The 64,318-nt window shown below is 47.0% G+C and overlaps 1 long non-coding RNA gene across 1 annotated transcript; it reads left to right on the top strand.

Moving 5' to 3' along the window:
- Window positions 1-20,236: 20,236 nt before the first annotated feature.
- Window positions 20,237-44,896, top strand: LOC115082699. Its single transcript, XR_003854231.1, has 4 exons — window positions 20,237-21,121; window positions 23,686-23,817; window positions 44,636-44,675; window positions 44,769-44,896. It is a non-coding gene; the product is annotated as an uncharacterized LOC115082699 (long non-coding RNA).
- Window positions 44,897-64,318: the final 19,422 nt, after the last annotated feature.

Genomic DNA, 64,318 nt, shown 5'->3' with positions numbered 1-64,318 from the left:
AACAAAAGTACTCGCGCGCGCAAATTTTATAAAATCTACCCCAAGAGAATAGCCACTGCCAATTAGCAACGGTAAACATGGAATAGACTTAGGGGTAGATTTTATAAATTTACGCATGCGCGTACTTTTGTTCGTGCACCAGGCGCGAACAAAAGTACGCTGGATTTTATAAGATACGCGTGTAGCCGCGCGTATCTTATAAAATCTGGGGTCGGCGCGCACAAGGGGGTGCACATCTGTGCGACCTGCGCACGCCGAGCCCGACGCGCACTGCCTGTTCCCTCCGCCTCCCCTCACCTTCCCCTCCCTAACCGACCCCCCCGGCCCTATCTAAACCCCCCTACCTTTGTTGGCAGATTTGCGCCTGCCGAAAGCAGGCGTAAATCTGTGCGCGCCAGCGGGCTGCTGGCGCGCCATCACCCGACCCAGGGAGGGTCCGGAGGCCTCGACCACACCCCGGGCCGGCGACACGCCCCCGACACGCCTCCCGCCCCGCCCCGAAATTTGTGCCGCCCACCTGACACGCCCCCTTTGCAAAGCCCCGGGACTTACGCGTGTCCCGGGGCTTGCGCGCACCGCCGAACCTATGCAAAATAGTATCGGCACGCGCAGGGGGGGTTTGGGGTAGGTTTTTCGGGGGTACGCGCGTATCTTACGCACGTACCCCTTTGAAAATCTACCTCTTAGTTTTTGGGTACTTGCCAGGTTCTTATGGCCTGGATTGGCCACTGTTGGAAACAGGATGCTGGGCTTGATGGACCCTTGGTCTGACCCTGTATGGCATTTTCTTATGTTCTTATAAGTATCTGCGTGCAGGGGAGTAAAACCAGTAGTGGATTAACATGTCTTGAAAATCTGGAGCCGGTTGCAACCCTGAGCGTTTGACACTTTAGATCATAAACTGCTACTGCTCCTGTTCTAGTCCCTAGGAATAAATGGCACCATATTAAAGTGTTTCACATCATATCTATCTGAATGTTCTTTTTAGGTCAGAATTGGAAGTGCCTGCTCCAGTTGATATACTTTGGCCTCTCTGCAACACTCTATGTAAACTTCTATCTAGCCTAGGCATACTGGAATTCATGCCAATAGCATTCAGTTTTTCTTTCCTTATCAACATTCCCGGTCTTTCACTCTTAATTCACTAAACATATACCTTAATGCCATACAATCTTGGCTTTCTCACAATAAACTCTGTCTTGCCAGCCGGGAAAAAGGGTCTATCAGATGCCTATCAGATGCAGCACTTCCAGCGCTGCATCTGATAGGCAGCGCTGGAAGCGTCAACTACGCTCAGTTTATGCTTCCCGCGCTCTTCCACTGGGAGCAGGTGAGTGAGACCCTCGCCCATGACTGGAATGATTTTTTTGTCACTGGGGGGGGGACGGTGGGATAAGATGGGGATCCGGGGGTGGGGTGGTGGCTAACACATAGTTTGAGTCTGGGGGAGGGGGATACCAAAGTCCGGGGGGGGGGGGGGTGTGTGTGTGGGCAATAGAAATGATTAAAGTGAAGAGGGGGAAAGGGTGTGTCGGGGGGGGGGGGGGGGGGGAGGACAGTCAGCCCGGTAATTAGTGTTTGAGGAGCCCTGGGCTAGATATTGAATTTACAAACCGATTGTTGCGGTCCCTTTGATTTTTTTTCCTGATGCAGCGCTACTTACCTGGATATCTTTCAAGATAAGGAGCAACGTATCCTTGGCAGATAAGGAAGCAGGCTGAGAGCAATGTAGTTGTATAAAAATATAGATCCAGCTAATGTAAATTAATTACAATTTCTTTATGTTAGTTCACCAATTTTCTTTTTTGGTAGTATCCTCCCAATTTGAGGACTATAATATTGACATATAGAAACTGAATGTTGGTGTAAAATTAGTTCTTGATATAATTGTGGTATATGCAATTGTATTTCTTGATTTTTTGCATTTTTTATAATTTGTAAAAACTCTAATAAACTTTAAATAAAAAAAAAAAAAAGATAAGGAACAACGTATCCAGCCACATCCTAGCTGGATATACCTGATATTCAGCTAGGTTAGCCGAATATCTCAGCCCCTCCCCGGAACACTCCTAAAATGTCTCTTTTTTTAATCTGGCTAAATTAGAGCCAGATATGTGGCTAATATGCCACATTTGCTATTTAGATGGAGAACTTTTGAGTAATCCATCTAAATAGGTTTTGGAGATGGACCTCTATATTTTTACCTATGAATATAATATCAGATGCTGAAATTACACTTAAATCACATAATCTAAGTGCAGTCTGCCTCCACATTATGATGGTCATATAAATTAAAAAAAAAAATATTGGTTTCACTTATACTTTAGAGTGAAATTTTGCAATTATTGGTTATGAATTTTCACTCTTGATTTCTTTTAATTCAGTACTGATATGTTTATTACATAATCATGGTAAACATGAAATTTTAAACTACAAAAGTCTTAGTTTTATATTCTAAAAAGAAAAAATGGATGTGGTGAGCTATATACATAGTTCATTTTGTATGTTGAAAACAGTAAAGTTTAAATATTATATAAAAAAAAATATGCTTTGTGTATATTCATATTTTCCCAAAATTTCCATTCTTTTCCAGAAAACAAAATTTCCAGAAATTTTAAATCTTTACAAGGAACACATTGGCTCTGCCTGATGCATTAATATTTTGTAAAATGTGCTTTCAGTGAATAAACCTTTTTAACATAATTTGAACTGAAGTAATTAAACCAAAAAGAGATAAGAGGTAAAAAGTGATTTATTAAAACCCCTTACATCAGGGCATAGCTTGAGCTGATACATTATTTGCAAATGATACACTTCTGCATTTTATTTTGCAATTCTAAACCACAGGACCCCTGCTCCCTGACTCCCTCAGCCAATTGACACCCATACTCAATTGGAAAAAGGTAAAACACAGTAGAGAAACAGTCACAAAAAGACATACAGCAGGAAACAATAGAATAAGAAAATACATAAATAAATAATTGAACACCCAGCAGCAGTCCCTGTAGTTCAAGAGTAATTATTCATGTCTTGGAGCTCCTCAGAAAACTGCCAACAAACTCTGCCCAACTACAAGTATCGCAGATACCCAATGGTACCAGCAGAGTTTCCCCCCCAAAAAAAGTGTTTACTCAGAAGGAATGGCAACAAGAACGAAAGATGCTTGGAGGAAGACTGAACATGATACACAATTGTCTTCTTTTGATGCACAGGCTACCAAAAATGAGATAATCCCCATTCAGCAAGCAAATATGTTCTTGCCAGGACTACAGCCACAGTAAGTGGTTCCTATCTGACAAAGACTTTTGCCATAGGCAAAGATCTGGATAGGCTTGGCATCTTATTAGGGCTTTTAAAGAAGAGAAATATCTCTGGAAGATCTCAGAAGACTAATTTGTTCCTTTAAAGGATATTAGACATTTAAAATGGCTGTACTATTTAAGAAAGTTTATTCTGTTACTTTTTGATACATGGAAATTTATTATTTTAACTTATTTCTGATCTAGCTTATCTGCTAGTTCATTAGTAGTTAATTTGGAACGTATATTGAGCTTGTTTTATTTCACATTAATGCCCTATCTCTTCTGAAGAATTTGTGACAAGACAGCGGTCAGCCCCCACACACAGATGCTTTCTGATCCCTGGCCCGCTCTCCACATGCTCTGTCACCCGATCCCCACCGCACAGTCTCTGTCCCCTGATCCCCACCAGCACGTGTTGCGATCGTTGGTCCGCGGGCTGTTCCACGGACGCTGCTCGTACCTCCAGCCCCGGCCTGGCTGCCAACGCTGCGATGTCTCATTGTTTCTCACAGATCGGTTTGCTGTCCTCAAACACAGTGGGGAGCCGCTGGGTCCTCTTGTGGCAGAAACTGCCGCTCCTGCACTTCTCTGTGCCTCTTAGGCATGTGCGCAAAACAGGGTAATTCAAAGGACCAGTGACGGGGAAGTCCCACCGCGCCCTGGATGACGTCTGATGTGCTGGCCTATAAAAGGCCCCTTTAGCACTTCCTCGATGTTTCGGCAATAGGTCCTTTACTGTCAAGTAGAGCGAGTTGCCACAGCGTTCCTGACTGCGTCTCTTCAGTTCCTGGTCTCCTGTGTTCCTTGTTCTAGTAGTCCTCATCTCCGTTTGTGGTCAGTCTTCAGTTCTTCCGTGTCTTCTGTAGCCTCACCTCTCTGCCTGCTTAGCCATCCCTCCTTCCCTTGGACGGCTCTCCGGTTCTGGCTTTGGCCTACCTTGGACTCTGCTTGAACTCTGCCTGCCACTGACCACTGCCTGCTCTCCAACTGCATGTGAACTTCGCCTTCCCCAGACCCTGACCTGTAACCCAACCCTCTCTATAGATCTCCAGTTCATCAGCAGAGGCCCTGGCACCAAGGGTTCAATCTAAGAGGAACGAAGGTTGGTATAGGAGAAGCTCCATTGGCCCTCTGCCTCTTCCAGTTCCACCTACCAACTGTGGAGACCTGTAGAACTCCACCCTGCAGGTTGCACCAACTTGACCTTGGTCCAAGGGTCCACGCCCGCAACAATACACACACACACATGTGTTGTCACTCCTACACACAAACATGCTCTCGGTTCCCTGTTCCCTGCACATGCTCTCTACCCCTCCACACATGCTCTGTCCCTAGCCCCCATCCCCCACATGCTCTCTGTCCCTTGGCCCCTGCCACACACACACATGCTGTCTGGCACCCCCCACAAACATTCACTCTGTCTCCCGGCCCTTGCCAACACACATACACATACTCTCTGGCACCCTCTCACACACATGCTCCCTGTCTCTGGTCCCCGCTCACACAATACACATTCTCTCTCTGGCACCCCACACACACATGCTCTCTGTCTCTGGCCCCTGCTCACACACATACACATACTCTCTGGCACCCTCCCACACACATGCTTTCTGTCTCTGGTCCCAGCTCACAACATACACATTCTCTCTGGCACCCCCCCACATAAACTCTGTCTCTTGACCCTTGCCCACACACATACACATGCTCTCTGGCACTCCCACGATACACGCACGCTCTCTGTCCAATAACCCCCGCCTATGCATACACGTTTTCTACCCCCCAACTTGCTCTATATCTCCTGCCTCCCCACACATGCCCTGTCCCTTGCCCCCCCCACCTTATATGTTTTCTGTCCCCGGTTTTCCCATCAAAACTGCTCTCATACATATGCAACCTCTCCCCTCCACCCAAATGCACATACATGCTCTCATGCACATACATGTTCTCTCTCTGCTCCAGATCCTCTTTTCAGCCAGGCGGGTCCTGCTGTTGCTGCTCTGGGTCCTCTCTTTTGTGCTGACCCTGCCACTGTTACTACAATTCTTCTCTTCAGGTGGGATGGTCTGCCACTGCTCCTGATCCTCTCTTCTGGCCTTTCTTCTGGTCCTGCAGAATGGGCTTCCTCCTTCCTGCCTGTGTGGGGCCAATTTTCTCTTCCAGCTTGCGGGTGGGAAAGAGGCCCAATCACTGCAGTCTGGCCACCAAAGTCTGGGCTATTGCTTCCACATTTGAAGAGGGTCAGTAGAAGCACTAGGGCTGCAGCCCTTAAACCTGTGGTTCTCTAGGCAACTGCCTGGTTCAACTAATCCTTCCACGACCCTGGAGAAAGCTGAGATTTGATGGCATGAGATCGGTAATAGGAAAATAAAAAAAAAAAAAAAACAAGCATGAAAGGTAGGAGGGACCAGTGTCAACTAGTCACATTTATACTAATAAATGCTAGAAAAAAAAACTTTATCAGCTAATCAGATGCAGCGTGCACTGACAGCAAAAGACGACTGAATCTGGCCACTGACATAGGCGCTTTAAAAAGCAGTAAAACATTTGAATTGTTTTCTAAATCTTCTAAATACCAATAGTGCTCTTCCTCTTGACAACAGGATAAGCCTCTTCTTTGGCTTGAATTATCTAACTTTTGGCACAGTCAGTTATTCACTGATACAGTCTGCACAGGCATTGTTGCAAAAGTACCACACAAGCACAGAAGTAAAAAGGAGCTTTATCGGCTTCCAAGTTTTTATGCCTACAGACCCGACAGGCCTATTATGAAGACCAAAAATAAAGTCTTCAGCATAGTACAAGAGCCTTCCCGGGCTTTGTGATTGTAATGAGGTGAGGACAGGCTGTAACTTGTGCTTTAGCCTCTAGAGAGTCTAGGGCTATAATTATCTAATGAAAAGGAACATCCATTCTGCTTCACATAACTAGTGCACTGTGCAGCTAATAAGAGAGTAGTTTAATCAGGTCAACACTAACTCAACCAATTAATGCTTGTAAACACTGTTCTTATTTTTCTCTCTTGGATTTTTGAGTCTTTGCTGACATTTCACACACAATGAAGACTCCCAGCATTCTGGAGTCCAAGATGACCGCCCAATAGACAAGACGCACACAACCTCGCTCCGGGCTACCTCTTTGAAATTTGCCTTTCTTTGAAAAATTACCTAAAATTACCATCCATGCAGCACACTAAACGAAAGGCTAAATTAAAGGCAAATATTACCTCAACTCCTGTGGATATTCGGCAGCCAAGTATCGAGAGTTTGTTTGCGGAACCTGGAAGGATTCAGCCGGTACGAGGCAACGCGGAAACCCCCGGAGAGGAGCAGGCTCCGGGGATCCAGTTGGAAGAGACATCCCTCAGCCCCGGCGCACCGGAGGCTTCGGACCCGCCGTCTGGGATTTTTAGTACATCAGGTGAAGCCACAGTCGGGTGGCTAGAAGAAAAAATGGCGCCAGTAAGAACTTTGACCCTGAGAAAGAATGCCATGGAGGCAGTGCTTTCGGAGAGCCGAGAAGATCAAGGCTCCAAGGGTCAGACGTCATTGGAGAATCAAGACGCCGGGAATAACGGAGAACTTGGGGCAACAGGAAAATGTGAGCCGGAGAAAAACCCAAAGAAATTAATGTAGATACAATTTGAGGCATGTTTATAGCAATGGACCCTCTATTAAAAATATGTCTGGATTACTTAGAGAAAACCTTCAACATACTAAGAACTTTGAGATTAAAGTTAAAGTAATGGAAAAACGAATCATGGAGAATGAACAGAGGGTTGAAGGTATTAAAGAAGTACAAAACAATTTGGTAAAATCTGATATCATAAACAATGCCCGAATTGAAAAAATGGAGAATGAGAAAAGGCGCCTTAATCTTCGTATACTGAATTTCCCGAGGCTTAAAGGTCTATCAGCAAGGGATTTATTTAGAAGTTATATTAAGGACATTTTAAAATTTCCTTAAGAGACATTACCAGTTTTATCTAGGATATACTACCTGCCTAGCAATAAAGAAAAGAAAAAAGATCAATTACCACATCTGCAAAAAGAGAAAGATGTGTCTATGGATGTATCTGCTCTCCTTGAAATGACTCTGGAAACAGTGATAACAACTAGAGAAACTCTGTTTGTATCTTTTGTTTTTATCTCTGATAGAGATACTTTATTGAGAAGCTATTTAAGAAACCAAGATTTGCAATTCCATGGTTTTAGGCTATGGATATATCCAGATGTAACAAAGGCTACTCAGGAGAGAAGGAGTTTCCTACAAATGCGGCCAGAAGCCTTAAGCAGAGGAGCAAAATTTATATTAAGATGTCCCTCAAAATGTGTTTCGATTTTTCAGGATCCTAGGTATGTGTTTCAAGATCCTACACAGCTGCGAGTGTATCTTGACTCACATTCCTGAATATTGTCTCAAGCCCGTGCATTGAATTGATTAACCATTCAGGAATCATTTATTGGACGAGAATATAGGTTAATAATGGTGTTTTTTCTTCTCTAAACAAACTGCTCATTTATGCATTGGACTCCCTATTTCTTATAATATGCACCCGGCCCGCGACGACCCGAGGACCGCCCCTCTGGCGCATGTCACTTCCGGCTCCAGGAGGATCTTTAAAGTAAGCTGCTGGGGCCGAGACTTCCCCTTCTCGCAGCCGCCGCCGACCCGACCTTGTCCCCGTGGCCTCCGTGGACTGGCTCGACGCTTTCGGCGGGGTGACCCATCGGGGTCCAAGCCCTGCCACGCCACGGCCTACCTCCTGCACCCGGCCCGAGACGACCCAAGGACCGCCTCTCCGGCGCATGTCAGTTCCGGTCCAGGAGGACCCTTTATATTGATCAGTCTTGCTGGCGTCTCGCGCCAAAGGAGCACGTCTAAGGGGCCTGCCCCCTTAGTGCGCCCCTTTGTGCACCTGTTCATCTCCCTCTGCCTTCCCCCTTCTCTGACACGGACACATTGGTACTGTCAATTTCTGATGTTATGCTAATAACCTTAATCATCCTCCCGAGTCTCTGTAAGTCCACTTTTGTCCCATCCTCCCTTCTCTACCATCACCTTTATTGAAACTTCTATCATTTAGCTGCATTATTTCTCCTCGCCCTATAATTTCAACTACTGTGGTCTCTTTTCTGACTTCGCAACCTTTGCTACTATACTATACTGTATTACTATACTGCACTGTATCATATACATTGTGTTATTATACTGTACTGTATGTCTTTACTGCACTATAATGCTGTATTAATATTTGCACTGTAAGGCTGATCTTTGGATCACCACCTACTGTATTCCCTCATCCCTCCCCCTCCGGTCGTCCAGTTTCCTTTCCCTCCCCCCTCCCCCCCGGGTGCCACTTCCCACTCAGTGACATTATCTGTCCACAACCCAATAATTACCTTACCTCTCGTCTCTCAGTTTGTGTGCACTCCCATATTCCACTTGTATATTGTATGCACTCCTTACTCTCGTTCTTGAGACTCGCTTCAGATATAGTTACCGTGCTCACTTCACTTTGCCTCCAGCTACCCCTTTCCACCCAGCCAATACAATGGCATACCCTTCAGGCCATCCCATCCCGTGCATCCACTACCCTACACGTAGACTACCTCACCCCATCCTTCACAATCCGGCCACCCAACGCAAATCCCTTCTCCCCATCCTGATTTCCCCGCTCACTCAACTCCTCGAACTCACAACTCTATCCATTGTCCTGTTTAACGCCCAATCACTCACCAAAAAAAACCGAAATACTCAATGATTACTAGTTGACTGCAAGCCGGAAATCTGTGCCATCACAGAGACATGGCTCAAAGACTCAGATATTGTGCTCCTCAATCAGCTACCCACTCACACTTATGACATCTTCACTATCCTGAGAGCCAAGAAACATGGCGGAGGCCTCCTTTTGGCTGTTAAAAAGCACATAAACCTCAAACCCGTGAACATTGACCCCCCCCCACAGATTTGAGATAGGGCTGTACAAGTCCAAGAATCTCCAAATCTGCATCGTATATGCCCCCCCTGGCCTCATAGAATTAAACCCCTCGCCACTGATTGAACTCATCTCCAGTAACATTAACACGGAAGCCCAAGCAATCATTCTAGGAGATTTCAACCTCCATGTCGACGCCTCCCCTCGCTCCTCGTCCAGTGAAACCTTCCTCAACTCACTCGATGCCATTGGTTTTAGGCAAATCATCTCCGCTCCCACCCACAAAGCAGGGCACACCCTTGATCTTATTTTCATTAACTCCAGCATCCACGCATCTAGCATGCCCTCATGCACACTGGTCCCTTGGTCCGACCACTCCATCATCAAATCCTCCCTATCCATAAAGTCCTCCAATTTGGGCTACCCCTCCACCAGCACATCGATCATCTTTAGGAAACCCTGCCCCAGTGAGGATCTCATCTCAGCCTTTGCTGGATCCTTATCTTTACTTGACTGCTCATCCCCAGATACTGCCCTTGAATCTTGGAGCAAAGTCACCCTAGACATCGCTGATAAACTCTGCCCTATCATCAGGCGCGAGCTGAACCCCTCCACGAAAAATCAAAAAACTTGGTACTCCGCGGACTTAAGACAAATGAAAAATGACCTTAGGCAAAAAGAGAGAGCCTGGCGCAAAGACTCAACCCAGCTAAAGGTTTCCATCTTCAAATCCTCGCTACATCACTACAGACTCTCCACACTGAAAGCCAAACGTGACTTTTATGCAGCAAGGATACATGACTATAAATACAATCCAGGAGCCCTCTTCTCCTATGTATCCAAACTCACTAAGTCTTCACCCCTGCTATTATAGACGATGAGGCCAGTAGCAAATGTGAGGAACTGGCTCTCTACTTTCATAATAAAATTGCAAACATCCTCCTTAGATTTTCCCCTAACCCCCACCCACTCTCCGCAAGCTTAGGCACATGCTCCACCACTGCCACCTTTAACTCCCTCGACACTGTCTCGTCCACTGAAATTGCGTCCATCCTTAGAAAGATCAAAACCCCGCAACCCACCCCTCAGACACTATTCCCACCAAAGCCCTCCTCATGATACCTGACACCATTGCCAAACCTATTGCCGACATCATTAATTGCTCCCTTTCCTCAGGCATCGTCCCTGACCCCCTCAAGCATGCAGTTGTCAAACCGCTGCTCAAAAAACCCTCACTGGACTCCAAGGACCCCTCCAACTTTCGCCCCATCTCTAATCTCCACTCATCTCAAAAATCATGGAAAAGGTCGTCAAACTCTCAATTAACAGACTACCTTGAAACGAACAATATTCTTCACTCCTCACAATTCGGCTTCCGTAAATATCTCAACACTGAGACCCTCCCTTCTCTCCCTTACTGACTACCTCATTCGAGGCATGGACCAAGGACACTGCTACATCCTGGCCATGCTAGACATCTTGGCAGCCTTCGACACCATAAACCCATAAGCACCTCCTATCCCGTTTATCTGACATTGGCCTATCCGGCTCTGCACTCATGTGGTTCACCTCCTATCTCGCTAACAGGCAATTCTCAGTTAAGATAGGCAATGCAGAATCTACCCACCATGCTCTCTCACAGGGAGTCCCTCAAGGTTCCTCCCTCTCCTTTACACTATTCAACATCTATCTGCCAGCTCTTAACAGACCTCGGCCTCAAATTCTATCTCTATGCTGACGACGTGCAAATCATCATTCTCATTCAGGACTCATTAACTAAGGCCCTGAAATTCTGGGGGAATTGCCTCACAGCCATCAACACCTTACTTACAAACCTCCACCTAGCCCTAAACATGTCCAAAACGGAGCTACTCCTCATTTCCCAACATCTCCCTATCAAACCTGCCCTTGCAAACGACCCTGCATACAACACCCTTCCATCGCTGCTCTACGCCAGAAACCTCGGGGTTCAGATTGACCAACAACTGAACCTTAAGAAACGCATCAACATAATCCTCAAGGAGGGTTTTTACAAACTCAATGTTATGAAAAAACTAAAACACTTACTGCACCCTGGTGATTTCCGCACCGTCATCCAAGCCACACTCTCTGCCAAACTGGACTACTGTAATTCCCTCTTCCTCGGCCTTCCCTACTCCTCCATAAAACCCCTCCAAATGCTGCAAAATGCAGTAGCCAGAACCATCTCCGGCGCACGCAAATATGACCATATTACTCCCATCCTCAAAGGCCTTCACTGGCTCCCAGTATCATCACGTATACTCTTCAAAACCCTCACCATTACTCACAAAGCCATCTTCACACACAATTCAGATTGGCTTGACGAACCTCTCCGTCGCTCATGTCCTAATCGACCTACCAGAACCTCCAACAAAGGGACCCTCCTTGTTCCCTCCCTCAAGAAGGCACACCTATCATCTACGAGAGATCGGGCCTTCTCCATTGCTGGGCCTACGCACTGGAACTCTCTCCCGACCAACCTCAGGCTTGAATCATGCCCTTTGAAATTCAGATCCCAACTAAAGACTTGGTTATTCAAACAAGCCTACCTTCCGGACCATTAAGAACTCCCCCCTAATCGCGCCCCATGCCCTCAGACATTATCCAATCCTTGTAATTAGTTTGTTCATAGTTATGTTATAATTTATAATTGATATGCATTTGTTTCCTAGTTGCCTTTGCACCTGTTTTTTGCTCTTTTCACGCTTATCCTATCGGTTCTTCATACCCGCTCACCTCTCCCCTGTTCATTGTATTTTCCATTCTATTGTTCCACTGTAAACCGATATGATGTTTTGACTAATACCGGTATAAAAAAAATTCTTAAATAAATAAATAATATTTCAGATTAGGAAGTTATTATTTTATTTTAAATAATAGTGATGTAATGAAGGGTTTCCTAATTCTCTTATTTGATATTCTTGAACTTATGTTCTGTAAATTGTGTAAAACTTAATAAAAATATAAATTAAAAAAAAAGACTCCCAGCATCCTTACTAGAGAAATTCTTTATGAATATGCATCATATATATAAATATTGTTCCATGAAATTTCTTTTTTTAAATTCACTGTTTTATTCATTATTTTGAAACAGCCCTATCTAAACCCCCCTTACCTTTGTTTGCGAAGTTGCGCCTGCCTCCGGGCAGGCGTAGGTTACGTGCGCCGGCGCCGGCTGGCCTGCGATCCCGGGCACAGTGGCAAATGGCCGCTGTGCCTGGAGGCTCCTGTCCCACCCCACCCCGCCCACGCCCCACCCCCTTTTTCAAGCCCTGGGACATACGCGCGTCCCGGGGCTTGCACACATTGCCGAGCCTATGCAAAATAGGCTCGGCGCACGCAGGAGGCTTTTACAAGGGTTAAGCGCGTATATTACACTCGTAACCCTTTTAAAATCCGCCCCTTAGAAAATAGCCACTGCTATTACTAGCAACAGTAACATGGAATAGACTTAGTTTTTGGGTACTTGCCAGGTTCTTATGGCCTGGATTGACCACTGTTGGAAACAGGATGCTGGGCTTGATGAACCCTTGGTCTGACCCAGCATGACATGTTCTTATGAGTGAGAGAGAAGGAGCCTCTATGAGTGAATGAGAGTGAGACAACATATTTATGAGTGTGGTAGAGTGTGCATGTGAGGGAGATCCTGTGTGTATGTGTGTGTGTATGAGAGAGAGAGAGGAGAAAGTTTGTATGCAACAGCCCCCTCTCCCCACCCCATCAGCTAATCCACGACAATCTCAGGGCATCTGGAAATCAAACGTTTTCTGTTACAAGCGTGGAGGCGCAGTCGTTTCTCAAGGGAGATTGTGAGCCCTTGGTTCATGGCGCGGCTCAGGGTGGACCCCCAAGACACACCGCAAGAGGTAAGCAAGTACAAGCACGGGCAGAGCGGGAGCAAGGCTGGACCGAAGACAAGACAAGGATCGTCAGGAACAGGAACATTGCAGGCTCAGCCCCTCACTGAACCTACACGCACCAGACCCAGCAACGCAAAGCTGCTCTCGAGAGTAGCCCTCTGGCCACTCGATAGAACTTCCGGACACGCCGCTTGGGAACGACGAGTGCGTGAGGCCAGACAGAGGCTGAGGGCCGGAACAAGAAGACTCAGACGAAGACTCAGGATATTCAGAGGACTCAAACATAGACTCAGGATACTCAGAGACACAGACAAGGATTCAGGTTACTTGGAGGACTCAGACTAGGTTTCAGGATACATGGAGGTCTCAGGCAAGGATTCAGGAGAAATTACTGAGTGAGTGCTGCAACGCAGTGCGCCCTACACAGCCGTCCATGGCTGGTCGCGGACCACGCCGAAGGCGAAGCAGACTCCAGACGAAGCAGCGGAACTTGAAGCCAAGACATGATGAAGATTCAGGAGAGGCCTGCACCGGGGTGTGCCCTACACAGCCGCCGGTGGCTGGTCGCGGACCACGCTGAAGTGGAGCAGGTTCTGGCAGAGTCTTAGGCATGGACGGAAGCAGGCACAAGGAACTCTGAAAACCTGGACAGGATTCAAGACTCAGGATTCAAGACTCAGGATTCAGAAGCTTGGCATTAAAACAGGGAGCCTTCCGGAGGTTTGTGCTGCAGACGAGAGGTGCCTTGTGCTACGAGGCACCTTACACAGCTCCCCATGGGCTGGTCATGGACCATGATGGTGGCATGCCAGGAAAGGTGAACAGACGAGGAACATGGGAACTGGACGAAGAGCTGAAGATAAGATGGACGGAGTCAGGACAGGAACATCGGACATCAGGACATCTGGAACATCAGGACATAATATGATCAAATTTAAACTAATAACTGGAAGGGTGACAATAAGTAAATCCGCAGCTCTAACACTAAAGGTTCAAAAGGGAAACTTTGATAAAAAGAGGAAAATAGAAAAAAAACTGAAAAGTGCAGCTGCAAAGGTTAAAAGTGTTCAACAGGCATGGACATTGTTTAAAACTGTCATGGTTAAAAGGTAAGGTGAAAGAGGCTATTTTAGCCAAAAAAACATCTTTCAAAAATTAGGAGGAGGATCCATCTAAAGAAAATAGGATAAAACATAAGCATTGTCAAGTTAAGTGTAAAACATTGATAAGACAGGCGAAGAGAGAATTTGAAATGAAGTTGACCATAGAGGCAAAAACTCATAATAAAAACTTTTTAAAATATATCCGAAGCAAGAAACCTGTGAGGGAGTCATTGGACCATTAGATGACCGAGGGGCTAAAGGGACTCTTAGTGAAGATAAAGCCATTGCAGAAAGACTAAATGAATTCTTTGCTTCCTTGTTTACTAATGAGGATGTTGGGGAGATACCAGTTCCGAGATGGTTTTCAGGGGTGATGAGTCAGACGAACTGAACGAAATCACTGTGAACCTGGAAGATGTAGTAGGCCAGATTGACAAACTAAAGAGTAGCAAATCACCTGGACCGGATGGTATGCATCCTAGGGTACTGAAGGAACTAAAAATGAAATTTCTGATCTATTAGTTAAAATTTGTATTAGTTAAAATTTGTAACCTATCATTAAAATCATTCATTGTACCTGAAGACTGGAGGGTGGCCAATGTAACCCCAATATTTAAAAAAGGCTATATATTCTTATGATTCACCATTTCCTCCAAGTGGTCATTCCTTTCACTATTGTCACCCTGTGGGAGCCAACCACTACAGACCACTAACTCCGCTCACGGAAGTATTATATAGACAGCTACTCCTCTTACTTGAGACTTGCCAGCAGCTTATATATACAGATTGCTACTGTGTAGCGGAGGCATGATAGATTGCTATCTCAGTAGTGAAGTACGATATACCTATTATTAGCTCCTCTCCTCAGAAGAGTATCATTATACAAGATTGCCAACTCCTCTTCCTTGGAGAGTTGATCCATAACAGATTGCTACTCCTTAGCAGATTGGTATCAGATTGCTACCTCCTTTCCTTACAGGAGCATCTAACAGCAGTTCGCTAACAGATCTACAGATAGCTAACTCCTCCCCTCTGGAGGAGCAGATCATGTCATATCGCTACTCCTTCCCTTTTCAGGAGAACAGCAGAACAGCTTGCTAACTCCGCCCTCCTGGCGGGGGTGAGCGACAGCAGATTGCTAACTCCGCCCCTCTGGAGGAGGAAAGCGTAACAGATTGCTAACGCCTTCCCTCTGGATGAGGAGAGCGTAACAGACCCTCTGTAGGTATGAAACTGCTTGGAACCCTGGAAACGACCCTTCATACCAAAGGGGTGCTGCAATTGCTTCTTATCCTCCGGCAACCAAGGAACCAGAGATTTGTTCCACTTTCTTGCCGGTTTCTCCAAATCACTCCCAAACAAGAGTGAGCCTTTAAAGGGCATCCTTGTAAGATTAATTTTGGAGGCTGTATCAGCTGACCAAGTTTGCAAGCAGAGTTGACACCTAGCTGCTATCACCAAGGTATGGACCAAATCGCACCCTGCGTCTGCTAAAAAGGCGGCAGCGGGCTCCATAATCGGTCTGGAATTCCCTCCAGAATCATCAACCTCCTGAGAGAGAAGTAGACAAGATCACACCACTAGGGTGCAACAGGAAGCGATATGTATAGTCATTGTCACTGCTGCAAAGGCTTGCTTAAGGATAGCCTCAATCTTCCTATCATGCACATCCTTCAAGACCGCTCTTCCCTCCACGGGAATAGTTGTCCACTTAGAGACGTCACATACCAATGCATCCACTTTGGAAAAATGCTCTCTTACAGCTGGACCCAGTGGGTCAGGCCTTCCAATGTCTCTACCCCTTTAAAATTTGCTTCTGGGGCATCCCATTCAAGATCAATCAATTCCTGAATGGCACCCATCACAGGGAAAAAACAAGAGGCTTTAGCAAGGACACCAAAATGGGATTCTTCTTCTGCTCCGACATGGCATCCGTATCAGGAACTCCAAGCTGTTCCAAAGTCTGGGAAATCGGGGCCGGCGGTTCATCTCTATGACCCGCAACATGGTTTGATACAGTTCCAGACCCGGAGGGATTTCTCCATACTCCAGGGAATCAGGATCTGCCTCATCATCGATGCCATCCGGGTTCTTTTCGGGAATACCTGCAGGAGCCGAGGCCCTTCAGCATAGGACTGGAAGTGGGAGGAGCCACCAGCTGAGGGTCCAACCTGACAGTATTGGGTGAAGCAGAGGACTGCACCTGAAGAAAAGCTTGTAAGCCTTGAAAAAATCCATCCAAGAAAAAGAAGCCGATTCCAAACTAAGCCCAGAAGGAACTGGAGCAGGGCCCACAGAACTGCCCTCTCCTGTGGAGGAGCCAGTCAAGGTAGAACCAAGGACTGGCGTTCCTTCAGCTAAGGCCGTAACCAACCATCATCAGAATGGGAGGAGCCAGGCTTAGCAAAATCCGAGGAAGACAAATCTCGCTGAGCATCCGAACAGCGCTGACAGATGTTAGAAGACAGGCTGAGAAGCCCTAATATGACAGCAACACAAAGAGAAAGGTGTTTAGGCTTCTTCTTTACTGGTACCATTGCGCCGGTAAATGGGCTTCTGAACGGCTCGTGCTCAAAAATGTATGTGCACAAAAAGTGAGCACCGGAGAAGTAAGCGCGGCAAGGCACATGCACAACTTGGTCACCAAGCTAAAACGTTTGAAATTTGTGTGCGCCCAAAACTGAGTGCACAACGCATGTGCAGAGCCGACGCACTGTGCAAACTGGCCTGTAGAGGGCAGCAAAGCACACACACAGGAGCGCACATACACGCCACTGCGGCCTACTACGTGGCGTGCAAGCAAAAAGACTAATTGCAGGGCCTAGTCCACCGGGCTGCTCGACCCGCCAGGCTGCCCAGTTCCCCAACCCCAATGGGAGCGGGAATGAACGTCAGGATGGTGCGCCAAGCACGGAGACTGGAGGAAGTCCTAAAATCCCTCTGTTTCTGAAGGTTAAACTTTTTTTTTTAAATGTAAACCTTACCTGAGCTCAGTGCTTACCAGCTGCGTACAGAGACGGTCTCCGGCTGCGGGTGAGAGAGGACATCTGCTGTCACTGCCGTGCTCATCCTCCTGCACTTCAACTGAATAAGCAGCTAAATGCATGCCGGGAAACCCAGCTACCGGACCAAGGCACATTTCTGAGGGACCATGGAAATCACCTCAGGAATTCTTAACTGAGGGAGGACCTTTTGGTATCACTGCAGAAAAGTGTTTTGTTTTTTTTCCTGAATTCAAATTTCTCTTTCCAAAAAACCCGAAGCAATCCCCAAAGGGAGATGCACGTCCACCATCTGCTGGAGACAATACTGGCAGGCTGGGGTCACTGCCGAAGTATATATACTTTGACGTCAGCTTGCTCCGTCTCCATTTGCTGGCAGGGGAGCCTAACCCACTGGTCCTGAGACCATCTGTCTACACGCTAGGAAATAGTGTTTTAGGGCCTGGTGTAATATTTACAGTTTGTCTTTTCATATGGGAGTTTTACTATACTGTAATTGTAATTCAGTTTGCTCATGGCTTTCTGAGTGCCATACCCACACTCAGCCTTCTTTACAATAGTCTTAATGTCATGTGGGTTCCAAAATGTCTTTTTTGCTTTTAGCAGGGTTTTCTGGTTGACATACAATCGGGCCGTTGCAGTATCAGCATGCGTTAAAACAGGTGCTCGTGATTGAGCGCTTGCTCTTTTAACACGCGCTAATCCATCTCTCCAGGTGCCTGATTTAATATTTAAATCAGCTGCTGTGGTAAAAAGGAGGCACTAGGGAAAATTTTGCATCCCTAGCACCTCCAGGGCATCGGGCACCCAGGAGAGGTGGCTGTCAGTGGGTTAGGAAGCAGATGCTCAATTTTACAAGCGTCCGTTTCCTAACCTGTGCACACCCAAGGGTTAGGAAAATGATGCTCGTTAATTGAGCATCCCTTTTCCTAACCTGACCGCCGGCACACTTTTTTTTTTTTTTAGCGTTCTCCTTATTCAATTCCTCTGACTTAATATCACCACGATGTATTGTAAACTGGCATGATGTACCCATGAATGTCGATATATAAAAGCTAATAATATTACGTCGGAGGAACTATAGAAAAGCAGTATTTTCTGCTTTTCTGTAAACATTTTGGGCTTTTCAAGAGTTAACACCTGCTGCGGGGCAGGTGTTAATTTTAGAGAGTAAAAATGTGCGGGTCAGGCGCACATTTTCTTTTTGTATTGGAGAGAAATAGCTAATGAGGCTATGAAGGAATGAAGTTACATGAAGTTACAGCTATTAGCTATGCGCTCGATTGGATGCGCGTTTTGGACACTCTAACCCTGTTTTGCATCAGGGATTATGGGCGCACGTCCGAAACTCACGGCCAATCGCATGTTGAGCATATGCTGGCCGCAGTGCACGGTATTGCATTGGCCTAAAAATGTCTACATATGCTATTTTTACCTGAGAAAACTGTACTTTGAATGTCCCTTTTAATGTGAAATCTATCATAAATGCATACTTTTTAATTGTGTGGAAGGGGGTGGGCAGGCCAGGGGAGGAGGTTGAGATCAGTGTGGGGGGATACAAGGCTGAAGGTTCACCTAGGGTGCCTAATATCCTTTCGAAGGCCCTGTAGGGTCCTCTCAGCAGGCAGGCTGAATCCCATCTCCCTTTCCCCAGCCATCAGTCCTCTTCATCTTCTCTCCTCCACTTTCTGGCTAGGCAGCATTCTGTCTTCCTCAGGACCCTTCTTCAGCAGAAGAAAGGATCTAAGGAGGGGGTGCAGAGGCAGTGGCAGAGGATGCACTTTTTTTTTGAGGCACCACAAGGCAATTCAATCAGGTGGAGGAAAAGCCTCAGGTACATACATCTTGGGAACCCCCCCACCCCCGCTCATACCATGTTAGGCAGATATTTAGAAATTACTTAAGACTAGATTTAATTCAAGTCTTTTTCCTTGGTATCTATGTGTGAGGTCAATTTTAAAACAAGCGAGGCTCCGCTGGAATTTATTTTGTGTGCACTTGTGTGCATATGCTGTAAAATGCACCAGCTGCATGTAAATATGCTCCTAATTTTAAGCGGTTACTCGAGAGCAGCTAGTGCGCGTCTGTCTTCAATAGGACTTTGTTGGCTTTTATGCACGTAGGTCAGTGTATTGTAAAACATGCTTGTGAGAGGCACATTCCAAGTTTTGCAATTAGTCTACCAGATTGTTTAGTTAATAGCAAGGCTAGTTCTTCATCCTACATATGACCCCCCTCCCAGTTGACCCAGACCTTTTATCCTTTTCTATAAGCCCTGAAACTTGAGATGTACAGATTTGCTACTCATTAGGAGCAGCAGTAAGGTTCCGCAGATATCTAGCATATGTGCGCTGTGGTTTTTAGTTTTCAAATTTGGAGTTATGTGCTTAAGTTTGGCCCCACCCAGGAATGCCCATGCTCTGCCCCTTTTCACCCCCCCCTTGATCTTTTCGCATGCATGGGTATATTCATGCGAATTTTGCGGCTTTTTTTAAATCCACATTGCTTGTGTGTGGCCCACATATATGCATATGTGAACATTTTTGTGCGAGCAAAGCTTTTAAAATCAGCTTCACATGTTTTATAATTTAGGATTATAGCTGAGACAATGAGTCTTTCCGAAAAATCATCAGTGGGATTTGAACTTTAACTTTCCCACATTACAGCCTGCTATGCTAATCACTAGGATACTACACTCGGGTGCAGCGATAGCGCAAGAGCTTTTTATTTTTTATGAGTTATGGCTTATTCTTCTTGTACATCACTTTCTTCATAGTTCCTATAACTTTCTAAACAAGCAGTACATTGGCCAATCACAGGCAACGCACCCCGACAAGTGTTGATGTTCTCCGCCCTACTATTTACAGATTTTGCTTGCTTTGAAAAACTCAGCGCCTCTGGGATGCCAGAGAACCCCTCGCGAGCCCGGCGGAGTCACGTGACGTCACGCCCAGCAACCGCGGCCTCTCCCTCTGTCCTGGGTGCGCGCTCTCACCTGCTTTCCTTAAGAAACTCCCCAACTTCCCCTTCCTCAGCCCTCGCCAACTCCCAGCTCTGGGGTGCCGCCGCCGCGCGCCCGGCCTTTCCTCTCACTCCTGATTGGCCGTGCCGGAGTCGGGAGAACGCTCACGTGATCTGCTTTCCAGGCTCCAGGCCGCCATTTTGGTGGAAAGTTTGGAATTTGGTGCGCTGAAGAGGCGGAGGAGGATGAGAGCGGCAGGAAGAGGAAAGCGAGTGCTGTTGGGGGCAAAGGAAAGCCGAAAGTGAACTTTTCGACGTCTCCACAGCCCGTCGCAGCCCCCTCCACTCCTTCTAGCTTTGGAAATTTAAAAAGAAAAACAAAGGGCTGTGAAAAAAGCGGAGGGAAAGTGGAGCTCTGACCCTCACCGGGCTGCTGGAACTGCGGGAAGCAACTTTAGGGTAGCGGCTGGAGCTACTTTGGCAGCCGGAGAAGGCTGCGGTGGCAAATAAAGGCTGACCCCGTTTGGCTCTTTCTCCCCGGCCTGTTTGGAGGTGGTGGGGAGGAGACTGCCACCTCCTCCTCTGTTGCTGCCCTGAGTCCCGGACCGCGGAGGACTCGGGACCGCCTGTGGCTTCGCGTGTCGCTGCTTTCGGGCTTCTTGCAAGCGGAGAAGGAGAGGCGGGGAGCTCATTCTTTCTCTCATACTGGGAAGCACCGGAGAAAGTGCTCCCCTCAGCAGTAACATTACCTTACGGGTGGCGCTAGGTTTTGGCTCAAAGCCCGCTGAGTTTGGCTTGTAAAGTTCAGATCTAAAACAGAGACTCCCAAACTCCACCAAGCGCCTGGAATCGACGTGTGGGCGCGTGGATTTGTTTGATTTCTTAAGATTTTTGGGCAACTGCCTTGGCACTAGGAAAATGCCTGTCAGAAAACAAGGTGAAGACTTTATTTTTTTTCTTCCATTTTCTGTTAATAGATTGTGGTGTTGAACAGACGTTTTTATGCTAATGTCGTGCCCGAACTTTAGCAGTATTCTTGATCATCCTTCAGAACGCCGATCACTTTTTTTTTTTAAAGCATCTTCCCACTCAGCGGAATGTTTAGTGTACTCGTGGTTTCGTTTTCTCAGTGTTTAATAATAGAACTCAGCTCTTTCCCTGAAACAGCAATCCAGGCAGATTCCTCTGCACTTCAGAAGTGTTCGGCTATTGAACTAATTGTTGGCATATTTGTGTTTTGTTGACGAAATGAACTCTATTATGATCGAGATGTGTGTTTTTATAAATGTCTGGATGTATGATTATTTCTTAGACATTTTTTGGTTTTAGTTTAGTGAATAGAAATTGCAACTGAGAACGCTTACGTGGTAGTTATAAGGTTTGATTATATTTTACTCTTGGGGGAATTCTGTGCACAAAAACTTAAAATTCTGCAAACTTTATATTGGTCAAAATACAATTTACATGACAGTCTTTTAAGTAATTATATTTTAAATACAGAAAAAAGTTATTACTTAAAGATGCAGAATTTTAAATATTTTGAGCAGAATTTCCCTAGAAATTCACTTTAAGAGTGCCCCTTCCACTCCCTCTCCCTACTCACCTGGCCACTTTGCTCTCTCAGGCCCCAACTCCTCCACCTGCCAGTATCTCTTCATTCCACCTCTAGGCTCAACCCCTTCCACTCTATCGCCAGTCCCAGAGTTTGACCCCGTTCTCAGTACTGCCCCTCACACAGGCACCCTCTGCCCCTCCCTCTCTCTAGTACACATAAGGCTCCCTCACTCTCACGCACACATCCTCTTACAGGGCTCTCTCTCTTGCATACACACCCACACAAGCTCCCTTTCTCTCTCACACATGCATCCTCACACTGGCTATCTATGTCTGTCTCTCTCTCTCTCTCTCACACAAGCTCCCAATCTCTCACACACATACACACTCCTTCACAATCTCCTCCTATAGGCTCCCTCTCTCTGAAACCCACACTCAAGCATTCCCCCCTCCACTCTCACACCCCTTTCCTGCTCACCCCTCTCTCACACACACACACACACACGCACATTCACTTTTACCGGGGCCTTTATCTTCACTGTGAGTGGAGCACACTCTGTTTGCGGCACACGGAGGCCTTCCAATTTTGCAATGAACCGTGCGCCCGGGCCTTCCATCTTCACCGCGAGTGGAGTGCATCCCACGGCACAAGCAGGCCTTCATCTTTGCGCACTCTGTTTGCGGCATGCCGGATTTTCCTATATTTTCTATGCAGAATTTGGCAATTCTGCACAGGGGGAGAGTTCTGCATGGGACACATTTAAAACTAATCGGAGAAAGTTCTTTTTTACTCAATGCACAATTAAATTCTGGAATTTGTTGCCAGAGGATGTGGTTAGTGCAGTTTAAAAAAGGACTGGATAAGTTCTTGGAGGAGAATTCCATTACCTGCTATTAAGTTCACTTAGAGAATAGCCACTGCCATTAGCAATGGTAACATGAAATAGACTTAGTTTTTGGGTACTTGCCAGGTTCTTAATGCCTGGATTGGTCACTGTTGGAAACAAGATGCTGGGCTTGATGGACCCTTGGTCTGACTCAGTATGGCATTTTCTTATGTTCTTAAGTTCTGCGCTCCACAGTAGTGCAGAATTCCCCGAAGACTAATATTTTAAGGTAGCCTCCTGTTATAACTGCATGTGTAGAGGAACCCAGTTATTACTCCTGGGGGAATTCTGCACACAATTTAAAATTCTGTACACAAAAACATAAAAATCTGCAAAATTCTGCATACTTTATATTGGGTCAAAATAGCACAGCATACAAGAGTCTTTTAAGTTAAATAGTTTGAGAAGAATTTCTCTAGAAGTTCACTGTAAGTGTCTCTTCCACCCTCTCTCCTTACTCCCCTGGCTAGTCTCCTTTCACTTTGCCCTCTCAGGTACCAATTCCTCCACATGCCACTATCTCTCCCCTCTCCCTCTAGGCTCAATCCCTTCCACTCTAGCTCCACTCCCAGTTTGATCCCGCTGTCAATACTACCCCCTCACGCAGGCTCCCCTTTTTCTAGTGCACGTCCACGTGCCCTCTCGCAAACAAGCTCCCTTACATACAATCCCTTTTTCACACACTCCAGCTCCCAGTCTCTCACACACATACACCCTCACACATGCTCTCTCATCCCCCAGGCTGGCAGTCGTACATACACCAGCACACAGACACACAAAGAAGGAGCCAGCCCAGGCATTCCGCTAGTGGCATGCCTGAGCCTACAAATTCTGTTCAAATTCTGCACAACTGCGCAGGAGGGGAATTCTGCACTCTGTAGTAGTGCAGAATTCCCACAGGACTAGGTTATATGCTTAGGGTCCCTATTTACTATGCTGTTTTTCAGTAGACCCCAAATGGATGAGGACTTCTAGTATATAGGCCTCTTAGTATTTGACATTTTTTCTGTTTCTTAACTTTGTGTCATTGCAATATTTTTTTTATTTTTATCATTTGTAGATACTCAGAGGGCACTGGGCCTCCTGGAGGAATATCGCTGCAAACTGAACCAGACAGAGGACAGACAGCTGAGAAACTCCATAGAGCGGGTTATAAACATCTTTCAGAGTAATCTCTTTCAGGCTTTAATAGGTACGTATTTGAAAATTTTTCCGCCTTTAGTCCAGCAGTAAAGGTTTATTGCTTTCAGTTATTTTTAAAAGGTAAGCTAATACTTTGTTTAAAGCAAGAGTAAAATAAGCAGAGTCCTGCCAGCTTGGGATTCCCTTGCTTTGCTGTTGATTTGTAAAATATTTTAATTCTGAGACCGTGGGTTTCTACCAGTCGCCTTTTAAAGGTGGTAATTCATCAGAAAAATAGTGACATGTAAAATGTAGTTTTTCTTTGAAGATTTTTACTTCTAATTTAGTTAAGGCAACTACTTTAATTTGAGAGTTTTTTCCTTTTCTCTGCCTGTGGAAGGAAATGTTTGATAAATCTGGACCATGGTTTTTGCAACACTAGATAGTGTAAAAATAAATTAGTGCTCCACCTTATTCATTTGTATGTGCTTAAGTTTGGAATTTACTGTTCTAATTTGTTTTTATTGTTTAAAATTATGGGTGAAAATTTCTATAGACTAATGGACTAGTTTTTAAACGCCAACCAATATGAGCATTAATAATAAACACAAAGTGTATCCTGCTCCTTGAAAAATGTTTACAGTTTAAAGGGAATGGTAATACTGAAAAGCTACTAGTATTCTTCAAAGTGCACTTAACTATTTATTTATTTTTATTTTACTTAGAAGGTTTTTATATACTGATGTTAAACATTGTTGCATTTAAGGACATTTTATTTCTTATTTTGTTTTTAAGATATGGTGTGCATATACACATTTCAAATAGGAGAGATGGCATATCATAAGTGTGTTAAACATTTTTGTATATGCCAAGATTCAGGCCTACAAAAACTTGGTTTAGTTTTAGAGTCGGTGTATCCCTTTAGTGTTTTATTTTATGTAGCAAGTAGTGTACTATTGTATGTGGATTTAAGCAAATGTGCTGCAGTAATTTGGGTCCTGCAGCACTCAGGGTTTTATTATAAGCAAATTATTTTGTCTCCTCCAAACATATATACTGATTTATTGGCAGAGAGAAATTGGTTAACTTTATGGTCTTTAACCAGTTAATTACTCTACTTTGAAGCTAGTTACTTGAGAAACTTTTCACTTTTTTGTGTTTGGCCCTGGCAGTTAAATCCTGCTCTGTTTGGGCTTCCAGCTGAATTGGAATCTGTTTCCTTTGTTGGTACTATGATCCTTCATTTGCAGCTACCTGAGTCTACTCTTGGTCTGTTATATCCCCTTCCGACTCACTTAGCCTAGCCATTGCAGCTCCCTTCTAAAGTTGGCAATCTGAATCTTGCATGTGGCTGCTAAGTGTTTTGCCATTAGTTGACATTGGCTGTGAATGCTGTTTTAACTGGCAATGCATACACTACCTGATCTTGATTCACTGGGCTGGTCTGTTTTTTCCCACTTTTAGGACTTTTACTGATAATTGTAACTATTCTTTATCTACCTTTTTTTCTACTTTTAAGTTTGCTAATTGAATGTAATCATGGTAGAGCAAGCACTTTGAATGGTGTAAATCAATACATGCAGCAACTTTTGTGTCAAATAAAACAAGCTGCCTCATTTCTCTCACAGCAAGGCATAGTTTGGTATTCTGGGAGCATTAAATGAAATGTAATTCAATATGAAGGATAAATTTATTTTTCCTTCTTGTTCTGAAAGATTAGTCCAGATATGGGTTATCCTTGCTCGCCAGTAGGTGGTGGCAGAGAATACAAGCCTTTTCTGACCTCATGTCCCCCCCCACCCCCCCACCTCTATATAGCTGGATGCAGCAGGCAAACCTGACAGTAATTCTCTGCCTCTAGTAAGGAAAGGACTGTGCAGTAGAAAGCATTTTTTTTGTATTTTTTGCTGAGCTTCCAGGATGATAGCCCAGATGGTGAATCTTCCTGGGACAGTTCAAACCAAGCCAAAAAAGGTTGACAGCCAGGATTAGCCACTTTTCCTTCCCTGGAGAAAGGAAAATCCAGTTCCCATTTGGGCCTGGTCTGAGAAGGCCCTGCACCTGGCAGTGGGAGCATAAAGTTGTGAGGAGGAGAAAAATGAGTACACTTAAGATACCCAGGGAAGGCCTCTGTTTCTCCCGTGCTTCCCCAGTTTCTAAAGGCTGATGGAGAGTGGGAGGAGGTGTTTGCAGCTGGCTGCAATATAGCAAAGTATTGTCTCAGGTGCCTTTTGCAGGAATTGTAAGAGCCTTGAGGAGCCACTGTGGAAGGAGGTAAGAGTCCCTACGATGTCTGAAGGGGAGGAGCTGTCACCCCAGCAGGGGCCCCAGCCAGGGTAGCATCAACAAGCCTGGGAAGCAGTGGTGACGGAGAAAATACTGCACCCCTTGGCAGTTAAGCAGTGGCCAACCCTGGGTCTCCACAGAGTGCTATCCTGGAGGTATATCAGGATTCCTTGGTGGAACAGGGGGTTTTCCCCACAAAGTTTGCCCTGGTTATGCACAAGACTACTTGTACAGTAAAGAGAGTATGAAATAAGGTTCCAGCAGAGGAACAGTTTCTAGGTTTAAAAAGACCCTGGATGGATTCAGAGTGAACTGTGGGAGGGAGGTTGAGAGGAGTCAGGGTAAGCCTTAGAAGAAACGGAGATGACATCACTTGGGTAGTACAGGAGTTGATTATGGTAGAATGGGAGACTTTGGGCTCTTCTATTGGGAGAGCCATGCTGGTACACTACCTATAAGTGGCAGCCTGTTTCAGTTACCAAATGCTCTAATGGCTGTAGTCACACAAAAGACCACAGACACAGTGGAAGAAGGCATAGCCCTTAAGGGACCTGCAGGATTGAAAGATCGAAGCAGCTGTGAAAAGATCCTTTAGCGATTTGCCAGTTTGTCCCTACAGGACAAACTGGCAAATTGCTGGGGGGCAGGAGGAGGCACATAGCTGTTTAGCATGATGGCCTTGCTCTATGCGGAGCTTATCCCATTTGTCTGGACTGATCTGGCAAGACCATAAGGAAGGTGACTTTAAGCATACCTCTTAATTTCCTTTCCTGATAGACCAGTCTAGAACTTGTCCATAATACTTTTTTTTTTGTTTGGTTTTTGTTAAGAAATATGTAATAAACCCCTTGGAATCTGCATACAGGAGAGGAGAGAAGAAAACCTCCGGAGATGGAAGAACAGTAGTCTATTCATGGCACTCAGATATACGTGTATGTGTATATATTTTGTTTAGATATTCAGGGTGGAGGGGGGACAGAAAATATTTGTAGAATAGACATGCTTCGGCAAGAAACTGACAGCCTTGTCTGTTACACCCAGTTATGTAGGGGAACATGACTTCAGAAAAGGCTTGTTCTGAGCAAGGTTAATCCATTTATCTGGACTGGGCTAGCAGTACTCTAGGAAAGAAATTGTTATGCTTTTAATTTCACCTTAGTAGTTACATTTTCAATTGTGTATATAGGGGTAGGTGTATGTTTTTTGTATTTTAAACTGGCAGTTTCTCACAGGACAAGCAGGATGGTAGTCTTCACATATGGGTGACATCACAGGATGGAGCCCAATCACGGAACACTTTTGTCAAAGTTTCTAGAACTTTGACTGGCACCTACTGGGCATGCCAGCATGGCACCAACTCTGCATCCAGCAGGGGTCCCCCTTCAGTCTCTTTTTTTTTTTTCCCCGCGTAGCAGTAGCCACGCGGGTTAAAGAGCTCTCTAGAGATTCCTGACAGGAATTTTCCTCACGGAACTTCTTTAAAAATTTTCAAAACATTCTACCCCATAGGGGCCCCCCTATCGATATCCGTACTCCGCGGTCGAAAGGTAAGGCTTTTTACCCTCGTTTGCAGTTGATTCCTGTCGAGTTTTCCCTTCGGGGTCTACCGGCCATTGATCGCATCACGGCTACATTTTTGTTGAAGCCATGGCGTCGGGTTTTCGTCAGTGCCACGATTGTCCTCGGACAATGTCCATCACAGACCCGCATAGAGTTTGTTTATTGTGTTTGGGGCCCGGCCATGATACCCTAACTTGCACCAAATGTGCCTAAATGACGCCGAAGGGCCGTAAAGCCCACTTAGAGAAGATGGGGGTTTTGAATGAAAAAGAAACTTCGACTGCTTCGACTTTGTCTGAGCTGGTGCCATCGACCTCCTTGCCAGCAGCGGGACACCGGTGCTGCCCGACTGGCATTGACTACACCGAGGGTGTCGACTTCTTCCTCATCGCCTCAGGAGAAGGACCGAGGAGATCATCGTGAAAAGCGTCAGCACTGGCTCAGTCCGCTGATCCCGGCAAGCCCTCGGCGTTAACAGAGCCACCGATAAAGAAATCCCGTCCAGAGAAGGCCCCATCCTCCTCTGTGACTGGGTCACCGAGGTGTTCCCCGCCTTCATCGGTGCAGGGAGTCGCGGCACCACTTTTACTGGTGGACCCTCCGGCTACGCCTCTATTGCCTCCTACTCTGGAGCCGGGGTTACATGCCCCAGGCTTCCGAGAGGAATTGGATTAGATGATCCAAGAGGCCATCGGTAAAGCACTGCAGGGCTTCCAGCCTCCATCAATACTGATGCCTGCGCCGGTCACAGATCAGAGTCCCACGGCGCTCGTACCGCTACTGGATAGACTGGTTGCGTTGATCGGTGCCCTTCCACCACTGGAACCAAGGACACCGGTATGTCCTCTTCCTTAGACGCCGATACCTTTGTCATCGGAAGACGAAGAAACACAGATACCCATACCACCGTCTGGAATTCTGCCACAGACTCTTCCATCAATGTCGCTGGTTCCATTGGTGCCTCCATTGATGCTGTCGATGCCTAGGCCTGGCCCTTCGGGAATAATGCCATTTCTCCTCTCTGAAGATCCTCAGGGAGCTGATGATCAACCTTATGATCCTTGGACTGATGATTCTTCCCAGGATACAGATGATCTGCCTTCAGAGCCCTCTCCTCCTGAAGAGAGAAGGCGTTCTCCTCCAGAGGACCTGTCCTTTATTAACTTCATTAAAGAAATATCTGAGACAATTCCATTTCAGCTTCAGACAAGAGGATTCAAGGCACAAGATGCTGGAAGTACTCCAGTTTCTTAATGCGTCTAAGGAAATCATGTCTATTCCTATTCATGAAATCCTAATTTATCTCCTAAAGAGGAATTGGGAGCACCCAGGTTCGGTTCCGCCTATCAAACGTAAAGACAGATGCCACCTATCTTGTACAGTCAGCTTCTGGGTTTCAAAGTTCACAACTGGATCATCACTCTGTGGTTGTGGAATCAGCCCAGAAAAAGGCACAGCATTCCAAACCTCATTCCTCCATACCTCCAGGGAAGGAGCAGAAATCCCTAGATGCTTTTGGCAGACGAGTCTTTCTTGGCTCAATGCTTATATCTCGCATTGCTTCCTACCAGTTATACATGACCCAGGATAACAGAAACCTTTTTAAGAAGATCCAGGATTTCTCTGAAACTTTATTTTTAATTTTTATATACCGATGTTCCTGTATAGAATACATATCGCACCGGTTTACCAGGAACTGAACAGTCGCCTCAGGGGCGGAATACATTAACACAGGTGGACAGGAAAACCTTTAGGGAGACATTCATACACTCAATTAACTGTGACTGGGAACCAAACTCGGAGACACATGTACAGAGGTAATTATATCGTCTATTGCTTCGTCAGGATTTAGCTCTCTGGGAAAGCTTGGGTGAATAACCAAGTCTTTACATTCTTTTTGAATGTCAGAAGGCACGGTTCTTGGCGGAGGTCCGGTGGGAGCAGGTTCCAAAGAGGGGGACCTGCAGTGGACAGAGCTCATTTCCTCAGTGAGGTTTTTGCCAGCTGGGTGAGAAGCATGTTCTGGTATGCACTTCTGATTGGTCTCTTGGAGATATGTTGCTGTAGTTGGAAGGATAGGTTGAGGGGGGAGATGTTGTGAAGAGCCTTGTGAATCATCATGAGGGATTTAAATTGTATCCTAAATTTTATCGGCAGCCAATGGAGATTTTGGAGGATAGGGGTGATGTGATCCCTTTTTTTAGTGTTAGTGAGGATTCTGGCCGTCGCATTCTGGACCATCTGAAGTGGTTTGATGGTGCTGGCAGGCAGGCCCAGGAGGAGTGAGTTGCAATAGTCCAGTTTGGGGAGGATGATAGATTGTAGTACCAGGCAGAAGTCTCGGAAGTGTAGAAGAGGTTTTAATTTTTTTAAGACTTGCAATTTGAAAAAGCAGTCTTTGGTAGTATTATTTATGAACTTGGTGAAGTTGAGTTGGTTGTCTAGAAGCACACCAAGATCTCTTACTTGCGGCGTGTGGTCGATTGATGAGAAGTGAGGATGAGCGGAACTAGGGGGGATGAGTAGCGTGCAATTGTCTGGGGCTATTATGAGGATTTCAGTTTTGCTAGTATTTAGCACGAGGTTAAGGCTTGTTAGCAAGTTTTTGATAGCTGAAAGGCAGCTGTTCCAGTAAGACCACGTTTTGTGGAGGGATTCTACTATCGGGATGAGGATCTGAATGTCATCCGCGTATAGGAAGTATGTTAGCTTGAGGTTAGATAGAAGATGGGAGAGTGGGAGGAGATAAATATTGAATAGTGTAGGAGAAAGGGATAATCCTTGGGGTATCCCCAGCTTTGATCTGATGGGGAGTGACTCTTTGTTGTTAATCCTAACCTTGTATTGCCTGTTTTCAAGGAAAGATTTGAACCAGTTGAGAGCTGCACCTGTTATACCAATATCTGCTAGACGCTGAAGGAGGCAGGAATGGTTCACGGTGTCGAACGCTGAAGAGAGGTCCAGTAAGACGAGAAAGAAGGGTTGACCTTTTTCCAGATTGATGAGGATGTTATCAGAGAGCGAGGCTAGTAGCGATTCAGTATTCAAAGATTTTCAAAATCTGAATTGGTTTGAAGTTAGAATGTCATTTTCTTCTAAAAATTCCGATAATTGTCTGTTTACAACCTTCTCCATGATTTTAGCAATCATTGGGAGGTTGGCAATTGGTCTGAAGTTAGCTGGGTCAGTGGTTGGAAGGTTAGGTTTTTTCAGGAGGGGTTTGAGAATTGCAAGCTTGAGTTGGTCCGTGACTTGGCCTTGGGAAAGCGAGCAGTTTATGATGTCTATCGGTTTGGCGATGATGTTAGGAATGGAGCACAGAAGATTGGAAGGGATGTGGTCTAGTGGGTGGGACGAGGGCTTCATCTTCCTAAGGATGTTTTCGATTTCTAAGGCGGACGTCTGCTCTAGGGAGGCCATCGAAGCTGTGGTTATTTTATGTTGCTGGGGGGTTGGGTGAGATTGTGGGCCGGTGGTGGATGAGTAGTTTGGTTGCGGAGAGGACCCCTTTAGATGAGCGAGGAGGGTGTCTATTTTTTTCTCGAAGTAGAGTGCTAGTTCGTTGGCTTTGTTGGACGCTTGTGCGTCTGGTATAAGGGGAGTAGCTGGTTTAGTGAGGGCTGACACATAGGAGAACAGAGCTCTAGAGTCGAAGATAAAGTGGTGGATCTTTTTCGAGAAGAATTCTTTCTTGGTTCTGTTGATGACGTTTCTGTAAGAGTTTAGGCTAGATTTATAGGTCAATAGGGTAGTTGTGGACGGGTTTTTTTTCGCCAACTGTGCTCCTTACATCTAAGCTCTTGTTTGAGTGACTTCAACTCAGGTGTGAACCAGGGTTTCCTGTTGTCCTTTTCTGGATGGTGCATTTTTGTGGTCATGGGGCATACTTGTTCAGCCACCCTGTTAGTGATGTTGATCCACAAAGTAGTGGCCGTGTTGACGTCCGAGAGGTTTAGTTGGGCTAGTTCTTTGGATAAATGAGAGCTGAGGATTTCTCCGGTACAAGGTTTTCTGATGGCAACTGAGGTAGCATGAGTTGTTTGGGGAGGGTGTTCCATGATCTCTAGAGCCGTGGAGATGATTCGGTGGTCCGTCCAAGGGACCTGTAGGCATGATGGATTGTTAACGGATGATATTCCTTCATTTAAGAAAATGAGATCTAACGTGTGACCTGCCTTGTGGGTGGGATCATTGACAATTTGCCTGAACCCCATGTGGCCAAGGGAGGAGAGTAGGGTTTCGCAGTTGGTGGAGCGAGGTTGGACGTCCACGTGCAGGTTGAAGTCTCCCATAAGGATCGCTGGTTTTCCTGCATTAAGATGTTTAGCGACTAGCTCGATGATGGGGGGGGGTGGGTCTGCCTCGAATTCCTGGAGGGGCGTAAATCAATCCGATTAGGAGGTATTTTGATTTGAAGAGGGCAAATTCGAGGTTAGGTGATGTATTAGTGGTTTGTAGGGTCAGGCCTAAACCTTTTTTGGCGGCTAGGAGCAGCCCTCCTCCTCTTTTTTTGATCCTGGGAATAGAGAGGAGGTCGTAAGCCTGTGTAGGTAGCTGATTTAGAAGAACTGTATCTGTAGTTTTTAACCAGGTTTCTGTGATCGCACAGATGTCTGGTTTAGTATCGTTTAGGAGGTCGTTGAGGATGTGTGATTTTTTAGAAATGGATTGAGCATTGAAGTCAGTGAGAAAAGAGCCAGGCCTAGTAGTTGTGTGCAGGGCGTAATCGAGATAGGGATGATCCTCTGGCGGTTGCGTGAATATGTGTAAGGCTTAGGGAGTCTCCTCAGGCTGTTGTAGAAGATGGGAATGTTGAAGGAACGCATGGTGGCAGCTGAAACTTCAGGCAAGGCTGGTAGATCTAGTGGGGCTGGATAAGGAGGAGCCTGTGGCTATTATGGCTGGTAGCTCAGAAGCTGGTGTAGCTCAGAATATACCTGTATAAGAACTATCTTATGTGCGTGTGATGCTAATCTCATGCCAACGAAATTTTTCAAAAGGCTGTGAAGGGAACACAAAGTGACTGCGGGAAGATATTGAGGAATAAAGCTAGTTTGGGAGTAGGATTCGGTAGTTGAAGAATGAATCGGCCTGCACAAAGGGGCAGGCCCCTTTGTCGCGCTCCTTCGGCGCGCGACGTCTGAGAATAGCGGGATTTAAATCCTCGCGGGCTTGTCTCTGGCTGCTCTGTGGTGGCCTCGCTCTGGTAGGGCTGTTTCGTTGCGGCAGGCCGAGCTAACGAGCTCGCGTTGCAGAGAGGAGCGGCGGCGAAATTAGAGGCTCGCAGGCGGCGCTGAGACAGCTTGGGGTAAGGGAGAAATGAAAGCCTTACCCCGGCAGGTCAAGGCGCCGAATGCGCAGGCTTTCCCCCGTCTGATTCAGCGAAGAGAGATGGCGCCTGACCTGACCAATTACAGGATGAGCTTAATGCTCTGGCTCAAAAAGGCCTGGATGCAGGCAAGCATGAATTCTGCGCTTCTAGGGTGTCTGCAGCGGGGATTAGTGCAAGAAGGTGCGCCTGGTTGAAATCCTTCGACCTAAGACCAGAGGTACCAGGACAGATTGGATGACCTGCCCTGTGCTGGTGATAATCTCTTCGGAGACAAAATCCAGGAGACTGTGGCGCAGCTAAAGGACCACCATGAAACGCTGCATCAACTTTCTTCAGTGTCTGATGATTTCTCGTCCACCTCCAAGAGGACATTCAGGCGAGATTCTAAGCGGCTGGCCTACAAACCAAGAAGGTATTATCCTCCGGCTTCCCGAGGTCATCCTTCCAAGCCTTATCAAAAGGGTCAGTCCAGACAATCCCGACCTCAGAAGACCCAGTCAGCTCCTCAGCCGGGACCTGCGTCAGGGTTTTGACTCCTCCCTGGAGAGCATACGCCAACCTCCTCTTCCATCTGTACTGGTCGGTGGTCGATTGTGCCACTTCACCAACATTTGGCACACAGTCACCACCAATGACTGGGTACTTGCGGTAGTCACTCAGGTTACCACCTCAACTTCCTGACTGTACCGGTGGACTCCCCGCCTCGGCTGGCGTGGGGATCATCCGACCACTCTCCCCTTCTAGAACAGGAGGTTTCAACCCTCCTCCAGTCCCAGACAATAGAACCAATGCCCCTCTCCCAACAGGGGCAGGGGTTCTATTCCCGGTTTTTCCTCATCCCAAAAAAGTCAGGTGGCGTTCGTCCAATCCTGGACCTTCGCACCCTAAACCAGTATCTACAAAGGGAAAAGTTCAAGATGGTAACCTTGGGCTCTCTACTTCCTCTCCTATATAAAGGAGATTGGCTGTGCTCTCTGGATCTCCAAGAGACAGAGACAGACAGACACACCTCAATTATTCCTGCGATTCCTGGTCGGCCCTGATCACTTCCAGTACTGTGTACTACCATTCGGCCTAGCATCTGCTCCATGAGTCTTTACCAAGTGCCGTGTGGTGGTCGCAGCCTTCCTCAGGAGGCAGAGTATCCATATCTACCCTTATTTTGATGATTGGTTGGTGCATGTCACTCCAATGGCCCGTCTAACCATGAGAGTAATGCAGTGGACCCTGAAATCCCAGTGGGTTCAAGCTTGTCAACCAATGTCCAGCATTTTTCACGTTACCACACGGCTCCACCTGTCGCTGGCCTGGTGGATACAACACTCCAATCTACTTCAAGGCCTTCCATTTCAGGCTCCAGGACCTCAATTTACCTTGACAACAGACACCTCCAACCTAGGGTGGGGTGCGCATGTCGGCGACCTACAGACTCAGGGAACCTGGTTTCCAGAGGAAGCCAAACATCAGATAAATTTCCTGGAACTTTGGGCGATCAGATATGCCCTCAAGGGTTTTTCAGGATTGCCTTTCAAACAAGGCCACCCTGATTCAAACGGACAATCAGGTGGCAATGTGGTACATCAGCAAGCAAGGGGGAACGGGCTCCTACCTCCTGTGTCAGGAAGCTGCACAGATGTGGGCGTGGGCCCTTTCCCACTCAATGTACCTCACAGCCGCCTACTTGCCGGGGTGGACAATGTGTTGGTGGACAAGTTGAGTCGCATGTTTCATCCGCACGAGTGGTCTCTCAACCCCACGGTAGCAGACACAATATTCCAACGTTGGGGTTACCCTCACATAGACTTCTTTGCATCAGTCCACAACCGCAAAGTAGAAAACTTCTGCTCTCTAACTCGCAGTCACCACTCACAACAGAGGGACGCTTTCGCCCTCTCAGGGGCCAGCGGTCTCCTCTATGCGTACCCTCCACTTCCACTCATATCGAAGACTCTCGTGAAGTTACGGAGGGACAAGGGCGTAATGATTCTGATAGCCCCTCACTGGCCACGCCAGGTGTGGTTCCCAATCCTCCAGGACCTATCAGTACGCCGGCACATTCCTCTGGGGAGGGATCCACTTCTGATAACTTAGAACGATGGATACATGCACCACCGCAACCGCCATGCCCTATCTCTGCCTGGATGTTGAAAGGTTAATACTGTACCTCCAACCTCTTAACCTTTCAGAGTCGGTGTCCCGAGTCCTGGTAGCTTCACGAAAGCCTTCTACGAGAAGGTCTTATCGTTCTAAATGGAAGAGGTTTACAGTCTGGTGCACTTCCATGTCCATAGGCCCCTTCACTTGTTCCACGGCGAAGTTTCTGGACTATCTCTGGCAGCTGTCAGTCAGGCCTGAAACTTCCTCCATCAGGGTGCATGTCAGCACAGTAGCCTCGTTTCATAAGGGCGTGGGGGATGTCGCTGTTTCAACACAACCCTTAGTAACACGCTTCATGAGAGGCTTGCTCCACTTAAAACCTCCACTGTGCCCTCCAGCCTCTGCTTGGGACCTTAACGTGGTTTTGGGGCGGCTCATGAAACCTCCGTTTGAGCCTTTCCACTCTTGTGATCTTCGCCATCTCGCCTGGGAAAGTAGTTTTTCTTCTCGCTATCTCCTCTGCTCGCAGAGTTAGTGAGTTGCAGGCTTTAGTTACTTACCCGTCTTACACTAAAATTCTGCATGACAGGGTAGTGCTCCGCACTCACCCTAAGTTTTTACCAAAGGTAGTATCGGAATTTCATATTGATCAATCCATCATCCTACCTACCTTTTTTCCCAGGCCCCATTCAAACCCAGGAGAACAGGCTCTGCATTCCTTGGACTGCAAACGTGCCCTAGCCTTCTATCTAGACCGCACGTCGGCCCACCGGAAATCCACTCAATTGTTTCTTTCGACACCGTCAAATTGGGAAATCCTGTGGGAAAGCAGACCCTCTCCTCCTGGTTAGCGGACTGTATTTATTTTTTATTTGTGTATTTCTTTTTGCTACCAGCAAGCAGGCATTCCGCTGCAAGACCGTGTGAAAGCACACACTATCAGGGCCATGGAGACATCGGTAGCGCACCTCCGTTCGGTGCCGCTTGCTGATATCTGTAAGGCCCTTCGCAGCCCATTAGTGTTTAGATAAGGCTGGCAGACAAGATTTCATCTTTGGCCGATCTGTTCTACGCAACTTGTTTTTAGTTTAACTACCCAACATCTTTCCACCAACCCGTTCCACCAACCCTCCTTACCAAATTCCACCCCTGTTGTGCCTGTTGCACATCTTTTGGGTGCATTTGGTGCATTGCTCAGGCATCCTCAGCGCGGTACTCACCCATGTGAGGACTACCATCCTGTTTGTCTTGTGAGAAAGCAGAGTTGCTTACCTGTAACAGGTGTTCTCACAGGACAGCAGGATGTTAGTCCTCACAAAACCCACCCTCCACCCTGCGGAGTTGGGTTCGCTTACGTTTTCTTATTTTCTTTTTCGCACGTACTTTTTAACTATAAGATGAGACTGAAGGGGGACCCCTGCTGGATGCAGGGTTGGTGCCATGCTGGGCATGCCCAGTAGGTGCCAGTCAAAGTTCTAGAAACTTTGACAAGTGTTCCGTGATTAGGCTCCATCCTGTGATGTCACCCATATGTGAGGACTAACATCCTGATGTCCTGTGAGAACACCTGTTACAGGTAAGCAACTCTGCTTTCCACTTTCTATGGGCTACTAGCTCATGCAGAACCAGGGCTGGGATCTGGTGTTATGAGTCATTTTGTAATTATACAGAGAGATTTTTCTCCCATTTTGTATCCCTTCCCACCTTACTTTATAAACCTAGTCCTTTTCTGCTGCCATCTATTTGGTCCATCCAGTCTACCCATTTGTAGCTACTGTATCTTCTGTGTTTTTTCTCCCTTCTTTTGCCACTAAGGTCCCTATGTCTATCCCATGCATGCTTGAGTTCTGCTAATATTTTGGCTCTTATTAACCTCTGCTGGAAGTCTTATAGTCATTGATTGCAGGACCATGCACCAGCACTCTTTCTGGAACGCTGTAGTCATGGGCCTTGAATCCAGCCATTAGGTGTTGCAATTTTGCTATGACTGAAACCCACCTGAGGGTCTATGAATGCAGTCTCTGCAGTATTCGAAGTCCTGGCCAACCCAGAAATCAAAAGAACTGAGTCAGGTATTGAACCCAAATTCCCCTGCATAGCAGTACACAGTGCTGCCACTGAGCCACAGGGATAGGTACCCATGATCAAATTTTGTTTCATTTAATCTCTAAATGACCAGAAGCTGACACAACCTCTACATGGTACAAAGTTAAACATGATGGTAGTCTGCAGTGTTTAATGCAAAATTCCTATTTTCCTAGCGTGTAGCAGATGGACTCAAAACAAGTGGGTATAGTGTACTCGTGCTAGCAGTTGGAGACGGATCTGACGTCAGCACGGGTACATATACCCCCGCAGGAAGTGCAGCAATTCAGTAATTTCCGTCTCCAAAGCAGTTTGGAGCTACCTCACGCTCGCTGAGCGTTTTTCCAAATTCTAACGACTAAATTCATAAAAGAAACCTACTTGAAGACGAGCCCCGCACTCCTGTGGTGATACCATTGGGTCCCTCCCCCAGTTGAGTTTCCCGAGGCGATTTCCGTGGTCTCCTCGGAGGTAAGAGCCTCGGTCCGGTGGCCGACTTGTGGCAGGGACCTAGCCCCTGAGTGAGAAGGGCTCGGGCGCGGCATAGAGGCAGCCTCGGTCCCGGCGTGGACTTGGCCCCCGAGCGAGACGAGTTCGGGCGCGGCCTAGAGGCAGCGGGTGCACTTCCTCGAGCGCGGCGGTGACGGTACTTACCCTCTCCCCCCCGCAGCCGGAGACCACCTGGGTCGCAGCCGGGAAGCGCCGAAGACAAGGTAAGGCGTACATCTTTACTTGTTGGTCTCCGAGGAAGCGAGGATTAGCAGAGTCTGCCTATGTGGCAACCCGCCAAGGGGGGTCACCATTTTGCCTGCCTGCTCGCCTTCTGCCCTGGTTCGTCAGCCGTGCAATAGGCGCCCGTGGACAGGCGCACATGGATAAGCGCAGATTGGTAGGTGCATATTACAAAGCGCAGACTCCAGCTGGGTTCACAGACGAGATGGAGCGTAAGAGAGCCCATGCGTCAGCAGAGCCGGCACCTCCAGAATCAGGCATAAGCCTCTGCTCTGCATGCAACCTCAGAGCCACTCAGAGCGAGGAAGCAGACTCCCTATGTGCCCAATGTGAAGAGGCCCTGGGAGTTCCAGGCCAGGACCGGTCGCAGCCCAGCGTACTTGCCAGTTCCTCAGGGAACACCCCGGACCTAGCAGGCAGCGGTGAGCTGCCAGGGAACCCGAGAGACCTGGTGCCCCTAAGGTCAGATCCGGCTTCGCTCTCCTGGGTGGAATTATTCAAGGGGATTCATGCCTTTGTCACAATGCAGTCGGCTCCCCGAACAGGTCCATACTTACCGAATGACCCGGCCCCTGGACCCTCAAGGTCTAGGCACGGCCACTCGCCACCCAGAAGCCCCACTTATGAGGACTCAGATTACTCTGAGGAAGAAGGCGAGCTCCCCGAGGAGGGAGAACTTCCCTCGGGGATGGAACAATATCGGACCATGAGGCGTTTCTTTCTGAAAGAGGATCTCCCAGGCCTGATCTCACAATGCCTGTCGGAACTGGCTCTCCTGGGCCATGACACCCCAGGGGAACCTAGAATGAGCCCCCTGTTAGAGGGCCTGTGCCAAACAACTCACCAATTTTCCTCTCCTACGAGCAGCACAGCAGCTCATCGATCTGGAATGGAATATGCCGGAGGCCTCATTCAAAGGGGGTTGGGCCTTGGCTGGCATGTACCCCTTAGACCCGGCAACCAAGGAGATGCTGGCATGCCCCCAGGTAGACGCCATAGTTAGTGCAATTGTGAAGCGCACCACAATTCCGGTGGAAGGAGGAACGACCCTCAAGGATACACATGACCGGCGCATGGACGCCATTCTGAAACACGCCTTTGAGGTGGCAGCCATGTCCCTACGAATTGTGACCTGCTGCACCGTGGTGACACATTCATGTTTGTCACAGGCTAGGAACAACACCCCGGGAGAAGAGATGGAATCAGCTCTCTCGTTCCTCACTGACGCAGCGCCCGATCTAGTCCGTATAGCAGCCAAGGGAGTGTCATCCTCAGTGGCAGCCAGTAGACAGCTCTGGCTATGTAATTGGTCGGCAGACTCCTCCTCCAAGACACGTCTCACGAGAATGCCCTTTAAGGGATCCCTCCTGTTCGGCAGCGACCTCGAGAAACTGGCCAATAAATGGGGCACCTCTCCATTACCCCGTCTACCAGAAGAGACAGGTCAAGGAGTAGCCAGCGCCCTTTTCCTAGACCATCCAGAGGTAGAAACTCTCAGCGCTTCAACCCTTACAGGACTCGCTACCAAGCACCTCGTTCGCAGGCCAGGAACCAATCCTTTCGGACTAAGCGCAACAAGAGGGGAACCGGCTCAGGTTCGGGTCCCGGCCGTACCCCACAATGACAATCAGCCGACCCATCCGGGGGTAGCAGCCATAGGGGGAAGGCTAACCCTCTTCTACCGCAGGTGGGTCGAGATTACCTCGGACCAGTGGGTCCTCGCCATCATCTGAGAAGGGTATTACCTGGACTTTCTTCAGCTCCCGCCGGCAAGTTTGTGGAATCTCCTTGTTCACCCCTCAAGAGGACGGCACTAGAAGTTACCTTGCGGAGGCTCCTGTCCCTAAAAGCCATAATCCCAGTGCCTGCAGGGGAGATAAATTCTGGGCATTATTCCATTTATTTCATAGTGCCCAAGAAGGAGGGCACTTTCAGGCCCGTCCTGGACCTCAAGTCAGTCAACCGGCACCTATGGGTCCCCAGCTTTTGCATGGAAACTCTGCGGTCTGTCAAATTCAGTACAGCCAGGGGAGTTTCTCACATCCCTAGATCTGTCTGAAGCCTACTTGCATATCCCAATCCATCTGGATCACCAGCGCTATTTACGCTTCAAAGTCCTGAACCAACACTTCCAGTTCCGAGCTTTACCCTTCGGGTTAGCCACCGCGCCGCGGACCTTTACCAAGGTCATAGTAGTAGTGGCGGCGTCGCTCAGGAAGGAAGGAATCCTCGTCCATCCCTCCCTGGACGACTGGCTGATCAGGGCAAAGTCACCGGAGGAGAGCCACCAGGCAACCAACAGAGTTATAGCTCTTCTGGAAAGTCTAGGATGGGTAGTAAACTTGAACAAGAGTTCCCTACAGCCTTCTCAGTCGCTGGAATACCTAGGAGACAGATTCGACACCCAGGAAGACAAGGTCAGTCTGACCTCCAAGAGGAGATCAAAGCTCCAGAATCGTCTGCTGGCCCTGCTGAGCGCCACCCGGCCCACAGCTTGGAATTACCTACAGGTCCTCGGCCTTATGGCATCCACTCTGGAGGTAATACCATGGGCGCGGGCTCATATGAGACCATTACAATGCGCCCTCCTATCTCGGTGGAGCCCACGATCACAGAACTACACCGTACACCTACCTCTACCAGCCAGAGTGCGGAATCAACTACGGTGGTGGTTGCAGCCCAGCCACATGAGCCGGGGGTCAAGAATGTCCTCCCCAACCTGGACCCTGCTCACGACAGATGCCAGCCTGAACGGATGGGGAGCACACTGCGAAGAACTCACCGCCCAAGGGCGGTGGAACAGAGAAGAGTCGGGGTGGAACATAAACCGACTAGAGGCACGGGCCGTCAGGCTAGCATGCCTGCGATTTGCCCACAGACTTTGAAACAGAGCGGTCAGAGTGATGTTGGACAACGCCACCACAGTGGCATACATCAACCGGCAGGGCGGAACCAGAAGCCAACAGGTATCCCTAGAAATAGCCCCCCTGATGACTTGGGCAGAAGCAAATCTCCAGGATATCTCCGCCGTCCACATCGCCGGGAAGGACAACACCACGGCAGACTTCCTCAGCAGAGAAAGCTTAAACCCGGGGGAATGGCAGCTATCGCCCACAGCTTTCCAGATGATTGTGGATCAGTGGGGGACCGCGGGCATGGACCTACTAGCGGACAGGTCCAACGCTCAAGTACCCAGGTATTTCAGCCGCAGGCGGGATCCTCTATCCCAGGGGATCGATGCCCTGGTACAGCCATGGCCTCAGGGGTTCCTGCTATATGCTTTTCCTCCATGGCCCCTGCTGGGCGCCATTATACACAAGATTCAGCGGCACAGAGGACTAGTTCTTCTAGTGGTCCCGGACTGGCCAAGAAGACCCTGGTACGCAGACATGAGAAGACTACTGGCAGGGAATCCACTGCCATTGCCTCCACACAGGGACCTGCTGTGGCAAGGTCCCATCCTCCTCGAGGATCCAGCTCAATTCTCTCTTACGGTCTGGCCATTGAGAGGGCTAGACTGAAGAAGAGAGGATACTCGGGGCCGGTAATAGATACACTCCTCCGAGCACGCAAGTTCTCCACATCACTAACATATATACGGATCTGGAGAGTATTTGAAGCCTGGTGCGAATCTCACGGCACCAGTCCACATGCCAGTACACTCCCTATCATTTTGGATTTCCTGCAAGATGGACTTCAGAAGGGTCTGTCCCTCAATTCCATCAAGGTTCAGGTGGCAGCACTATCCTGCTACGGTCCCCGGAGTGACGGCAACAGTATTGCCACACACCCAGACGTTTCACGATTCCTGAAAGGAGTCAAACACATTCGCCAGCCACTGAAGTGGCCAGTGCCCTTGTGGAACCTCAACCTAGTTTTGGAATTCCTAGCGGGACCTGCCTTCAGACCCCTTCGAGGCCTGTCCCTCCATTTGTTGACCTTGAAGATGGTGTTCCTGCTGGCCGTATGCTCAGCACGCCGCATCTCAGAGATACAGGCGCTGTCCTGCCGTGATCCGTTTCTCCGAATCACTCCAGAGGCTATCCATCTTCGCACGGTTCCTTCCTTCCACGGTTCCTTCCTTCCTTGCACGGTTGAGGTGGAAGTAGTCTCACACTTCCACCTCAACCAAACCATATCCTTGCCCACCACGGAAGGTTTGAAGAAGTCGGAAGAAGGTCGAATACTGCGCCATCTCGACATCGGCAGACTACTGTCCAGATACCTGGAAATGTCAGAAGCAGTACGAAAGACGGACCACCTGTTCGTCCTTCACAGCGGCAAGAAGCAAGGGGAAGCGGCCTCACGGGCAACAATCGCCCGCTGGATCAAAGAAGTAATCAAGGCAGCCTACGTAGAGGCGGGAAAACCACCACCTCTACGGGTCAAGGCTCACTCTACCAGAGCGCAAGCGGCCTCTTGGGCAGAAACTAGGATGCTGTCGCCTGCAGAGATATGTAAAGCGGCAACGTAGTCCTCCCTCCATACCTTCTCCAGGTTCTACCGTCTGGACGTCCAGGCCAGGGAGGACACAGCATTTGCGAGGGCAATCCTGAACGGCCCTCGGGCAGCCTCCCACCCAGCCCGGGAGTAGCTTTTGTACATCCCACTTGTTTTGAGTCCATCTGCTACACGCTAGGAAATGTAGAGATTACTTACCTGATAATCTCGTTTTCCTTAGTGTATGCAGATGGACTCGGCATCCCACCTGGCTGCTGGCATACATGGGGATTCACCGACTCACGGTAAGCCATGTTTCTTATAATAGGCCATCCATCCTGTCGGGTGTCGACGCCTTCCAGTTGAGAACACTGGCGGTCTCCAGCTACTATGAATCGGTCAGGGTAATCCTGTTCATTTAATCGATCGGTCAGCTACACATATATCCATAAAGCTTTTGCAAGGAAGATTACTGAATTGCTGCACTTCCTGTGGGGGTATATGTACCCGTGCTGACGTCAGATCCGTCTCCAACTGCTAGCACAAGCACACTATACCCACTTGTTTTGAGTCCATCTGCATACACTAAGGAAAACGAGATTATCAGGTAAGTAATCTCTACATTATTTGCTAATTTTAGCAGTGAATATGGTAGGTGCAAAAGTTTGAACACCCTCCCAGTTGATTCATTACTATAAAAAAAAAAAAAAGCCAAACTTGTTAGATCAGGTGACAATGCAATGGTTTAACAAATACTGATTCTCTTGTCTATTTTCAGCAACTGTCTTGAGTATTTGAAAATAAAGAAAAGTCACTCTTACAATGCAGGGAAAGGCTAAAAAATGTTGTCTCAATGCAATTTAAACTGTCAAACATCGCGGGGAGGAGATTAGCCCAGGAAACATGGCGAACAGTTGTAAGCCTATAACTGGTCACAGAAGAGAACCAAGACACAATCTTGGGAGGTCCAGGTAGTCATCTGTGGTTCAGTGTAGTGTCTGGTTCAGATAAAGCCAGGAATAGAATAATCTTTGATAGCTCAGCATGGCGAGAACTTTTTTTGGATATGGCCTCAGTCCATAGCTCCCACCTCCCGGTTCTGCGTGGGGGACTGCTGCGTTCCATGGTTTCAGAATTAGAGGATTAGCTTGCCACCTGGGGGAACATGAGCTTAATTGCATTAATTGTCCTATTCTCATCCTGCATTGTTGTGTCAAGACCTTATAGGACACAGACAAGGACATCAGATGAAGCTCTAACCTGATCTGAAAACATGTTCTTTGAAGTAGTGCACTCCCTGGCAGACTGTCATCACTCTTTATGAACCCGGCACATTTCTTTCCTTATGCGTTCCATCTGTGTGTATAGCCTGCTGTCACACTAGTCTTGACGAGTTCCTGCCTCGCAGTCAGTTCTGCTGTAAGCTGATCTGCCATCACATCAATGTTGGAGAGTGGTGTTTCTGTTGGTGGCACAGTGCAATAATCTGAGCCCCACCTCTGCCAATGCTACCTACAAAGGTGCCTGGAGAACTTTCCATGCTGGTGCCAGGTGTTGGTGGTACATCAGGGATGTGTCTCGCCATGGGAAATGAAGCTCCGATAGTCCATCTTACTTGGCAGCCGCAGACTGTCAGCTTGTTCTGCTGTTCCCATGGTAGGTGGATCCTGAGGCTGTATCCCTTCAAATGCTGCTTGGTTATTTTCTGCTGCACCCACTGTCAGAAGTCTATAACAGGATATTTATTGATGGTTCAGCGTGGTAAGAGCTTTCCTTGTGGATATGGCCTCTATCCATGACTCTCGTTTCCTGGTTTTGCACCATCAATATTCTTTCCCACAACAGTCTACGTTAAATAATACTCTGAAAAGCAAGACTTTTTTACATCTAGAAAATGTTAATTTCATTTTAAATAGTCTTGTCAATATATCAAGTTCACGTTTTCAACTGCATTTTTTTGTAAATTGATGTATTTATAAATTTGTTTAAAATAATCAGTATCTTTCACATCTAAGGGAAGATGTAAGTTCTCCGCCCTGTACTTATGCTTCATATTTTGCATCTTAGGCGGCATAGTTCCTTAAATTTATACCAATTATATATATATATATATAGATATATATATATATATATATATATATATATATATATATATATATATATATATATATATATATAAATAATGTAAAACATTTTTTCCACCTCTCTGCATATCTTTTGATAGCATAAACTTTGTGAATTCTCTATACTAAGTATCTCTTTGAGTTATTGGAATGGTTATCTGATTCCTTGCAGCTAACACATTAAATTTCAGGGCACCCTTTTCTTTCCATCCATGAAACATCTTGTTTTCCAGGCCCGGTGAAACATTGGATTTCCTAAAAAGGACATCAGGGGTGAGTGTTTCCCTCCCATTTTCCATAAGCTTCTTAAATAAGAATATGCCATTCTGACTGGTTGAATTAAGCCATGTTTTTTCAACATGCCAGGAAGAAGATCTGTACACACATGAACAACACAGGTAAGTATGGATACATAATTGTCCATATTAATATTTGCAAACTTATTTTTTTTTATTCAATAAGCCATTGCCTTAACTTGATAGACCATGTTATGTATATTAAAAGTCCCCCTCCCCTTCCTTTGGCCTGCATAACTTAACTAAAGAAATACAGGGTATTTAAAAAAAAAAAAAAAATCCCCACAAAAAACCATTTAAGATCATATCTTTTAATCCAATATGGTAGATATTCTATAATATACAATATTTTTGGAAACTAAATATCTTAGAGCACTGCCTTTCTTAAAAGTAACAGTGGAAGATGTAACAGTATCACCATTTGTACTTTATCCAAAATAGTCGTTAAATTTGTTTTGCCCAGTCTTAATAAATGTCATGTCATTTATATACCACCCTCCCAAGCATAAAACTGCCTATGGTGTATAACAATATAAAAAAAATCAAATAAAAACAATAACATTTTCAACTTGGCCTCCAACACTTCTCTGCCACACATTGGTCTCGTAAGCTAAATTTCCCTTTATTTATATTGCAATGAGCAGTACTTTACAATCCCAGACGTTTTAATTCACTTTATGCCTGTCAAAATGGAAAGTATTTCTCTTAGCCTGAATATCCTTACACAGTGGTAAAGCTGCTGATTTCTGAAAGTTTATAACCAAACTAGCAAGTATGCTATATTGGCAAAAATATTTTATATGTTAGGAAGTGATTTCTTTGCTGTCATGACAATGAGAATACATCTTATTCTATATGCAGAGATAAAAAAAAAATTGTGGTGATTTACCAAAATTGAATTTCTTAGTCATTATGGCTTTCTCCTGAAAAGTGCACAGGTTTGTTATTCTTAGAATATAAAGTTAATCAGACTTTCGATAAGTTTGTCACCAAGTTTTTCATTGGTGCCTCCACTCTTTTTAGGTTATGATCACTAGACAAGGTTGTCCATTGTCACCCTTTTATTTGTGCTGTCATTCGTACCTTTAGCAGTTAAGCTCAGCCTTAACAGGAATTAAGCTAAAATTACAAAAGATTTCCTAGCTTGTAGACAGATGGACTCAGGACCAGTGGGTTTATGCTCCACTGCCAGCAGATGGAGACAGAGCAAGCTGATGTCACAATATATATAGTTCTGCAGTGACCTCAGCCTCCCAGTATTCTTCCTCTTCAGCAGATGATGGATATGCATCTCCCTATGGGGATTGCTTTGAGTATTTTTTCTTTTTTTGGAAGGAGAAATTTGAAATCTAAATTAAGGAAAAGAAAGCCCCGCTCTCCTGTGGTGATACCTAAAGGCCCCTTCCCCAGTTGAGAATGCCTGAGGTGATTTCCATGGTCCCTCAGAGATGTGCCTTGGTCCGTTAGTTGGTTTTGCCGGCATGAACTTAGCTGCTTGAGCGGATGAAAGGCAGCAGGTGCAGGAAGCTGAGCGCAGCGGTGACGGCTAGTGCCCTCTCCCCCTGCAGTCGGAGACCATCTCTGTGCTCAACCAGGTAAGACTGAGGTCGGGTAAGTGGGTTATTTTTTTATTTTTTTATTATTTTTAAAAGGATGAAGAGATATACAGAGACTTAGCAGGAGGTTTTACTGTGCAGGGTTTTCTTCTCCCACCCGAGCTCGGGGTGGTGTTCTGACATTCGTCCCGCTCTGTTGGGAGGATGTGGGTAGCCTGGTGGGTCGCACAGCCACGGTAGGCTAGGCCCCGTTCTGATGCTTTTTTCTGCGCAGTGTGATAGGCAGCATTGGCGTTTTGAGCACTTTCAGAGGCTGCCCTCTACTGGCTTTTCAGTCCGGTGTGCATGTCTCGCTGTGCATCCAGTTGTGCACCCAGTTTTTGGGTGCACAGTACAGCTGTGAATTTTTTTTTTTTTAAGTTAAATGTTTGTTTATTTATTATTAAGACACAGTAATACGTGTGTAACATAGGACAAGATCCGAAATGTGAACAGCAGCAACCATAGCAAGGCCTTGTACACTTACAGAAGGTAATGACTTGACTTAAAGCATTATAGAAACAGACATCATCGCCTAATAACAATGCTCAGAACAGCAAATAAATAAAAATATTACCAGTAATCGTTGAGTCAGTCGTATTGTGTCCTTAAATGAACAAAAGATCCCCTCACCCTTACCCAAGCTTTAGTAAATGTTTGGATGGATGGATGCAAAGGTGAAATGTCGGTACAGTATCCAAAAATGGGTAGTAATTATAGATGACACAGTACATAGAAATGACATGGAAAGTAGAAAGGAAACACTGTTGATATGCCAGGGTAGAAAGAGGAAACCATCCTCAATCTCCAGTCCCCATCTCGGACTGAGTGCTAGTTCCTCAATAAGTACCCCGGACCTAGCAAATCCCAGCGGGACCCCCCCTCAAACGGGGCCCCCCAGGGACACAGCGCCTTCTAGCTTGGACCCAGTGTCTATCTCTTGGGTGGAATTCTTCAAAGGCCTGCACACCTTCGTTCACATGCAGACGGAGCCTCTGCTAACGCGGCCACAGCCTTCACCAGAGGACCTTTACGCCCTGGGCCTCTCTAGACCCAGAGAAGTGAATCCACCGCCCAGAAGCCCCACCTACGGGGACACAGACAACTCGGAGGAATCAGAGCCCCTGGAGGAGGGGGAACTCCCTCCGGGGACAGAGCCCCACCGGACCATGAGACGCTTCTTCACCAAGGACGAGCTTCCAGACCTGGTCACCCACAGCCTGAAGGAGCTAGCTAGCCTGGGCACAAGTGCCTCGGGGGAGCCTAAGACGAATCCCCTGCTAGAGGGACTCCGTCAGACCTCCTGCCATTTCCCTCTGTTACAAGCTGTCCAACAGCTAATTGACCTGGAATGGATTGCTCCAGAGTCTACATTCAAAGGGGGACGGGCTATGGCAGCCATGTATCCTCTGGACCCGGCGGTCAAAGACCTTCTGACATGCCCAAAAGTGGATGCCATGGTCTGCGTGGTCTTGAAGCGCACTACTATCCCAGTGGAGGGAGGTGCAGCACTCAAAGATGCTCAAGACAGACGTCTGGAATCCATCCTTAAACAGTCCTTTGACTTCGCCGCTATGTCCCTACAAATAGCGGCCTGCTGCACCGTGGTGACAAGTGCCTGTTTATCACAGACCAGGAGCAATACTCCTGGGGAAGCCATGGAACCAGCAGTATCATTCCTCGCGGATGCTGCTTCTGATCTGGTGCGCACCGCAGCTAGAGGAGTGTCATCAGCTGTGGCAGCCTGGAGGCAACTCTGGCTCCGAAGCTGGTCGGCCGACGTGTCTTCCAAAACGAGACTCACAAGGATGCCCTTCAAGGGATCCCTCCTGTTCGGCAGCGAACTAGAGAAACTGGCTAACAAATGGGGCGAGTCCCCACTGCTGCGGCTACCGGAGGACAGGAATAAGAAACCAGTGACCCTTCCCCTGATCCTCCAGGGGCAGAGGTTCTCAGCACTTCAATCCATGCAGAAACACTTATCAAGCGCCTCGTCCTACAGGCAGGAACCAGTCCTTTCGGAACAAGCACAACAAAAGAGGAACCAGCTCGGGTCCAGGCCCCAGCCACACACCACAATGAGAATCAGCCGATCCGTCCAAAGGAAGAAGCCATAGGGGGCAGACTAGCCCTATTCTACCACAGATGGGTCAAGATAACTTCGGACAAGTGGGTCCTAACCATCATTCGAGAGGGGTACTACCTGGATTTCCTCCGAACAAGTTCGTGGAATCCCCCTGCCATGACCCCTCCAAGAGGGTGGCAGTGGAACTACACTGACCAGATTACTGGCCCTAGAGGCCATAACCCCAGTGACTCCACAACAAATAAATACTGGGCATTATTCCATTTATTTTATTGTCCCCAAGAAAGAGGGAACGTTCAGGCCCATCCTGGACCTCAGATTGGTCAACAGTCACCTGAGGATTACCCACTTCCGCATGGAAACCCTACGCTCTGTAATAAGGGCAATACAACTGGGAGAGTTTCTCAATCCCTGGATCTGTCGGAAGCCTACCTACACATTCTGATCCATCAAGAACATCAGCGCTGCCTACACTTCAAAACCCTGGACCGTCACTACCAGTTCCGGGCACTGCCCTTCGGGTTAGCCACAGCACCCCGGACATTCACCAAGATCATAGTGGTGGTGGCGGCAACACTGAGGAAGGAAGGAATCCTCGTATACCCTTAACTAGACGATTGGCTGATCAGGGCGAAATCCCCAGAGGAAAGTCACCAGGCAACCAACAGAGTCAAAACTCTACTGGAGAGCCTCGGATGGGTGGCCAACACAAACAAGAGCTATCTGCAGCCCTCACAGTCTTTAGAATACTTAGGAGTCCGATTCGACACCAAAGAAGACAAGGTCATCCTGACACCGACAAGGAGATCAAAACTGATGAACCAGTTGCAAACTCTGCTGTGTGAACCTCGCCCCACAGCTTGGGATTACCTACAAGTCCTCTGTCTTGTGGCATCCACACTGGAGGTAGTGCCATGGGCACGAGCTCACATGAGACCCCTAAGCGCTCACTTCCTATCGCAATGGAATCCACTGTCCCAGAACTACGCCGTACGTCTACAGCTCCCGGGCAGAGTTTGGACCCAACTACGATGGTGGCTACAAGACGGCCACCTGAGCCAGGGAACAAGACTATCCTCATCGACCTCGATTCTGCTCACCATGGACGCCAGCCTACGAGGATGGGGAGCACACTGTGAAGAGCTAACCGCCCAAGGGCAGTGGAACGCAGAAGAGTCTGGATGGAACATCAATCGCCTAGAAGCCCGGGCAGTCAGACTAGCCTGCCTACGGTTTGTTCACAGACTCAGAGACAAAGCGGTCCGAGTAATGTCGGACAGCGCCACAACAGTGGCCTACATCAACCGTCAGGGAGGAACCAGAAGCCAACAGGTATCTCTGGAAATAGACCCCCTAATGTCATGGGCGGAAGTGAATCTCCAGGAGATCTCAGCCGTCCACATCGCCGGAAAGACAACATGATGGATTACCTCAGCAGAGAAAGTCTAGATCCAGGAGAATGGAAGTTGTCGACCGCAGCATTCCAACGGATAGTGAACCGTTGGGGAACACCAACCATGGACCTTCTGGCAAACCGGTCCAATGCCCAAGTGCCCAGTTACTTCAGCCGCAGGCAGGAACCTCAGTCCCAGGGGATGGAAACCCTGGTACAGATCTGGCCATAGGAGACTCTGTTATACGCTTTCCCGCCGTGGCCCCTATTAGGCGCAATCATTCACAAGATAGAACTACACAGGGGACCAGTACTTCTTGTGGCCCCAGACTGGCCAAGAAGACAGTGGTATGCAGACATGCGAAGGCTACTGACAGGGGACCCCCCCCGCCACTACCTCCACACAGAGACCTGCTCCAACAAGGGCTGATCCTCCATGAGGATCCAGCTCAATTCTCTTTTAGGTCTGGCCATTGAGAGGGCTCGCCTGAGGAACAGGGGATACTCGGGGGCAGTAATTGACACCCTGCTCCGAGCACGCAAGTTCTCCACATCCCTAACATACATAAGGATTTGGAGAGTATTCGAAGCCTGGTGAGAGGACTGCGACATCATACCATGCTCAGTCAAAATTCCTGTGATTTTGGAATTCCTGCAGAACGGCCTACAGAAGGGATTGTCTCTCAACTCCATCAAGGTACAGGTGGCTGCATTGTCATGCTACAGAACCAAGAGCGACAGCGACAGCATAGCCTCTCACCTGGATGTTTCACGCTTCCTGAAAGGAGTCAAGCACATCCGGTACCTCTTTGGAGTCTCAACCTGGTCCTGGATTTCTTAGCAGGAGCCTCTTTCAGACCTCTCCGCGGCCTGTCTCTCTGACTATTAGCATTGAAGACAGCCTTCCTGCTGGCAGTTTGTTCAGCCCGTCGTATATCCGAACTACAAGCACTGTCCTGCCGTGAACCGTTTCTCAGGCTCACCCCGGGAACCATTCAGCTACGCATGGTCCCCTCGTTCCTCCCCAAAGTGATGTCTCACTTCCATCTCAACCAAACAATCTAGCTACCATCGCCAGATGAGCATAAGAATTCGGAAGAGGCTTGAAGTCTACGCCACCTCAACATCGGCAGACTCCTATCTAGATAACTGGAAATGTCGGAACCCGTACGAAAAACGGACCACCTATTCGTCCTTCACAGCGAGAAGAGGCAAGGGGAAGCGGCCTCGTGAGCAACCATAGCCCGCTGGATCAAAGAAGTTATCAAGGCGGCCTATGTAGAAGCAGGCAAGCCGCCGCCTTTACAAGTCAAGGCCCATTCTACTAGAGCCCAGGCAGTGTCCTGGGCAGAAACCAAGATGCTGTCACCTGCTGAGATCTGCAGGGTGGCGACATGGTCCTCCATCCACACCTTCTGCAGGTTTTACCGCCAGGATGTTCAGGCTCGGGAGGACACGGCATTTGCAAGGGCAGTACTAAGTGGATCACGGGCATCCTCCCACCCAGTTCGGGAGTAGCCTTTATACATCCCATTGGTCCTGAGTCCATCTGCTACACGCTAGGAAATGGAGACATTACTTACCTGATAATTTCGTTTTCCTTAGTGTAGACAGATGGTCTCAGCATCCCACCCATGGCTGCCGTTACTCATGGAATTCTCGGGGGGACATTCCCGAGAGTGAGTGATTCAAGGGTAAGCCATGCTTTCTTTCATCTAGGACACCCATCCTACTGGGTGTCGACGTTTCCCGGTTGAGGGCACTGGCGGTCTCCAGTTATAGCCAATTCAACCAGTTCAAGTTAATCAAGTTATGAAGTTATTCAAATTAGTCAGTCACACATATATCCACAATGCTTTTCGAGGAGAATACTGAAGAGCTCCAACTGCTAACAGGAGTACACTATACCTATTGGTCCTGAGTCCATCTGTCTACACTAAGGAAAATGAAATTATTAGGTAAGCAATTTCTCCTTGCCCGGAAACATGGGTATCCCTAGAAGGGCATGTTGAGGAAGAATCCTTGTGGTAGCTCCACAAAGCAGATGCCTCCCTGCTTCTATGGAGGCCCAGATAGTATGAATCATGGGACAATCCCACCACATGTGAAGAAAGCTACCAGTGTTGCGGCATCCCCTCCAACATTGATCAGAAACAGCTGCTAGCATACGATGCAAACGTGTCTGGCAATAATGCTATCTCAATAACAGTTTTAAGGAATTCTCAATCATAGATGACGCAATGAAACCCCTGCCAGTATGCATAAAGATAATCTCCCACTCCCGCTGAGAGACACATTCAGATTGGTTTCCCAAGCTATCACAAAGTTAGGCTTCAGCAATAGCTCCTTATCCAGTAGAGCGTATAATAATGATAGCAATTTAGTGATTTTTGTCTGCTTTACGACACAGAATCTCAAACTCAGATTGTCCTTGCTGTAAGTGCCCGTTGAGCTGTGCACTATAAGCAAAATGACATAATTGTAAATAAACGGATCGGATCCTTCCAACTCATATTTCAATTGGAGATCGGGAAACGGGATGAGACCCCCCCTTTCCCCCAGATATGCTTCCATAGATGAATCCTCCAAAGTTGCTACTTCTGGGAGATATGCGACCTATACCCCGGGGTAAAGTTATTGTTAGCGTATAGATATGTACCAAGATGATATTCCCGGGTACTCAAAAGTATATGCTTCTTGGCTATCCAGAGGTTAAGTGGTAGTAACATGGTAGGTGGAAGAATATCTTCCAGCTGAATAATCCATGTTTTCTTGGGTTGCCACAGTAGACTGGATAATGGTACATCCTTCACAAGTTGCTAACTAAAACGTACCCACAGTTTCTGCGGGGATTGCCGGTGCCATTTTATAAGCATTTTGAACCGGGCAGCCAGGAAGTATCTCTCTAGATCAGGAACCCCCAAACCACCCTGTAATTTAGATTTATAGAGTGTTACAAGCTAGGCGTAGATGTTTACCACCCCACACATACGTCAATAACCTCTTCTGCCATTGTGCCATATGCTTTCGTGGAATATCAATTGGTAGTGTCTGAAAAAATAACAATTTAGGGAGAACCGTCATTTTTACAGCAGCAATTCTGCCTATCCAAGATATCCTATATCTATTCCATTCCTCCAACTGCTGAGTGATGTTGGACCATAAATTATCATAGTTTAAGAGGAATTGATCCTGAGTGCGCTAATATAGACTCCTAGATATTTTAATTTGTGCGCTGCCCTTTTAAACCGATACCTCACTTTAAGGATAGCCTCTAAAGAAGTGGGGATATTAACATTTAGTATCTCAGACTTCTCCCAATTGATCCGGAAGCCCGATACCTTGCTAAAATCTTCCAAGGCTGCAGTCAGGTGTGGAAGGGTAGACTCAGGCTCAGTCACTATAAGTAAGATGTCACCTGCAAAAAAGTGCCTGGTGCCCCATCTAACCGGAAAAGAGGGGGAGTATCCTCCATTTATCTTAATACAAGCTAGAGGGTCTGTGTATAGCTGTTAGATCCATTGTACAAAATTATCCCCAAACGTTAGCTTCCTTAGGAGGGCAAAAAGATATGGCCAGTGCACCATATCGAAGGCTTTCTTGGTGTCAACCAATGGAGCCACAGTAGGAATGTTATGTTTTTTGACCTACCATATCATGTCAAGGATTTTGTGGACATTGTCATTAGCCGGGCAACCCGGTATAAATCCCACCTGGTCGGGATGAATGATCTGGGCTATAAAACTATTCAAAAAGGTGGCTAGAATTTTGGCTAGGATTTTCAGGTCATTGTTAATTAACGGTCTATATGATCCACACACAGTGGGATCTCTACCCGGTTTAGCAATGATCGTTATACCCGCTGTTATTAGCAGAAGCTGTGAGTGGAGTTCCCTCTTTTAGAGCTTGAAAAAATTTCACCATGACAGGGGCCAACTGCGTGGCAAATTGTTGATAAAACTGCCCAGTGTAGCCATCAAGTCCCAGGGACTTTATGGCCGCTAAAACTTCCGTCTTTGAAATGTCCTTATTCAGTATGCGGTGTTGGTATTCCTCAAGTTCCGGCAGATGGGAATTATCAAGATATCTAGCAATCTCTCCCTGATCTATACCTTCATCTCGCGTATAATTCAGAATAAAATTAATGGAATCTCTGCCTTAGATGCATTACTTCCTCTCTCTCTTTATCTTTACTATAGTAGTCTGAGCCTGCTGTTTTAAAAGCTGGGCTAGCACTTTTCCCGCTTTGTTTCCCCCCTCGAAGTATTTCTGCTGAGTTCTCTCTAGCTGGTGTGCTAGAGTTAGAGCATCTAACGAGGCTATATGGGTTCTTAAGTCCTCCAATTGGGTGGAATTGACCTGGGAGGGACCTGCGAGTTTATGAATGCACTCAAATTCCTTAAGCTTACCCAGTAACGGCTCCCATTCGCCCTCCCGTTGCTTTTTTAAAAAGGAGGCCCTTGCAATTTCCCTCTAAGAACCACCTTTAGGCAGTCCCAGACCACCACCTGACTCGCATCCCCAGTATCATTCGTTGCCAGATATTCCTGTAGGTCAGACTCAACCTGGTAGTTAGTCCTCTATCATAGTTAATCTGTAGAGTGAACCAAGTAGGGGCGTGGTCCGACCATAAAATAGGTTCAATGTCTTCCGTTGTAATTCTAGGGAGTAGGCCCACACTACCCAGAAATAGATCTATCCGGGAGTAACTGCCATGTGGAGCAGAGAAAAAGTATAGTTCCTAGATTTCGGATAGCGAGACTGCCACATATCTAGCAAGCCCTTACTTTGCATGAAAGTTTTTAAAGCATTTCTAGCCAGTTTGGGGTCAGAATTAGAGCTAGAAGAGGTATCCAGGCATGGGTTAAGTGACAGGTTAAAATCTTCCCTCGAAAATCAATTGATCCTCCACCCTGTGCGCTAAGGTCTGATGGAGAGAGTGATAAAATTCCACTTTTGGTGATGTAGGCCCATAAAGAGAGACCAGAGAAAAGTCCATTCTGCCCCCCCCCCCCCCCCCCAGAGCTTAACAAGCAATAGTCTGCCAGCTGGGTCAGCATAGAGCTACTTGAATTCAAAATGAAGATCCTTATGTATGAGGATCCCCACTCTGGAATATTAAGATGCAACAGTGGCTGCTGCCCAGTATTGGTGAGGGAATTTCGGATTACTCATCAGACCTTGGTATCGTTTCCGTAAATGGGTCTCTTGGAGGAGTACCAGATCCACTCTTAAGCTCTCTAGCTCTTTAAACAACAATTACCTTTTCCTCGGGGTGTTAAGGCCCTTTACATTCAGAGAGAAAAAGTTGAGTAGCCATCCTATGTAATCCACCCCTCCTCCCTCCCAGCTGGAACATTATCAAACAAGGATACCATAATCACCCAACTTAACAAGATCACCTTCACATTTTCCACCCAAATACCCCTCCCCATCCTCAAAAACTTGAAGCACTTTCTCTGTGCCCCATAGAACCATGGAGGAAGTCATACAGCACTCCTCATAACACCTGGCCTGGGCTTGCTTTTTTAATTCAGAAAGAACTGCCTTTTCTGCTATAGTAAAGCTGAAGCAAACCTATAAAATGAAACCTAAGACGTGACAAATGAGTCCCATTGTAGATTTGCCAGTATAGTGGGTTCCACAATTGACATCAGAAAAAAATCAAAAGAATTGATGAGATAGCATCTGTTCATGTGGGTTGCCTCTCCGCTCTCGCTGTCAGCTGGATTTCTCTGAAGTTGCCGTCTACCCTTGGTGACGCATTGCCACCATGGTTGTGAGACTGATACATGGCTAGAAGGCCCTGGGTCACAAGACACAGGACTGGGGAATATCAACATTGATGCCTGCGTCCCTTAAAATCTCAGTGGCTTCCTGCACTGACTTAGCCTGGTGGGTTGATACCCTGTATCATGAAGGTTAGCCCTTTTGGAAACATCCATCTATAGCGAATGTCGGCTTCATTAAGCTTAGTAGTTATACAATGAAACTCCTGGAGTTTTTTCAAGGTGGCAGGACAGGTCAGTGAAAATGGCGATATCGTGGGCCTTCTCAAGCCATGTGCGCTGTCATCGCAGTATTAAAGATCTTCTCCTTTAGGCATATGAGTGGTAACATACCACTGTGTCTCTAGGCTTATTTGCAATCTTGGGCCCTAAGGTCCTGTGGGCCCAATCAACTAAGATGGTTTGCTCGGGTACTTCAAGCTGTGCCAACAACTATCCTGAGGAGAGAATTTGGAAATTTGAATTACAGCAGTGATACAGTCATTAAACTCCTCCGTTTCGGGCACACCCCCCCCCCCCCCCCAATCCTTTTGTTGCTGCGCCGACTGCGGTTTTCTATATCTTCGAGTTTCTTCTCCACTAAGTTTTGGCAGGTCTCCTGAAGTGCAGTGTGCTCTTTTTTTGCCAGCGTGTCTAACCTGATCTCGCCTCATGGACCCCGATGGCCCAGCTCTGCAGTATCTTCCCTGCATTTCAGCGATTAAGGCAGACACCTCAGCCTTGTAGTTTTTAATATTTTGTCTGAGTTCCCCAAACCACCCTCTCATTTCAGACCAGGTGGGGTATGTGCATTCTAAATCGGCGAATCTCCGCAAGCTTCCTCCATTTCGGCGATCGGGTCATCCGGCGCCATTTTGGATTTCTCAGGGTCTGCTGGATCTTCACTGCGGGAGATGAAAACGACTTACGCAGATTGGTAGATTTTCTTTTTGGTGGACATAGCCAATCAATTCAGAGGTGCTTTGGCCGAAATAAGGTCTGTTTTTCAGGTTCACTATCGCTGGAAAGGTAAGTTTAAAGCCCAGCGGTCCCGGGGAGCAGAAAAGTTAGGCTGCTGTCATGAGGTGTGACGTCACTTCCTCCTCAGCCGTGAATTTTTGAGCACCCATGTTAAGTGCTGCCTAGTGGCTGCGCGCATCCGTCAGCGCTCAAGTGGCACATCTGCGCTTGAGTTTTTTGTATATTCTCATTTTGGTTGCCTGGGCGAGCCACTAAACATGAAGTGATGCAAGATCACTGCCACAACTTCATACATCCTGCTCAAGGGATAGTCTAATCTTGCTAACTGAGCATCTATCAAGGCCTTTCCTCCCTTCCACGGGAATAGTGGTCCACTTTGAGACTGCCACACAACTCATCTACCTTCAGAAAATGGAAGTGTTCTCTCACCACTGAATCCAAAGGGTACAGGCCTCACAAAATACAACCCCTTTGGAAATAGCCTCTGGGTACTGTCACTCGAGCTCAATCAATTCTTGAATGGCTTGCCATCATGGGGGAAAAAACAAGATTTTTACTCAAGGAAACCAAACTAGAATTTCTCCTCGACTCAGAAACACAATCTGATCTGCCCCCAGGAACTCCAAAACATCAAGGTCTGGGAAAATAGAGCTGGCAGTTCATCTCTATGGAAAGAATCGTCACATAGTTCTTATTGGCTCCAATCTGGAGGGGGGGTGGAGGTGGAGAAGATGGGGTGTTCGCCATCCAGAGGATCCGCTGCCACTCGATTGGCACTGCAGCTTCAAAAAAAGGTAGAAGTATCTAGACTGAGATGCATCTGAGGACTACTTCCTGAGCCACCTTCCCCTGCTGAGGAACAGTTAGGGGAAGGCCAAGGTCAGGTGCCCCACATGAGACGTTTTCAACCAGACCACATATGGCTGGGAAGAACCAGGCTTAGTGAAAAACAGAGGAAAACAAGGCACTCTGAGCCTCCAAGCAGCAGTGGGCACTCCAGGGGAGATGCTCGAAAAGAACAGGCATAAGAAACATAAGAAATTGCCATGCTGGGACAGACCAAGGGTCCATCAAGCCCAGCATCCTGTTTCCAACAGAGGCCAAAAACCAGGCCACAAGAACCTGGCAATTACCCAAACACTAAGAAGAATCCATGCTACTGATGCAATTAATAGCAGTGGCTAATCCCTAAGTATAATTGATTAATAGCCATTAATGGACTTCTCCTCCAAGAACTTATCCAAACCTTTTTTAAACCCAGCTACACTAACTGCACTAACTACCTTCTCTGGCCAACAAATTCCAGAGCTTTATTGTGCGTTGAGTGAAAAAGAATTTCTCCGATTAGTCTAAATGTGTTACTTGCTAACTTCATGGAATGCCCCCTAGTCCTTCTATTATTAGAAAGTGTAAATAACCGAGTCACATCTACTCGTTCAAGACCTCTCATGATCTTAAAGACCTCTATCATATCCCCCTCAGCCGTCTCTTCTCCAAGCTGAACAAGCCTTAACCTCTTCAGCCTTTCCTCATAGGGGAGCTGTTTCATACCCTTTATCATTTTGGTTGCCCTTCTCTGTACCTTCTCCATCGCAACTATATATTTTTAAGATGCGGCGACCAGAATTGTACACAGTATTCAAGGTGCGGTCCTCACCATGGAGCGATACAGAGGCAATTATGACATTTTCCGTTCTATTAACCATTCCCTTCCTAATAATTCCTAACATTCTATTTGCTTTTTGACTGCTGCAGCACACTGAGCCTGACTATTTTAAAGTATTATCCACTATGATGCCTAGATCTTTTTCCTGGGTGGTAGCTCCTAATATGGAGCCTAACATCATGTAACTACAGCAAGGGTTATTTCTCCCTATGTGCAACACCTTGCACTTGTCCACATTAAATTTCATCTGCCATTTGGATGCCCAATCTTCCAGTCTTGCAAGGTCCTCCTGTAATGTATCACAGTCTGCCTGTGATTTAACTACTCTGAATAATTTTGTATCATCCGCAAATTTGATAACCTCACTAGTCTTATTCCTTTCCAGATCATTTATATATATTGAAAAGCACCGGTCCCAATACAGATCCCTGAGGTACTCCACTGTTTACCCTTTTCCACTGAGAATATTGACCATTTAATCCTACTCTCTGTTTTCTGTCTTTTAACCAGTTGTAATCCACGAAAGGACATCGCCTCCTATCCCATGACTTTTAGTTTTCGTAGAAGCCTCTCATGAGGGACTTTGTCAAACGCCTTCTGAAAATCCAAATACACACATCTACTGGTTCACCTTTATCCACATGTTTATTAACCCCTTCAAAAAAATGAAGCAGATTTGTTAGGCATGACTTCCTTGGGTAAATCCATGTTGACTGTGTCCCATTAAATCATGTCTTTCTATATGCTCTACAATTTTGATCTTGAGAATAGTTTCCACTATTTTTCCCGGCACTGAAGTCAGGCTCACTGGTCTATAATTACCCAGATCGCCCCTGGAGCCTTTTTAAATATTGGGGTTACATTGGCCACCCTCCAGTCTTCAGGTACAATGGATGATTTTAATGATAGGTTACAAATTTTAACTAACAGATCAGAAATTTCATTTTTGAGTTCCTTCAGAACCCTAGGATGCATGCCATCCGGTCCAGGTGATTTGCTACTCTTTAGTTTGTCAATCTGGCCTACTACATCTTCCAGGTTCACAGTGATTTCGTTCAGTTCGTCTGAGTCATCACCCCTGAAAACCATCTCCGGAACTGGTATCTCCCCAACATCCTCATTAGTAAACGGAGGCAAAGAATTCATTTAGTCTTTCTGCAATGGCCTTATCTTTCCCTAAGAGCCCCTTTAACCCCTCTGTCATCTAATGGTCCAACAGACTACCTCACAGGTTTCTTGCTTTGGATATATTTAAAAAATTTTATTATGAGTTTTTGCCTCTATGGCTAACTTCATTTCAAATTCTCTCTTTGCCTGTCTTATCAGTGTTTTACACTTACCTTGACAATGCTTATGTTTTATCCTATTTTCTTCAGATGGATCCTTCTACCAATTTTTGAAGGATTTTTTTTGGCTAAAATAGCCTCTTTCACCTCACCTTTTAACCATGACTGTAATCGTTTTGCCTTCCTTCCACCTTTCTTAATGCGCGGAATACATATGGACTGCGCCTCTAGGATTGTATTTTTAAACAATGTCCAAGCCTGTTGAACACTTTTAACCTTTGCAGCTGCACCTTTCAGTTTTTTTCTAACTATTTTCCTCATTTTATCAAAGTTTCCCTTTTTAAAATTTAGTGTTAGAGCTGCAGATTTACTTATTGTCCCCCTTCCAGTTATTAGTTTAAATTTGATCATGTTATGATCACTGTTGCCTAATGGCCCCACCACCGTTACTTCTTTCACCAAATCTTGCATTCCACTAAGAATTAAATGTAAAATAGCTCCCTCTCTTGTAGGTTCCTGAACCAATTGCTCCATGAAGCAGTCATTTATTACATCCAGGAACTTTGTCTCTAGCAAGTCCTGATGTTACATTTACCCAGTCAATATTGGGGTAATTGAAATCTCCCATTATTATTGCACTGCCAAATTGGTTTGCTTCCCTGATTTCTCTTAGCATTTCATCATCTGTCTGACCATTTTGTCCAGGTGGATGGTAGTATACTCTTACCCAACACACATGGGATTTCTACCCATATAGATTCTACTGAGCATTACTCTCTTGTATGATCTTTATCCTGTTGGACTCTATACCCTCCCGGACATAAAGTGCCACACCCCCACCAAGTTGATCCTCCCTATCATTGCGATATAATTTGTACCCTGATATACCACTGTCCCATTGGTTATCCTCCTTCCACCAAGTCTCTGTGATGCCAATTATGTCAATCTCATCATTTGCTGCTAAACACTCTAACTCTCCCATCTTACTTCTTAGACTTCTGGCATTGGCATACAGACATTTCAAAGTGTGGTTTTTGCTTGTTTTAACAACCTGCTTTTCAGTTGTTTGGGATAATTCGGTAATCATTAGCTTTGGTGATTTTTTACATATAGGCATATGAACTATGTTTGCTTTTGATGGAACCTCTCTGTTGGGATGCCCTATCTCTCCTGTTTCATTAGTATCCTTCAAGGATACATTTCTCCGAACCATGCACTGCTGAGTGACTGTCAGCTTTCCCCCTTGTTCTAGTTTAAAAGCTGCTCTATCTCCTTTTTGAAAGTTAGTGCCAGCAGCTTGGTTCCACTCTGGTTAAGGTGGAGCCCGTCCTTTCGGGAAAAGTCTCCCCTTTCCCCAAAAGTTTCCCCAGAGGGGCAGCACAAAGATAAGGTGCTATCATGGCTGACAATGCGCTGAGCAGTTGTCAGAGGTATGCGCCTAGCTGCTTTTGCATACCCTGTTTCCCTGAAAATAAGACAGTGTCTTATATTAATTTTTGCTACCAAAGATGCACTAGGCCTTATTTTCAGGGGATGTCTAATAGAGCTGCTGGCTGCCCCTGCGTCAGCATGTCCCACCAGTGTGCTGTCAGAGAGAGGTAAGAGTGTGCAGCATTCATGGTAGTCAGCTTGGGCTGACTCTGCTGCTTTTGAACCTCTGCACACTGCTTGGAAGGGGTCCCCCGACTGGTACTGCCACCATCCCCAGATGTCAGTAATCTTGCTGCCACTGTCACTGCTGCCACATGGCTATTGGGGAGGCGCCGATTGCTGCTACTGACACTGAAGCCCATTCTGCTGCCTCCTCTGTGCAGGCCCCGTGGGCTTCCACTTTCTCCATGCTGATCTCGTACATTGTGAGATCCGCATAGAGAAAGTGCTATTCTTGCACATTCCCAAAGATTACATGTGCCAATCACTAAAAAGTAATTTATTTTTTTTTACCTTTGCTGGCTGATGTTAGTTTTCTAATCGGTTGGTCACAGGCTTTTTTTTTTCCACCTTCCCTTTCTTATTTTTTTGCCAATTCCTTTTATATTGTCCTTTTTTCTTCCGTATTTCTTTTCTCTCCATCTTCTTCCCTCAAACACAGTCAGGTTCTCATTCTCACATGCATTTCTCTCTCTCACACACACACAGGCTCTCACTGTCACATGCTCTCTCATACAATCATTCATACACACAGTCTCTCACTGGCACATGCTGTCTGACTCTCACACACAGGCTCTCTCTCACTCCCACATGCTGTCTTGCTCAAGCATAGGCTCTCACCGTCACACGCTGTCTCTCTCTCACACACACAGAGGCTCTCACATGCTGCCTCTGCAAACATTCAGATCCTCACTCCCACACAATCTCTCATCTCATACACGCACACACCACACCCTCAGCCTCTCTCTCACCTCTGGGCCTCCTCTTCGCGGGTCGCCAGGATGGGCTCTGCAGCGGCCCCTGAACTTCTCGGCGGGCAGCCCTGCTACCGGGCCTCTTCCTCGGCCCTGCTACCGGGCCTCTTCCTCTTCTTGGGCCGCTGCGACTTGGGATTCGCAGCAGCCCGCGGCGGCTCCTCTTCTGCACGCGCTGATGCTCTTCCTCCTTCCTGCCCACGCGGCTCCGGCAACGTTTACTTCCGGGGCCGCACAGGCAGGAAGGAGGAAGAGCATCAGCGCGTTTGAACGCATCTTTTTTTCGGGCAAGGAGGCTCAGCGGCCGCATGAGCCTCCTTGCGCCCGGGGGCATTGGCTCCCCTCGGATACCACTGCTCGCGTCTGCCCCTAATACCTTGGAAACTTTATTTAAAAAAAAAAAAAAATGACGTCACAGGATTGACCGGCCCACCGGGGGAAGCCCGATCCCGCCCCTGTTTACAAGGGATGGCTTACTTTCGGGGGAGGTCTTATATTTAGGAATTCGGCAAAATCTCTACTAGGTCTTATTTTTGGGGGATGTCTTATTTTCGGGGAAACATGGTATTATATGTTTTTTCATTTGCTTCTCTCCTAGGAGGTTGCTGATTTTGGTGTAAATCCTAGCACTGTTAAGGTACCAGCTGCTGCCTTTTGGGTGATGTGGGCTATGCCTTAGTATGCACCTTGTCCAGAGGGATGACTTCGATTGTGGTGACCAGGTGCCAGTTATGGTTGAGAAATTGGTTGGTCGATGCAACCTCCAAGGATAATCTCACCAAATTGCTTTTTAATGCCTAGTTCTTGTTTGGTGAGTTGAAGAACCTGGCCAGTAAATGGAGTGAATCTCTAGTTCCTTGTTTTCCAGAGGATAAGAGACAGGCTCAGCGCCTCCTTATCATGAGAGGTCATGCTGCAGGATCCCAGGCGTTTGCTGTTAATCCGTTTTTTAGCATTGAGACAGAAGAGGTGCAAGCTCGGGCTGTGGACCCTCCCATACCTTCCAATGAAGATTTGCCGACCCACCTTCACGGACAAGAGATAGGGGACCTCTCTGTCTCTTTTATCAGAGGTGGGTCGAGATCACATTGGACTGGTGGGTCCTGGAAGTGATATGAGAAGGATATACAGTAAAATTTTGCGGTAATCCTCGCAACATGTTCTTGGTGTCCCCTTGCTACTTCCCACAGAAGAAGCAGGTACTGGAGTTAATGCTTTAAAGGTTCCTCAAAAAAGCATGGGGTGATATTCCATTTATTTTGTTGTGCCCAAGAAGGAGGGCTCCCTTTTTCCATCCTGGATCTCAAGAGGGTCAACCGTCATTTGAAGATTACTCATTTTCACATGGAAACATTACGCTCTGTGATAATGGCAATGCAGTCAGGAGAATTTCTGACCTCCCTGCATTTGTCAAAGGCTTAACTTCATATTCCCCATCCGATTGGAGCACCAACACTTTCTATGCTTTGGTGTTGGGGCACCATTATCAGTTTCGGGCGCTGCCCTTTGGTCTAGCCACCACTTCCAGAACATTTTCCAAGATTATGGTGGTCGTAGCGGTGGCCTTGCAAAGAGAAGGGATCCTGGTGCACCCATATTTGGATGACTGGCTGATTTGAGCCAAGTCTCAGGAGAGCTGCCTGGTGACACACAAGGTGATTTCCTTGATGGAGCTCGGTTGGGTGGTGAACCTGACCAAGAGCAATCGTTAAACCATCCCAGTTAGGAGTATCTGGTGTCCGGTTCTACATGGGACAGGACATAGTTTTCTATTGGAAGTTCGGATTCAGAAATTGATGTCTCAAGTGCATTAGTTGGTGAACACCAAGCGCCAGACAGTGTGGTCCTACCTACAGGTACTCGGCTTGATGGCAGCAACCCTGGAAGTGGTGCTGTGGGCGAGGGCGCATATACATTCTCTTCGGCGCTCTCTGCTGTCTTGTTGAAACCTGCATTCTCGGGATTATGGGGTTTGGCTCCACTTGCTGATGGAAATCTGCTCCCGCCTCCAGAGATGCTTGCAGGAGGATCATCTGAGGAATGGAGTTCCCTTGTTCTCTCCGACCTGGTTGGTACTCACGACAGATGAGTTTCCATAGTTGGAAGGCTCACTGTCTGGAGTTGACGACCCAAAGGCGTTGGAGTGCCGAAGAGACCCACAGGAACATCAATCGCCTGGAAGCCTGGGCATGCTTGCATTTAGTACACAATCTGCGGGATCTAGTGGTTTATGTGATGTTGGACGACACAATGATGGTGGCCTACATCAATTGCCAGGGAGGAAACGAGCCGGCCAGTGTTGCAGGAAATACACCAGCTTATGGTATGGGTAGAAGATCATCTGCAGATGACCTCTGCTTCTCATGTTGCAGGAAAAGACAACGTGGGAGTAAACTTCCTAAGAGGGAGAGTCTGGACCCAGGAAGAGTGGGTGTTATCA

The sequence above is a fragment of the Rhinatrema bivittatum genome, unplaced genomic scaffold, assembly GCF_901001135.1.
Source record: "Rhinatrema bivittatum unplaced genomic scaffold, aRhiBiv1.1, whole genome shotgun sequence".
NCBI lineage: Eukaryota > Metazoa > Chordata > Amphibia > Gymnophiona > Rhinatrematidae > Rhinatrema > Rhinatrema bivittatum.
Note: the sequence above shows the minus strand (reverse complement) of the source record. Positions and strands in the feature narration are given on the sequence as shown.